This window comes from Physcomitrium patens, chromosome 12, assembly GCF_059467195.1.
Source record: "Physcomitrium patens ecotype Gransden chromosome 12, ASM5946719v1, whole genome shotgun sequence".
Lineage (NCBI taxonomy): Eukaryota > Viridiplantae > Streptophyta > Bryopsida > Funariales > Funariaceae > Physcomitrium > Physcomitrium patens.
Genome location: NC_143421.1, coordinates 16,431,164 through 16,502,173, shown reverse-complemented (window position 1 = coordinate 16,502,173; position 71,010 = coordinate 16,431,164). Strand labels below are relative to the sequence as shown.

The window sequence follows — 71,010 nt, the reverse complement described above, 5'->3', positions numbered from 1 at the left end:
TATCAAATCATTAAATCCAAAATTTAGGCATGTTGCTAGAAAAGACAATTTGGTAGTAGACATGTTGTCTTAAGCAAGATATGAAAGAAAAAAATGAAATGATTGAAGACATTGATGATGTTAGATCAAAATTTTATTTAGTATTAAATCTTAATAAGAAAGACAAGTTTTTTTTGAAGAGATGTATGAAAGAGAGTTATTAAATATTGGTTTTTATTTGAATACCTTAACTAAAGAAAAAAATTGGTCTACAAAAAAATTTAAACAAATAAGGAAGGAGACATATGGATTTTTGCATCAAGAAGGATTTTATAGAAGAGACCAAAGAAAGAGATTGGAATGCCACAACAAGTACTAAGAAGAAAGAAGAACAACAAAAATTATTAAAAAAAATTATGATAATTTATGAACATGGCATAGGAAAATTTGAGCTACTTTTATCAACTTTAAAGAGCAATATTGGTAGAAAAATATGTATTAGGATATACTTTTATTTGTAGAATTTTATGAAACTTATCAAACATATTCTAATATATAACATTGAGATGGTTTCCATCCTACATATTTTTTGGCTGTTCATTTTAAGTAGATTGTTGATTTGATTATTATATAAATATGATTATGAAAAATGAGATATTTGGTCTTAACTCATGAAGATTTATCAAATCAAATAGAAGGTAGAATATTAAGAACAAAGTCTATAGATAAAATTTGTATATTTTTGCTTGAAGATGTTATTTACCGCTATGAATGTATAAGAAAAAGCACTACAGATTATAGAGAATTAAATGTACAAGAAGCTTGAGAATTATTTAAAAGATGTGGAGTTAAGTTATCATTGACTACTACTTATAATCTTGAAGGAAATGCTAAAAGTAAACGTGTTCATTTACTAATTATAAAAGCATTAGTTAAAGCTTGTAATGAAAAGATTAGAAAATGGCCACGACTTTTGCCATTTGCATTGTGGACTGACAAAATAATCCATAGTTCAGTAACAAAAAATATGCCTATTGATCTCATGACAAGTCAAAAACCTACTATGCCAATTGAAGAGAAGGTATCTACTTAGAATGTGCTACTATAAAAAGATAAAATGAGAAGAAAAGAACTTTTAGCTATTAGAATTAAACTATTGAAAAACAAGCACTTTGAAGTCACAACACTTAGCATCAGCAAGGTTACTCACAAAAGAGAGTATGGAGTAAGATAATTCTTACTTCCAATTCTTGTTACTTATAGGTGGTGGTTGCCAACCAACGAGGCAACTTCCATCGACATTACATCCATTTCTACTTCATCCAAATAAATCCTAGGTTCTTTTTTAACCTAGCTACCACCTACAAATTCTAGCCGCCACCTACAAATCCTACAAGCCACCATAATAACTTCCTTATACTTTTTTTTTGTCTTTTTATCATTAACAACTTACTTAAGATAATACCTTTTATTAAGTGACTTACTTCAATACTCCCACTTTGCTATTGATCAAAGGGCTTTCAATCCTAAAACCTATGTTAATATGTGATGTCTATCCTTTACTAATGCCTTTGTCAACAAATAAGTAAGCATGTCTTCTGTTGCACAATACTTCATATCACTCGCTCCCATTTCAATCTTCTCTCTTATGAAGTGATGTTGAATGTCAATGTGTTTTATCTTTGAATGATGCTTGGGATTCTTTCCAAATGCAAGACATCCTTGATTGTCAAACTCCATTGGAGTTGCTTCTATTTGCACATCTCCAATGTCCTCCAAAAGTTGTCTTAGCTCTATTACTTCTATTGCACCATGGCTTGCTATCATGTACTCCGCCTCCATTGTAGACCTTGTAATTATTGGTTGTGTCTTGTAATTCCATGATATAGCTCCCATTCCAACAAAGAACACATACCATATTGTTGATCTTCTATCATTTATATCTCCAGCCTAATCTGCATTACAATAATCATGCAAAGTAATGTTATCACCTCCAATGTACAATTTGAAGTTCAAAGTACCTTTTAAGTATCTCATGATTCTTTTGATGGTTGTCCAATGGATTAGTCCAGCCTTTGACATGTGTTGGCTCACAACACTCACCGCATATGCAAGATCCACCTTTGTGCCAACCATTGCATACATTAGTGAGCCTACTATTGCCTTGTATGGAATTCCTTGTATTTGACCTTCAACTTCAGTAAATTCTTCATCCGTGAGCTTTATCAACTTCAAATTAGCTTCCAAAGGTGTTTTAATAGGCTTACACTCCTCCATGTTGAATCATTTCAACACCTCTTCAATATACTTGCTTTGGCTCATTGTAATGGTCTTGTTAGTACAATCTCTCATAAACTCCAATCCTAAACAATAGTGAAGCTCTCCCAAATCACTCATCTCATACTCTCTTTCTAACTTTGTCTTCAACCAATCCATCATCTTCATAGTATTGGTTAAGATAATCAAATCATCAACATATAAGATGACAATCAATATGAATTCATTTGATTGTATCACATACAAGGAATGATCAACCTCACTCCTTACAAATTCTTCAGTTACAAAGAAAGTATCAATGCGTTGGTACCATGTCCTTGGAGATTGCTTTAGTCCATACAAAGATTTCTTCAACTTACAAACAAGATGTTCATTTCCATCTTCAACAAATCCTTGAGGTTGATCCATATAGATGTCTTTTTTTAAGCTTCCATTCAAGAATGGTGTCTTCACATCCATTTGATGCATCTCCAAGTCTATTGCTACCCCAATTTCTACAATGATTCTAATGGTGGTGAATTTGGCCACTAGAGCAAATATCTCATTAAAATGAATACTAGCAACTTGTGAGTAGCCTTTGGCAACCAATCTAGCCTTGTATCTCGTAATATTATCTATTATATCCCTTTTGGTTCTAAACACCCACTTACAACTAATTGAAGATCGATTTGGTGGAAGTTGAGTCAATTCCCATGTTCTATTGTCTATGAGTGATTTGTATTCTTCTTCCATAGTATTCTCCCACTTGATAGCATCCGTGGACTTCAATGCATCATACAAACTTAATGGATCAGTAAAAAGAACAACATTGGCATGTTCTTCACTTACTTGAGGAAATATGTGGTATTTCTACCATTCACCATGTGATTTTCTTTCTCTCAAAGAACATCTTCTTTCATTTGGAGAGGCTTCATCCTCTTGCACTTTATGCTCTCCTCTAAGCTTCTTCTTCTTTAAAGCTTGTCTTTTCTCACTTAAAGATTGATACTTCTCTTCATCATCATTATCATCAATATCTTCATTGTATTCATTGCTAGTTCTAACAATCAAAGGCATACTATGGTCTACCTTCTTTGGCACTTCACTTTGATTTACATTTTGGACATCTTCATTGTCACCATCATCTTCTTCTTCTTTCTTTGCTGAAATTGATGATGTATCCACAAATACACCATTACTTCCACTTAGACACATCTCCAAGTGCTCAAAAGCACTATTATGCTCCAAAAACTCAACATTACGACTTTTGATGATCTTCTTGGTTTCTAAATACATTAGCATGTATACCTTTGTACCTTCATAATATTCAATAAATACACATTTTATACTCTTTGCATCAAGTTTGGACTTCATGCAATCTGGTATTTTTACATAAGCAATGCATCCAAAGATCCTCATGTGTGAAATACAAGGTTTCTTGCTACTCCAAGCTTTTTGTAGAGTCATTGATGTGAGTGCACTTGTAGGGCACCTATTCCTTGTGTACACTGAAGTAACCATGAATATTGGACTGAAGCCATGGTTACTCCTTAAACCTTGAAAAGCATTTATTCATAGCTTTTATGATGTAAATCCACACTTTTCTTAAAAAATCATCAATGAATGTGACAAAGTACCTTGCTCCTCCAATTGATGGTGTCTTCATTGGTCCACAAACATTAGAATATACAATCTCCAATAATTTGGTTGCATGTATTGCAACTCAATTTGGAAATGAACTCCTTTGTTGTTTGCCTTGTATACAACCTTCACAAGCAAATGTCATGGCATTGTGGCTGAAATGACCAAGATTCAAGCCACTTACCATGGATTGAAGCTCTTTCATGCATTTGGCATTCAAATGATCAAATTGTTGATGCTAGATTCCAAACTTGACTTGCTCTTGTAGAAAATCAGCAAATGCAGCCACTTCAACTCTATTCACCTTCTTACAATTGAGGAAGTAGAGATTTCCATCCCTAAGGCCTTTGGCAACATGTTGTCCATCCATTGTCTTCACAAAACATCCATTCATGTCAAATGGAACCTTACAACCATGTGATATAAGTTTGCTCACCAAAAGGAGGTTCTTTTTCATCTTTGGTACATATAAGTCTTCTTTCAATCTGATCTTCTTGATTTGGCCATTCACAACGATCTTTACAACAATTGAGCCAATTCCAATGGCTTGTACCATGCCATTGTCTCCCAACCAAACTTTGGTTGCTGGAATTTCTTCATAAGTATCAAATAAATACTTATATGGTGTCATGTGCTTAGTAGCACTTGAATCTATAATCCACTTAGACATCGCAGCCATAGAGGCTCTTTCACTTGCCATGAAAGCATGGTCATCTTTACTAAAGTTATCACAAAGTTATATTCTCTCTATCTTCTTTCTTGACTTTGTAGCAATTTCTAGCGAAGTAACCTGGTTTTTTATAAATATAATAATTTCTCATGTTACTCTTTAAACTATCACGTTGGTGAAAAAAACTACATTACCTTATCTTGAGAATAGAGCCAAATCTTCACTTTGATGCTCTTTTTCTTTTTTCTTGATTACTTTATCAACAAGTCTTAACTTGACATAGTTCATAGTAAGCTCCTTTATGTTGATGGACTCCAATGCCACAATGAAGTAGTTGTAAGACTCGGAAAGGCTCATGAGTAATGTCAACATAATTTCTCTATTATTAACTAGTATATCAATAACTACTAGTTGGTTTGTAAGTGCTTTTACCTTGTTGACATGAGCCATGAGGACATCTCCTTCTTCTATCTTTACTATCAAGAACTTCTTTCTTATCCATAGAATATTGGCAATATTTTTATTCTCATAGATGTTGCAAAGAGTCTTCCATACTTTCGTTGGTCTAGTGCAAGCAATTATATGTGAAAAGTTGGCATCATCAATATTTATTGCAATCATGCCAAAAGTCTTCCTTTCACATCATTTGTACTCTTTCTTCACCTTCACATCAGCATCTTCACTTGGAGGGTCTTTACTTTCATCAACAATGTCCCAAAGGTCTAATAAAGCCAATAAGAGCTCCATTTTCTTCTTCTAATGGTAGAAGTTGTCATCCCTAAACTTCTCAATTACTCTCAAACCGTCACCATCACTTACAGCTATGTCTAAGAAAGGGGTGTATTAAAGTAAATCAAGAAAAGAAAAGAATGAACCCTCAAAATCAACAAGAAGATGTTGCTACCTTAGAAACCCAGAATGCCCTTTTAATGAATAAACTATTTTTTACACTCTTCAATCACTCTCAACTTTACTTATAGAACTTCTGACAAGTCCGATAACCTCTTGAATAAGCTTTGCCTCTCTTTAATCACCTTTCTTCTTTCACAAAATACTTCTAACCTCACAAAGCACAAAGTTAGAGCACCAATGATGAAACTCAACAAAAAAACACAACAGAAGTATCTTTAAATATCAATCTAAGGTATCTAACAACCTCCAGAACTATGAATGTACTTAACAATAAGTAAGACCATAACTACATCAACAACTAGATGTAATAGAAGATTTAGAAGATACCAAATCTTAACATCAGCAACAACCATAAGATCTATTTATAACACCAACATAGACTTTAAAGAACTTCAAATTCACAACTAAAGGTGAGTGGACCCATAACCTATTGAAAAACAAGCACTTTGAAGTCACAACACTTAGCATCAACAAGGTTGCTCACAAAAGGGAGTATGGAGTAAGATAACTCTTACTTCCAGCTCTTGTTACTTATAGGTGGTGGTTGCCAACCAACGAGGTAACTTTCATCAATATTACATCCATTTCTACTTCATCCAACTAAACCTTAGGTTCTTTCTTAACCTAGCCACCACCTACAAATCCTACAAGCCACCATAATAACTTTCTTATACTCTTTTGCTGCCTTTTGACCATTAGTAACTTATCTAAGGTAATATCTTTTACTAAGTGACTTACTTCAACACAGTGACTTACTTCAACATAAACAACTAGAGCAAAGACCAAAAGATGTGCAAATAGCATTAGAAAGATTAAACAGAAAACGATTGCAAAATAAGGTATTATTTAATAAGCAACATTGATTGAGACATAAAGTAATTGAAGAAGGTGATTGGATATTGGTCTATAATAGTAGATTGGACAATCAACATAGTTCTTTAAAATAATTTTTTTAAGTGATGGTTTGGACCATATGTAGTAACAATTGTATATGTTAATTTAACTCATTCTTTACAAAAATTAGATGGAACAAGTTTAAAAATACCAATTGTAAGGAAACATATAAAAATATTCAAACAAAGATAAATAAAAATAAATATAGAAGATCTTATTGACAACATAATTCTTCCAAGATAAAAAGATGAATTTGATTGAGATAGCAAAAATAATGATGAGGATATGGATGAAGGCATAGAGAAAAAAATATGAATTAAACAAAATTTGGATTATTTGGTGCATATCAGAGCATGCACAAGTTCAAAGGAGATGGATGTCATATAATAACAAGACCATATGGTAAAAAATAAAACATAGATGTTTTTATAGAAGAGCCTAATAGAAAGATGTGGTAGAAAAATAAAGATAAATAATAGGAAGGTAATAAAAAATTTAGATTTAATATTACTTTTTAGAGAAGGGGCTTCTATTTACTTTGTAAGAACATAAAATACCTCAAATCAAAGTGAATAAGATAAGTCATTGATATAGACATATTTAAAAGGAAATTATTGATAAGTTCAAGTAAAAATTACCTCAAATTATCAAATATTGATATGTGAAGAGGACCATTTGTCAACCTAGATCAAAATCAGACCTTGATGGCCAAAATTGCATACCTATGGCGACTTCAAGAATCTTTTGTAAATTAAAGAGTGAAATTTGAAAACAAACTAATAAAGCATTTTTGAGCATTGGTTTTATGTCAATTAAGTTAATAATCAATTTTTGGAAGATTTTCAAAGTTAGTGATGTTCTTGATTGGATTAGATTTTTAAAAATAAAATTATGTTTACAAAATTGAGGATTTCTTAAGTTTTGTGGTGTTTTTATATGTGAATTTTAGGCATTGTATTGATATTCTAGTTTTTAGTGTGAGAGAAAATTTTACAATCAATCAAACAATTAGATCAAAGTATATGAAGGTTTTTGTAGATCTAGGTTTCAAAAATTGGAGTTTGAAGATTAGTGAGTATTTTTAAGATCTTTAGCAATCTGTTGATTGAATTGAAGTGAACTTTTTTTTTGTATAGAGAGTAGACTTAATTTTTCATAGTTAAAGTATATTTTTAAGGTAATTCAATAGTTTAAAAAAGAGATATTGGCATTGGAAGTTTGACGTTCAAATTAGAGTAGGAGGCCACCCAATACTTAAGTAGAATTTAGGGTTGATCTTTTGTTTGGTAAGTTCGATCTTTTTCAAATTTTGTGTAATTTTTGCCAACTTAGTTTTTAAAAGGTGTGTAAAATCATAAGCAAGTTCAACAATATAATTGTTAAATATTGAGGTTCTAAACTGCCCCAAGGTTAGATTAAATTGATTAGGATTGATTTGGAATTTAAGAATTGGTTAGGATTTAGGATTTTTTTAGGATTTGACCTAGGATTTAAGTAAAGACTATTAGGATTTTAACTAAGATCAAAGTAAGATTTGATTAGAATTTATTTAAGATATATTTTGGATTTTATTTTAATACTTCTTTTAAATTTCTTTAAGATTTTTTATATTTTAAAGAATTAGAATTAGAATCTTATTATTGCAATACTCTTTCTACCTTCTACAACCATGTGCTTGGTACATTCTCAAGTAAGGTTTCACATAATATGACAACATAGATAGATACATCATAAGATCATGTAGGGAGTTGGAAATAACTAAGTAATAGACCAAGAAGTTTTGTGAGATCTAATCAAGAACAATGGTGGTAGTTCTTCAACTGTTTCAAAGTCTTGACTTACATGGTTCTAATTCTATTACAAACACACTCTATGGATCAACATTGAAACTATACAAAATATATGTTGGATATTGTGATTCTAATATTGTGAATAATTGCATGAAATTATTGTCTTGTGAGTCTTTGATGTAAACTTCATTAGTTATTTTTCAAAGTTTTAGCAAGATTTTGTATTAGTATCTAATACAATTAAAATATGCCATCAATTTTGAGTTGATTCATTATTAGAGGGCCTCCAATTTTCTTTGATCAATCTCATAGATAAGTGGATTTTTGAGATAGAATTTGTTTTAGATAGGAGCCATTTGATGTTAGCTTTTGGTCATCAAAATCAGAGATAAGACAAATTTTTGATAACAATTTTAGTAACAATTCAATTAATTTTTTAGGTGGATAATTTGAATCATCTAACTTTAGAAGAAGTGCACTTTTCAAATCTCAATTTTAAAATTGTAGCTATTTTGTATTCGTAAAGTCTCTTAACCTCTAATTGTAGATATTAGAAGATAGAGAAAATTATAGACATTTTGAAATAAAAATTATATTAAAATATTTTTTATTTTATTTTTTTAGTATATTTATTTAAATTTAAAATTATATAAAAACTAACCTATTATTTTTATTTCTAATATATAATGAATATTTTAATTTAAAGATGAATAATTTAATTTGATGAATTGTAGTTTTAATTTAACAGAATATGATAGATTTTTTTTAGTTTTTTTAATAAAAAATAATTAAATATTATATTATAAGTAGAATGAAATGTCTTAGGATTGATGAGAGAAAATGGTTGATATTTGAATTATTTAATTCACATTCTATTGTGTAGTTTTGATAATACTTACAAGTTAGAGAAATATGGATTAAATGTAAAAATATTGTATATTAATAATATTTTAAATTTCATAAGAACTAATTTAATTGAAAAGAATTATATAATGTTTATGTAGAGTAATGGACATGAATATTTTAAAAGACATATTCTATGGAATTAGAGCTTAATAACATTGAGGTCTTAGAAGATGAATAATTCAATACAAAATAATACATGGATTTATTGGATTTTTTTTTAAAATGCTTGTAAGAAGTTGAAGCCATAGTTGGAATATATGAGCATATATTGCAACAAATATTGGAAGACTTGTCTCAAATTTTTGTAAAAGCAAAGTTAGTGATAAAGAATTATTTAAGAAATTGGAAAAAAAATAATTTTGATACAAAGATCTATTTAAGAGACATTTAGGAAATTATTCTTAGAATTCAATAGTTTTGTAAAATTATTTATGAAGTTATTCTCAAAAGAAGATTATATCAATAGAAACAAGTTAAGAAGTGCTACAAATTTTATTCATGTGATTTAAAAGATGTTACACGTGATAAAGAAGTATTGTTTAAAAAATTAAAAAAATATGATTAAAAATGTATTTAACTTTTCTAGCACTTTTAAATTGATCAATTATATATTATAATGGCAATCTTAAATTCAAAAGTTTGAGTATAGAATATAATAATTTATGACTTTCTTTAAAGATTTTTTTAAACCAAATTATAGAGAAAATTCTCAAAAGTTACAAGAAAATATTGAAGTGGTAGTACGTAAAACAACATGATTAGACATTGAAATTATTACAAAGATTATATCTCTTGGAAGTATTAAAGCCAAAACTATATTTAAAAAAGAAGCTCATATCTTATCACTTCTAAATTGTCTAATTATTATTAAGGTATTTTTTTGTACTTGTATTATTTAAACTATTATGAAGAAATTACAATTGATATGGAAGAAGGTGGTATGAGCTTGTTTGCTTTGTTGTGTAATAATTAATTTTTAAAAATATATTTTTACTTTAAAGTTGATGTAATAATTCAAATTACTTATACAATGTTTTACCTTCATAAAATGAAAGTGATTTATTTTAATTCAAAACCTTAGAATATTGTAATTATGAATTTTTAGATAGAATAAAAAATATGGTTACATACATGTTAAATTGATAGACTTTGGAATACCTAAAATAGAAGAAAATGATGATGAAAGATTAAAAAAAATCAAGGAGTATATGGAAAAACTTATTATAAGGCTCTTAAAATAAGATATCTTACACACAAATTTAATTCATTTAAAGTGGATGTTTTTAGATTTAGAATTTCTTGTTGTAATATTTTGACATGTATTGAAAACAAAATAAATCTAAAAAAATGAGTATTTAATACATTTAATTAAAAATTTAAAAATTTTAGACAAAAAGAGTTAAATCATAAATCTTTAAGAAAAAAATTATTATTAATTAAAAAAATTAAAGAAAAAAGACTTCTTCTAATCTTTGATGATATTTTGAATCATATATATAGATATATATATATATATATATAGAAGTGATTATTACAATATTAAGTATTATTAGAAGCAAATTTATGGTCATTAGTTGTAAATATAATATATTGAAAAAAATATTAATAAATCAAGAAAAATAGAATTAAGTCCATTCAATAAAAATATAAATATTAAAATATTTTTTAAGCATGTTTTCAAAGATAGATACTTTTATATGCTACATTTATATAATTTCTTTAAAAAATCATTCAAGGCTTGTACTTAACATCCTTTAAGTTTAGAAATTATAGGTTCTTCTCTAAATGGACAAACAAGACTTTGTATATAAGAGCAAACTTTGCAAATACTAAAAAGATATAATATATGTTTAAATAGTAAAGACCTTTTGGCAAGACAAAAGTCTAGTTTTGATGACCTTAAAAAATAAGAAAAGATAATATTTTTGGATTTAACATGTTTTTTTTGTAAAGACATATGACTTGAAGACATTAATAAAGATGCAATTTTTCAGTTTTATGAATATGAATTTGAGAGCTATAAAAAAATTATTACAAGCATAAAAGATAAATTACTTATTATAGTAGATAAATTTGGAGTAATAACCATTCATGAATTATTACAAGATATGGATTGTAAGATTTTTAGAATAGAATTCAAGGAAGTTCAAAAATGGAATGAGAATTGTACATTAATTGTTGATTTCAAATCAAAGATATGACTTAAACTTATTAAGGCATTCAATTGAGATGAATAGTTTTTTTTCAATCTTACATCTTAAAGTTATATTTATAAAACAAAAATTGATGTAAATGATAAATTTTACAAGTTCTAATGTATAAAATGTGTTTTTAATTACAACTCAATTCAAATATGAAAGACATTTGTTTTACAAATTACTAAAGTCATTTGAAACCATATGATGGTATAAAGATTAAATTACCTCATTTTTGTTTATTGAGTTTTATAAAATATACAAATAAAAACGTATTAACTTTAATAGTAAAATAATTCAATCAATTAAAGTGATTAAAATTTTATTTCTTTGGATTAAATAATACAAAAGTATTAAAATAATTTTATATCTTATATACCAAAACCATATGAGAAATCTTGTTATTTTAGAGATAATTGTCATAAAAAGTCTAAAATTATTTTCATTTGATGCATCAAGTATGAAATTTTTAAAAAATATGAGTCTAAAAAATAATTCCAACATGAAAATTTAAATGCTCTTTGAGGAAAAAAATGGTTTTAAATCTTTTCAATTCAAAGGGATATTTAAAATTGAAGGATGTTACAAACATATTTTCTACCATAAGAATGTTAAGGTATTTGAATTCATTAAATTATAAAGATATGGACATATAGGTAATAAAGTGAACTTAAAATCATCTCTGATATTAATGGACTTAGAAAAAATCTTCAATTTAAAAAAAGTAAGTAATTTATTTGACAAAGTTGTATTCCTTGAAAATTTGATTTTTAAAGATTGTACCAATTTGAAAAATATTCATGCTATATTTGATGGTATGATAAATATGAAGAGATTGTGGTTTGAAGAATGTAAGAATATGGAAGACATGCCTATAGGATTGAAGCATAAATTATCTTTGCAAGCACTAGTATTTAGAGGTTTTATAAAGATAAAGATTGAAGATGATACCTATCTTACATTGATGTCTTTGTAATACTTGGATTTAAGAGGTTGTATTAAAGTGAAGACAACACACAATGGATTTTCTAATCTTGTATTTCTTAAGAAATTAAATTTTAAAGATTGTACCAAATTAAAGAATATTCATACTATATTTTATGGAATAACAAACTTGAAGCATTTGTAGTTTGAATAATATGAGAATTTAGAAGTCATGTCTATGGAATTGAATACAAAATTATTTTAGTATTGCAATAATGATTTGGAAGTTTATTGGCATAGTATAGGACATATATATATATATATATATATATATATAATAGAACAATAATAGAAGGAATAGATTTGAGATTCTAGTTAATTTTTGTATCTGAATCATTATCACCAATATAATATTTCTGGATAAAGATTAAGAATAATGCCTTTAGTATATTAAAATCTTTTATATACTTAGACTGAAGTAGTCCTAAACAAGTGGTTCTCATGCTATGACAAACTTTAAAATTTTATAATTTGAAGTAAGCAAAATTCTAAGTTTTATTCTATTAAAATTAAAGAAATATTTTTCTTTAGAAGATTTTTTGTCAACTAAATGTCTAATAATTAATGTTTTAAGATTATGCCTTAGAATTTTACTAGTATTTAATGATAAAGAAAAAATGATAATTTTGTGTGCCCTAAAGTATACATCCGTGATAAAATAGAAGAAAGAAAATCCAATGATGTATATTTTTCAAATCCACCAATAATAATAAGATTGATATTATTAACAACTATAAAGTATAACAATATAAGTCCACACATTAGATTTTAGAAAAAATCTAGAAAGTACATTTTATTGGAAGTCTACTGCATCATTATGGAGGATTTTGATTTTATCTTAAGTATGTTTTTTGAACAAATGAAGAGAATGTTTTTGCAGATAAATTGGAAATACAGAAGAAACAAAGAAATATATATATATATATATATATATATGAACTTTAAAAAGTTTCAAATAGATAAAATTTGACCTGGTAGGCACAGCATGATAAGGTTACACTTATTCATACCTGCACTCTCCCGTGCCTTCCCCATCACCGACTGCGACTCATCACCGACGGAGACCCATAACCCTCCATCACCGTCTATCATTTTGCCTTGTCGATCAGCCTCTGGGAGTCGGTGTTGAAACCTCGCATCGACCTGGGATGCTCATCACCGACTAGAAGTTCCAGGCGCAGCTCCATGGCCCCGGCTACTCGTTTCCGTTGTGGTTGTCGATGTCGTAGCTTGGGGCGGTGGCGGGAGGAGATTAGAGGGCCACCCCCATAAAGAGCTCATCTTGTATGGTACTATCGATGCTGGATGCCAGAGCAATAATCTTTGGGCATTCCGACTTGAGCTTTCATTTTCCAGTGTTTGCATAAAGATATCTTAGACTTCAGAAATGTTCTTCCATCGAATTTTGAAGCGCATGAATTCATTGATTCGGCTGCAGCAGGGTTGTAGCTCACTGGACTCGTCCGCTTGGAGAGTAATCATATTGGATCCTTCCCATTGTTTGTCCCACTTACATGTTTCCGTCACACACTAAGGTGGAGTTTGTCCCAGGTTGAGGATGTCGCTGTTAGGTTACGATCGAAGGGGAAACCTCCCACGTGATGATACAAATTCTCCTTTCTAGTTGTTTCACTGAATCGGAAGCCGGACCTTTCTCCTTTGAAAGCCAATTGGTAAATTCCAGAAGAATGAACATATGTCATGATTGTGGTGCACAAGAATTGGGTGCCCTGTCCACGAAGAAACCAGTTAATCAATCATGGTCGAATCTGAGGGTTCCATATTGTCGGAGTTAAATTCGTAGCCTGGAGTGCATTTGTCGCGTTCAACATTGCCTGCCACAGCAGATAACTCTCCATTATTTGAACCAACTTGTGGATTGTCGACAGTTAGAACATAAAGACATAATCATCGCATCATACGCACCGACGTGGGTCAGTAAATATCCAATACACCTTTCCTGAGATGTCTACGGGCCAATGTAATACATCTGTTCAAGCAACTCAACTCTTGGGGTCAGATAACCATCCACTGTTAGTTTACTTCGACGAGTCGGAATTATCAACAGTAGCATTCGTCATCATTCACCTTCGGAGTCTGTATCCGAGGACCAGGTTGATGAGAATGACTGTGCTGCAACGATTGAGGTCTCATTTTTTGTGAATGAAGAAGGCAAGAGATACCCCACGTGTCCCAAGTCATAGCCTCCAACTTGAAATACGATGCAGTCTTCCCTGCAACACCCATTCCTTCTCCAAAGATCTAGGTGAGCAGCACTATCGATACACTAAGCTAATTTCCCTTGGGTCTATAAATGTTCTGCAGGCGCACTCGAAAGAACCGCAGAGACGCGCCACAAGGCCAGCAATTGTTTAACATGATGTATTGAAGTTTTAACACAATTTGCATGTAGCTTAAGCAGCCTCAAAATCTGCACCAAGCGTCCTGTGAGCGTGATCCATTCTTGAAGTTGTACCTTTGAAGACTAGGAATGGTCACATACTGTGGCCGATGTACCTTGGGACACAATTCTTAGTTTAAACTAGGCTTCTCCTTGTTTCACATGGGGAGACATCATCATTGTCTGCCTTTCGCCTCATCAACATATGTATGGCGCTCACACAGACTCACACCAGATATTCTCCATGATGGGTTCTCAAAATGAAACATGAGGTGGAATAATCCATATAGATTGAATCATGAAATGAGAGGAAATAACGTGTCGAGATTGAGAGTCAGTGGAAGGAACATTTGTGGCTCAGTGGGTTGCAAATTGTTTGCTAAGAATATTGAATTGCGCTAACATCAAAGACAATCTCATTGACCATCGAACCTTCCTGGCGCTCAGCGGCTCGCAGGAAGAGCTTAATCTAATCTTCCAGAGTTGAAAATGAGACAGCAATTGCTCCTTAAACCTCTGCCTCATAAAACCCAACAAAAAGTGTAGACTTGCAGCAATCTAATTATAAAGTCCCCATATAGTGCGCTGTGACTAACGACTATGCATAACCTGGCTTACTAAAGCTACCTGCTTGCAACAAAAATTCGAAAAGACACCCTGCCTACAAAGGCACGGGAAGCATTGGGCCACATGATTGAAAGGTGAAAAACCCACAAACGTAGGGAGAGACACAAGGGTTTTTTCCCCTAAGCTTTGGAAACGGGAACGCACTCGAGCAATCTAGAGAAGTAGAATTTCGTGCCCGTCATCTCCTTTCTCTTGACAACCCATCCAACCTCTTTGAGGGCAGCCTCCACATCCTCCTCAGCGTGCAAATAAGCCCGAGTAGCCTTAGAAGGCCCCGGAAACAATTCCCCAATCCTCTTGAGAACGGCGTAGTACAAGGTGTAAGGGGCGAAGCTCAAAATTAGGCGATTCTCGGCGAGCGACGCCAAGTGCTGCACCATGCCGCCGGCTTTGTCCTGCGGGTAGTGAATCAACACATCCAAACACGCAACGGTATCGTACTTCCCAGAAATAGACTCTAAGTCGCGAGCTTCGAACTTTGGAACTTGAGTCGGCTTGTCATTGGCGTTAGACTTCAGGGCTGCCTCTGCTCGCTTCGCCGCTTCATCCACCATAGCCGACGAAATGTCACTGGCGTACACTTCCGCACCTTCAAGAGCAAGCGGGATTGAGAGGCTACCAGTACCGCAGCCGGCGTCGCAAATGGTGACTCCCTCGAGAGGCCTGTCCTTCAAGAACCGCATCACCTTCTCAACCGTCTGCGCATGACCTTGGCGAATGTCAAGCTGGACGGAGTTCACATCATCTGTCTCCCCGTAGATACGTCTCCAACGTTCAAATCCCTGGGTATTGAAGTAATTGCGCACTACAGCCTTCTCGTCACCCCCGGTCTCTTCCGCCTGCTTTTGACGACGCTTCTCCGGGTCAGCAAGCGATAACGCTGCCGCAAGAGCGGCAATGGCACCCCCACTGGCAACTGCGAATTGCAATCCAGAGAACCCGTCGCTCTCTATCACAGCCAATCCATCACCACCCAGAGCCTGCGCAGCCAATTCCACGATGGGCAATGCAGCCGTGACTTGGAGGCTCCCCCTGGCGCTCCTCGACGAAACCCCCACTCGCAAATTGCTATTCAAAGACCCCAGCGCAGGGCAAAATGAAGACCGAAGAGCAGCAGAAGCTTCACGGTGCCCGCATTGTGTCAGCGCTGCTGTTGAGCTCGCAGTACACACAGCAGCAGCAGCCATGGCTGCCATAACCAACGCACACAATCCTCTCGCTCTCTCTCTCCGTGTTTACCTGTGCTGCGTAGCTTCAGCCCCACCCCAACACCGCTTCTAAATCCAAGCCAGCACCAGCGGGCTGCTCTGTTCCGCTTCGCTTGCACCTGTTCAATCCGCTTGCGATGCCGGAACCGCAAACTGATCCAAGAGCCGCGAGTGCGATCGAGGGCCACGAATTCATCCTGCGAAGGGAAATGGAGCGTCGGGCAGTGTCGAAGGAATCCGGCGGCGGGCGTCCATTGGACGGTGAGTGGATCATGCATCCGCCACGGTGGCAGGGCCATCATCTTCATCCCTTTGGCTGGAGCCCTACAACCGAGAGTCTCGACGAAGGTTCCCCTCTTCTCGTCTCGTCTAGGAACCACAATTATCCTATTAATTTGCATCAATGTCTCATCGTTTGTGTTTGAAGGGCGCTATTTCTATTTTTTTAATATAAAAAATTAGAAGAAAAAATTCAATTTAAATTATTATTTTCATGTATTTTGTAACTTATTTTCTCAAATTTTTACTACATTATTTCCAAATAAGATGATATATTTGAACATAATTTTAAAAAATATTAAATTAACCAACTTAAATTTTAAATTGATCTGTTATGTAACTTCAAAATAGTGACTATACCAATCACCCCACACCTTACTTTTGTCATAGACAACTTTACTTCTTTCTATCTTCAATTGTGCGTTAATTTATTCCAAGCTGGTTAATCATTCTAAATAAACCAATTGTATTACACTTCGACTTAGCTTTAGCCTTCTTTGACTTCTTCTACCTTTTAGCTATTTATTTTAATTAATTTAGAGAAAGTCCTCATGCAGCATGGCAATAAATTAGCCATGTTTATGTATTAAGTGACAATGTCTTAAATTCAAATACAATTGCTACATCCACTAAAATAGTTGTTAATCATTTTGTACCTGTCAATATAAGATTTAGATGGATCAATTTAATATCCCTTATAATTTATTATTTTCCTTTTCATGGTTTTTGATCATTAAGTTACATGATTTTTTTAATTGCATATTGTGTTATTTAGAATTGCAACTTAATCCATTTATTCAACTTAATTTAATCATTGAAACTCAATTTAATCATTTTTTTTAATTGTCAACTTTATATTTATATTAGATTCTTATAGCTTTTATTTAATATTCCATGATTATCTTGATCTCTTAAATTTTAAATCATAAATATTTTATATCTTTATATTTATATAACCACATGTACAAGTTGTGAATTCTTCTTTTTTGCTAAATAAGATTGATCTTAGAGATGCATGTTTAAGTTTAACTTCTTGTTACATTAATCAAGTGAATAATTATCTATTGCAATATTATATTTAAAAAAAATTGGCTTAGTTTTTGTGATTTCCTAAAAAAAGTTTATTTATTATAAAATTTTAATTTAAAAAAAATTTCTTTGTCTTATCATATTTATTTAATTTTTTTTTATTTAAACAATATGAGGAACCATTATCTAAATAAGCATTTTAAAATTTTATAACTTTGATTTTCATAATATATATTGATCTTGTTTTTATGCATTAGTTTGGAATGAAGAAACAATAACAATCTTTAAACTTATACATGTGACAAATTGGTTATTAAGCAAAACCTAATTTGCAGTAAACTATTCAAATTAATGCATTATCTTCTATGTATAATGTATTATATAACTCATAGTTTTTATTTTTATATAGCTTTAAGAAATTTTATGTTGTAAATAAATTTATTCATAATCTATAATTGATATTTTTTGAAACTTGAAGATAAAATCAACCAAGTTTGAATAAATTCAAAGAAGTTGTGACTTGCAAGGGTTTTCAAACATCTTTTTATTAATAATTTTACTTTTGAATTTTTATTTTATTTTTTATCTTTTTTTTTTTTTTTTGAATGTTGATTTGATTGTCTTGAATTCGTACAAAAAATCTTATATTCTACTATTTAAAAATAATGAGAGTTTTTCTTTTGACCTAATTGAACGCAAAACAAAACAAAACAAAAAAAATGATAAATGATTGCTAATTATTTCAATAAAAACCTCCATTTTTTTAATTAATAATCTTGTAAGATTAGAATCTTACAAATTAAAGCTAAAGGATTTTTTTTTATTTTAGGAATCTAAAACTTTAATCGCAACAATCATTTATTTTAAGTGATTTGAAGCAAATAAATAGTTCAAGTAGAAGAGAATCTATTATACATTTTATGTATAAAAACATATATCAAAATACATATATAGAATAAAGATAAGAAATATTTATATTCAATTTAGGGTGATGTTAATGCCATCATAAGTTTCACTACTACCACCACAACTTGCCACCCACTCAATATATTTCTTTAATTTTTTTTATTTCAATATGAAAATATTAATATTTCCAATATTTATTCTTTTTTTCAAATTATATAGAAAATAAATTTAATCTTAATAAAAATTAATTGAGTTGACAAAAGCGAAAACTAAGATAACATGTGGTGAATAGAAAATTGTAGTGGCATTAACAACACCCTTAATTTATTGTCTTAAAATGTATCACTAAATCCAACATGTTCACTATAGAGTAATTGACTTAATACAAGAGTTGTCATACTCACCTTCAAACTAAATCAAACCTCAGGAAATCATCCACAAGCAACACGATTGACAATACATAGTTTAATCCCTACTTATCTACCTTGGGTGACAGCAGTTCCTCAATTTTAGGGGAGGATTGCTCCTGACTTTTTGCACAGATACTACTGATATAAATCACCAAAGATTTACAGGTATTTAAAAGCAGCTCTAAAACCTTTTCATATAGCCTGAATATTGTGCAACATCATGTGAAGATGCAGAGAATTCATTGAAGGCCTCTTCTTCACTGAAAGCAAGCGAATCAAGACTCGCCACAAACACCTCCAAACTGAACGAAAAATCCATCTAAAATCGACAAGCAATGAAATCGAAAGTTTTCAACAGTTGAAGCTAGGTAACTTACAAAGGAGTGAAGGACAAAGCAGCGCAGGAACATGAAGAAGTGAAGACCACTTCTACAGTGTAGCAGAACTACAACAATTATTTCCGAGATCAATCATAATGGCTTTAAATTCGACACCAGCGCCAGCAAAGGGGACCAGATGTGGGTCCCGACGAAGAAACCCAATCGACACAATTACGCAACCAGCAAACGATTTCAACAGACTTAGAGTCTGCAGTGAGCAGGTGTTACCGTGTGAGACCGCAAACCACGGTCTTGGGATGTAGGTCAGCAATCCTGCACAGTTAGCGTGCTCTGATTTAACGTCCCCATTAACATGCACCTCCAGACTGTCAGAATGCTTAAAATTCCTTGCAGTTTGCATTTAATTACGGTCTTCGCGACTGGGAGGGTCCATTACTACATGCACACCTAAGGAGATACTGTACACTTCTAGAGCACAAGATATGCCAAATTACTTGAGTAAAGAACGGTTGGAGTGCATGAGGTTGTCACCTTAAGGATCAATATACAGGCGTCTGATGCAAGACAATTTCCAGAATGAATCGCTAATTTCGTTTTAGTATCAGAATAAATATAGAGAAGCTGTCGCTGAAGCTAAAGCAATGACAAGTGCAGATACAAAATTGACACCAGTGTTGCTCATGAGATCATGCCCCGCTATCCTCTGCACTGTTGGGCCTGGTTTTCCTACCACCTGCAACGCATCAAGTAAACCATCAGAATAAATTCAGCGTTACTGAAACCCAGAAACTCGTAGGAATTCGCCAAAGAGGGTACAAAGTCACATACCTTCTTCCGAACGACGCAGTTTCCACTAAATTGAACAGTGGCTCCAAGGAATGAATCCAGCACGCTTCCAAGCAAGCCACACAGAGTACCCAGTGGGAGAGCCAGCCACTGCATTCCCCAAACTGGGCCTTCGCAGCGAGTAGAAAACAATCCTACCAGCACAAATACTAAACCTATGAACGTTCCTCCGGCAGCTGCGGCAGCCGTGCCTAACACAGACACACCTCCATTCGTCCCCCGCGGCACTGGCTAAATGACGACACGTCAAGACTCAGAGTGAGTTAAAAACTATATAATTCACAAGGCCATGTAAGGGGAATATTACAGGGTTGTGATCTCATGCAGATGCAAATGCAGAGACTGAACCAAGGCGAGAGTTCAAAAGGGAAGCTTTACCTTAAACGAGGTGATGAGTCGAGGCTGAATTTTGCTTAGTACTCCCAATTCCGAAGACCATGTGTCTCCGTTGCAGCACGCATAGTGACCAAGAACCCCAGCCAGCATCGCTGTTACCAACGGAGCTCTCTGCGAATCCAAGCATGTATCCTGCCAGCCCGTTGATACTGCCACACCTAATGACAGTAGCGTTCCCACTAATGCATTTGCAAGCACCTGTGACCTAAGGCGTGCCAATTTTTTTGTTAGTTCCTGCAAAGACCTACGTAACCCTGCTCCTACCATGATCGTGTTATGTATTAGATAATGATGCCCGTTTCAGGGTTAGAGTTAAGTTATGGAGACATATTTTCCATCACAAAAACATCTACACGCGATTTCAAATAACCCCAGAGATATCCCAATGGGTGGAATGCAGCAAATTTTAGAGTTTCTCAAGTACCCTAAATTTTGTAGGAAAATCGAAGAAGCAGAATTCGACAGTCATTCCAAGAGCTTACCAGTCACGCTGGCCTCCCGCCTTGAAATCTTCATCTATACTCTTTTTCACATCTGACCTGTATTTGGTCAGCTGCGAAGAGCTGAAAAAGAATGCGAGTATCACCGCTCCAAACCTGAATGTTTACGATTTCAGTCAGCTAGATAAGCACCAAATATTTGTACTGAACATTTCACAAGAGGAACATTAGCAAGCAGCAAAAATAAATAGATAAATAAACAAAACACGAACCGCGGACCGGCAGTCAAAGAGATCGTGAGGAGCATTAAACCAGCCAAAGCCCCAGACGTAGACAAAGACTTGTGGCGCCACGATCGCAGAGCGATTAAACTCGACACAGCAGCAGCAATAAGGGGCCGCCCTATTCCCAATTTGCTCCCAATGTCCATTGCTTCCCAGTTAGCTATTCCTAGAGGCACCCACAATCTAAGCCTGAAGGAATTGAACAAAACTTAAGCATAAGCTGAAAGATTTTTAGTTTAGAGAAAGAACAAGTACTAAACATTTAGTAACTCACAGCCCGTCGCCGGAATCCCGAAAGCACATGTATGGATGATGCTATTTAGAATAGTGTTGCAGAAGGAACAGCTTCATACTTTCATTCGTCCAAAAGTCACCAGAGGGAACAAAGCTCTTTGGAAAGTGCACCCATCTCCGTTCTGGCAACTGTCAGAATTGGTTTGTGAATGTTTTCATCAGAGTCGAAGAGGAGGAAAGACTCCTCTTTATTGTCGTTTCCATGATTTATTTAGTACAGACGTGTTTTTTCCAACTTTGTGGTCGAAGGAATTTTTGTTGACGTCGGCTGTTGCAAGATTGTGGCGAACTCTAACCCAGTGACGATGGATGTCATGGAAGGAGAGACGGGACGGCCAGATTATCTAAAGTACGATGATGTGGTGAGTGCACATCGCTGGCCAGAATTTGACAACCATCGTTGTGGGGTTTTTTGTAGTAAATGAAGTACGCGCAGATGCGAGGCATGTTCTCGTGGGGTATTTTCACTCAGATTTGAGCCTCGGATTCGACGGCCAAACTTCAATGTTGTAAAAATGCAAGCACTGCCGAAATGCTCAATTGGGTACGATATCATATTGTAAGGAGCACGCTACGAAGGGTTTAACTTATTGTCGCTCTTGGTTGGTGAGCAGGAACTGCTGAATAGAATGGACGCCGAATATCTAGTACAACATCTGACTCTCTTTCCAATTGAGCAGGTATACTCACTCACTATCGCCACTTATATGTTGTGCGAAGCGTGCATATCAGTATTCCAGATGTTTCGATCTCTGCAAGTTCATCTATTAAAGTACTTCGCTTATATGTGCGAACTTCCCTCACTCTGTTTGCTGATACATTCTCAAGTCACCTTTACATTGGATCCTTACACACAAATCGCACCTCTACTTTGTTATTTGTGTTTTGTAATCAGGTTTGAAAAAACATCATGTAATTTGCATTTAAACTAACATGGCTGCAAATTTTTAAGTAATTAGTCCTATGCTGGTTTGAGTAAGTTTTATCGAGAGAATTTAGGGGCGTTAGCCGGAAAGAACGAAGGCTCCATGTTTTGTGACATCTTGCAATACATTCTGAGAGAGTGCGCAGATTGGAAGTAGGAAATGGTTAACACAGCACGCAAATCTGGAGAAACTCAACTTGCAGGTTAGCCTTTGAGAGCCCTCACTTTTTACTGTTTTTGAGACCTTCCTGTAACATGCTCATTTTATGAGAGTTCGGAAGTTTTTTAGATGTGAGGATAATTTAGGGTTCTTTTGTACTGAGCTGTAAAAGTTCTTCAGCCAGCACATGTAGTTCCAAATATTGAAGAATACGTATCCATTTTTAGAAAACAGGGAATTCATCAACTGAAGGTAAAGCTTTTACGGCGCGAGGCAAGCTGAATCTAACCAAGCGCCGGATGGTTTGTCAGGCGCATTACAACACAATGGTGCATAATGACGAATTCGTAATGGTGGTATGAAATATCTCTTCGCCCTCCACTTCAAAATTTTACAAAATTTAACCCCGTAGATTTGCTTGACTCTTCAACAATCGTTTGATAGAACTCATTTAATTCAGATTGTACTGGTGCATTTGGTGTCAATAAAATGTACAAGAGTTTGAGTGATCGGGTCTGGGGTACATTGCGTTCACAGGCCTTAACTTCTCACGACAAATTGGGATTGCTTATACATGAGCTGCTAGTGATTGAGGTCAGTAACGTATACGCCTGACAAGTGTAGCTTCATGGCCTGCATGAACAAATATCCTTCTCGATGTTGTTAGTATTTCCTGGCTAAGGTATCTTGACATCTCTCAGTCTTCGTGCCCAAGGTTACAGTTAGTAACTGAGCACACTTCTCCGACGCATTTTTCTCTTTATCAGAAAATGGAATCAATGCCTCTGTTTTCCTTTTTTCCTTTTTCTGTTTTCTCCTCCTTTTTCTCTTTCTCATGACCTGAAGTTCACTGTCGCAGATTTGGAAAGAAAAAGTGCTCCCGCATATCCTTAAGGCACTTGCTGAGCAGCCTTCTAACATCAATATTCACCTTGTTTTATACCAAGAAACGACCATTGTTAACTTGCTTGAGGTTTCTGTGAACTTTGGCTGACACCACATAGTTCTCATGCTTTCTTCTTGTTATCGATCTCGTGAACAGTGAGCCGCTTCGTCCTTTATAGAGCTCAGACCCATTTGGCAATGATTGATTCGCCCGTTTAAAGTTCATTTTCCAAACCTCCGAACGTTAATGACAAAGAGGATAACATAAATTTGCAGAGACAATTAATAAAGTATATTCCTTCTGTCGTGACTATCTGTAAGATCTGGGCGTAGGTGATTTTGTTTCACCGGGAAGTATGCGAAGCCATGGATGCGGATTCTTTATTGGAGGTATGATTTGGTCTCTGGGTGTCCACTCGCTTTATTATTGCTTGCACCTACACACCTCACAACGTTCTCATGCAGAGAATCTTGTGATTGCAATAATCTTATATCATGTGATTTTATCTCCGGTTTGTGACAGCTCACAGATTATTGCTACCGCAAACTTGTGTATCTCAACACTCAGGGGGCCGAGGATGCAGCATACAAAGGTTCATTGAATTCACTTCGTTACTTCCCCTTAAAATCACCTTGAAGTTTATAAAAACCACTTGAAAAGGAGATCTGAAAGTTTTGAACTGCTGGTTGACTGTTTTTCGCCATTGAAATTGCCGTCCTCTGCTATTCTAGTCTCAGCCTTCAGCTTTAAGCAATAATACTTGCTGGGACCCTAAACCTGGAGTGACAAACGTGTGCTACATTGCAACTTGCATGTGCAGAACGAAGCGGAAAAGCAATTTCAGAAATGTTACCTGAGGAGGATCTTCAAGAAAAGGTTCGAAATCAACTCTAGTGAGTGTAAAGTCGAAGTAGAACAAAGCTCACGTATGTGTGTCTGCATTTGTGACGGTTAACCGATGCATAAGTTGTTTGTTTCAACGTTCAGGCAGCTGGTATGGAGTTTGGAGTTGCCGTCTGCTCCATCTCTATTCTCAGGTAACCCGTTTCCCAAGGAAGCGAGTTGTTTCATGTTCTAATTTCTTTCTCTTTGCCTTGTGTCTATATAGACAATCTACCTTTGCGACGCGTAGTGTTCGGAAGAGAATCGTAGAAGACTTTCTTTTAACCTAAAATATTGCTGATTCTGATTCCTAGTTGCACAAACTCACACATGTGTTGATTTCATTGCAGATATCTAACAGATTATATGGGTGCTCTCCCCCTTTCTGTTATGGTGAGTCATGTAAATACAAAACATTCCAACTCTTTGGAGTTGGAGTGCTTTCCAAGTTATGCAGGCTGAGGATAGCGTGTGTGTAGCTTGGAATCGTGCCATCAATCTTGCTTTTGTGCATCCTCAAGTGAGATCAGGAAAAATGTATCTATTCTTTGTCAATTCGAGATTGGTTGATTTGACGTTCTCAGAACAGCTGATGTTGAAGAATAATGCAGGCACGAATGCTGGATTGCCACGATATTATCATGGCCCTCGTTCCGCTTGTAGAGAACCCTCCATGGAATCGAAAAAGAACTCGATCCGGAAAACCGGTGGTTGGAACCTGCACGAAGTTTAGGCATTTCTAGTGGATCTTTACACGTAAATAAAGGCTGTCGTGTATCTCTGTATGCGTTGTTCCCTCCACTGCGGATATAATTCAAGTATATAATACACAGCTTCGCCATTTATCAGTGAGGAACCCTGTTACAACGAAAACAATCGAATTTGACCCAGGCGCATATTGAATGTCAACTGTGACTCTGCATTATTTTTGCAGCTAGAGAAATATGCAGAAGGAAAGTGGACAGAAGTGTCGGGATCTGACCGCTTCAGGTTGATGAAGCCCGATGCCCAGGTTTTATTTACCTCTTTGAGTCTTACTCTCTTTGCTCGTGAAAAGCCTACTTGGTTAATGTCATCTTTTAAAGGTTTGCATGAAACGTCTTGCAGTAGGAACTGAAACAGCCGAAAAGTAGTGGCATCTGTTCACATCATTACCATGAGTTTCAATGTAAACAAGCTGCACAGACTGTTAACGAGCATCTTCACGTCGCATCTTCACGATGACAAAATAATCTCTTGTTCGCGGCTCGTTCCAGCTGTGGTTATGTATATACAATCTGATTGTGGACAAGAGATGTCGCCTCAAGTATAATTACGATGATTTTAGACGATCGCAAGTTCTCAAGGTCTTTTTATTTTTCTTCCTTTTATTTTGTTTTTTATATTTTCTTATGTTTTTTCAAGTAACCTTTCCCAACTATAATTCATGTTGGACTTTACCTCTCCCCTATATGCTGACATCAGAATTCAAAATCGTAAAACTGTGTGCAGCTGCGAAAGTACCTGAATAACTTGCTCGTTGATCAGCTGCCCGTCCTCAAGGATCTGAAATGGGTTAGTATTGTCTCTCCCAGCAATGTTATCTTCTCCTACTTGGAAGAGATTCCAATGCCAAAGGCATGTCCCGCATGTCACTGTTTATTCACTGAGCCTGAGGCTCAACATTGGGAACATCGTAAGTTTCAGTTGCTACGCCTCGTCACTGGGTAAAAGCTCCCATTAGATCTTGAGGTGAGCCTTGCATCACATGAGAGTGTTTGACAACAAGTTTGTGTTCATGGATTATTTTTTTACTGGCAGGCAGTAGAGCAGCTGGCGATACAGGTTCCACAGACTGGTGTTGAATCTGCATCAGGCAGGCTGATCATTGAACAGGTCATTTCTTATAATAATTCCTTTACATACCGTTAATCAAGATGTTATTTGAAGGATTACCTGATAGAGTCGCTGTAAAATAGCATAAAAATCATGTTTCAGGTACCTGAACTCCGGGAGAAACTGATGGCCAAAAACAATTGGAGTAAGGAGCATTGGAACCTTGAAAATTTCTCATTGTTATCATATTAAGCATTCATTGGGAATGAATCAATTAAGAGGTGCCTAGAAATAGGAGGGAAATCTAGCCAGGAAAGTATGTAACTCAAGATGTTGGTTAGAACTAACAAATAAAATAAAAAATATTAAATCGTAAATGGTTTATGACGCCTCTAGACACAATTTCATGAAGCATAATTTAGGCGAACCCTTTTTCTGCAGGAGTGATTGCCCAGAAGCAATTGCAAAGTGTGTTTTCAGAAGCCTCCAGCGCAACACAACGCGAAGCTCAAGAGATGCTCAGACTGTTCCAATTTGGGGTATTGTAAGCTCGCTCTCAAAGTATTCAGTAAAGCATAGTGTGCCGCTAAAAGGCACCCAACTGATTCAGAATGTTACAACACATCACCTCGGTGGCACAACTTACATTGGTGGTGCAGGAATTGATGGAGCAACCCACTTGTGCGGCGTGCAAGAAGGCTGCTGTTCAACGATGCTCCCGTTGTAAAAGCGAATGGTAATTTAGGAACGCACAATCTTTTGCATTTCCCGAAAAACCGCAGGTAACATATTCTAGGTTTGGATTGAATTATTAGCCTTTCACGACTAACAATGTGAGTAAGTATTCCTGCACCACTTCTAGGACGAGAACGAGAATGTTTACACAAATACGTTAAATTGGAACATACTAACCTAAAACCCGCCGCAATATTTTCCATTCTTCAGGTATTGTGGACGAGAATGTCAGGTCTCTGTCTGGAAGATGCACAAGGGGGCTTGTGACATACTTGCCGGAAAAGTTGAAAAATCAGGAGTTGCTCAAGCAGACATCAGTTTAGATCCAACTTAGTTCCCATCATTATATATCCAAACAATCATAAATCTGATTGGATGTTACATGTTGCTGCGGAGATGTTTGGTCAAAGAGAAAGAACTTTTCCCAAAAAGAAGTTAGAAACTACATGATGTGGAGACGTAATTGCTCCACTACATAAAACACTAACAGCAATTGAAACTGCAGTGGCCACCACGTAATCACCTTCTGATGCAAGCGTAACGTAAAAAAATCAGTGCTTTACTTATTAATTCACTACACGTTTGTCGAAATAGCTCGTGTAATAACCGGTAAGACCAGAAATCATTTCAGGGCACGTCTGAAACATAGTTACTTCTTCCTATGGTTCTTGAAAAGATCGGTAAATAGTCTAGAAACCAAATCAGCCTGAAAAGAATTCGATGAACTAGAAAGCTCCTCCCTGGAGAGTAGCACCTCATAAAAAATTGCAGGCAAAAGTATCCGCTGTTTATTGTAGGTAGAAGTAGCAGTTTTGTCACGCCTTGGTACCAAAACTTATATATGCTTGAACTGACCTGTATCAGAAATAAATCGACGGTAAGAAGGAGTTGACGTACCAGAAACAAATGATACCGATGCTACAGCAGGCAGGGGGGTAGGTCCCTCAATTCTGGGTAGAATCGTGAAGAAATAAAATTGCAGTGGATCAATGCCTTGACATCATAATTTACACATGTACACGCCACTCAATCGCGACAGGATCATCCTCTACTGAGATGTGTCAGTTTACCATGCCGCGTTCGGACCGATAAACCTGTGATACTTCTGGTACTATTGTTACGAGATTCGCTTCTGCTGATTTCTCCATTTTCAGCCATTATAACATCTTCGTCATCACTCACCCGCGAATCCGCAAGCCTTTGCTCCCAAAGCTCTCCTCGGTTATCTGAATCATCTTCGGCAAAGCCTACAAGTCCTGACTGATTCCCACTACCAGCTGGACTGGGATCAGACCCGATATCATTGTAATTGTGAGAATAAACGGTAGGTCTCTGATGGTCATCACCACAGTCGCGTCCAATATCCTGTTCTTTTTGTGTTACATCAATTGCTGCTTGATTACCGAGAACATCCTTCTCTGGGACGACAAAGGCCACAATCTCTCTCTCTCTCTCATGCCTTGGCAGTTCAGTTCCTTAATTGAGCTTACGCTGTGCCTTCCCACAAAGCTCTCTTTTCCTAAGTCTTGCAGTTCCTGAGCCGATCCCAGGCTTTGTCTCAGCATTCTCTCCTTGAACTTCTTGAACTTCAAAAATTCAAGATACTCAGCTTCAGCACACTCAAAACTAGGCTTCGTAGAGCTTTCAGACGTAGGGCTTGCATCAGCCGTGGCAGTTTTCTCCTCGCCCATGTTGGATTTCGCATCCTTCGGTGGTTTCTCGATACTTTCCACCTTCTCGTCCCCGCTGTTCTTTTTACCATTCTTGTCTTTGACTTCAAGAGGCTTGAGAGGCTCCTCAATATCACCACAGAAGGTGGCCATCCGGGTCTCGAAGTAGCGGGCGGTGGTGTAGGTGGAATGGATTTGACCCTCAATGCTCCACCTCAGTTTCTTCCCCTCCATGTGCTTGGGGAAACGCCACATCATAGTATCGTCAAACTCGGCACTGGTGAAAATGACACCACCCTCACTTGTGAAGGGAAGCTCATCCAGTGGGTTGCTTGGCATCCGCCTCCCGAACCTCCACTTGGAATTTCTATCAGCCATCCGCATGGTATTCGATCGGTTGAAAATTATTCCTTTTATTGATTGTAGTGTGCACACGAAGCTGCCGCCTCGCTCATCCTTCAACGGAAGCTGCTCAAACCTCCATGGCCTGTTCTTCATTGTAGACGTCACGCCGATGGAGGCCGAAGCAGTCATTCCGCCACTGATACCTCTAGTCGCACCATCGCCAGCATTAGAGCCAACTTGCACGTTCTCCATCTTTCCAATCTTCACAATGATATTTGAGCTCGAGTTTGTCATGGTAACTCCAGTTCCCTCTTTCGTTATCGGTGTCACTGACAAGTTGACCAAACTCGGGAAATGGCCCATGCAATCAGGGTCCCATCGAGAATTCTCCACCTTGAACCTCACATGCTTGATTCCCACCACGACCTGCACGCGCCAAGCCATGTCGGTAGTATCAACTTCTCAACCACATCAACGGCAGTTTCCTCACCACAGAGTATGCCTAGTGAAGTTCGTGGCGAACGTGCGAATATTTACGGAAGCAGGATAACATAACAGGTCCAATACAGTAGGCGATTCCATGAGATTCGATCAAGGCAAGGTGAGAGAACCTGAAGACAATTGGGCAGAGCTTCAACAATGGCAGTGAGCTGAATGTTGACTTTGGCGCGTTGGCTGAAGAGCTGGGTTAGCTGCTTGTAGCGGCGAAAGGGTTCCTCTTCCTGCAATGCATGCTCCACGGGCATCATCAGAAGCGGAACTTCCAATTGCATCTCCCAAAGGCCATTCATGGCCTGAGCCACACATCGAGGTCGGCCGGTCTCGGGGCGCGGAGAATCACGTCCTCCTCGTTGGATGTGTCCCCACAACGCATACAGGATGCCATCGTGGTAGTTCTTGGTGCTCAGCTCTTCCACCAATTGATACATGACGGTGTCCATTTTGGCGCGCTGGCTGATTATCTTTTTCCCGCCATGATCGAAACTTTTCTTCGGTCCCGAGCCGCCGTGGAAAGAATCGGCTAACATAGTGTTCTCCAAAGCGCGTTGCCGAAGCAGAACCTTGAACACCTCAACATGACAGTGAGTAGCAGAGATGACCGCCGCCCGCCAAAGCAAGTACAAGCTGTAAGCCGCGCGTATACAATCGTGCAGCTCCACGGCAACCCCGGCTAGGCCCTTCAGTTCCCATCCCTTAGAACAAGAGATTGGAGCAGCAGCCGGGAGCATATCCTTGGTGGATGAGAGCTTCCCAATCCAGTCTTTGCCCGGGACGATGGCGGCCTTCTTCACGAACGGGTACGAAGACGCCTCCTTCTCCTTCCATTTCGTGGCAATGACATACCCCATCATAGCCGTGCTCGCAGATATCATCGGCCGCAGAAGCTCCCGAATGACCTCCTGATGGCCATTTTCAGCAGCTTTCAAAAGTGCAAACGCATTGAAGCGACTAACGAGAATGCTCCCGCTGTGCTTCTCCCTCTGGATCTCCCGCAGGCGACGAACGCAGTTAATGTGTCCTCCCCAAGCTGCCTTCACCAGTGCATGCCCGACTACCTGAGGCTCCACAGCATCCTCAATCATCAACGAGCCAATCCCACGGCTTGGTAACGATGTGTCATTCTGGCTCGAAAAATCCGGTGCATCGCGCCATACTGCTGCCACGCTAGGGTGCGACGACTCCGACGCCGCTAACTTCAACACCTGTTCTAAGTTCAGTGTCTGTGTCTTAACAGCCTGTAGCTCTACCTCCTCAAGCGTATCCTCGAGAGTCGGCATCAAGTCCCTCGCCTCCTCCTTCAAGCCTCCCATTGAAGCTCCTTCGATTCCCTTCTTCCACTTCACAACCTGGAATCTCGTTCAACCGTCACCTCTCGCTGCTTGACACAAGCACAGCTCCAAATCCTCCTAATCCTTATCCAGCTCATGAACCTTTCCTGACTACACTCTCTCCCTTCGATCTCGTTACTTAGAATCCAGAGAATTACAAAGCCTCGCCGTATTCTGACACCTCCACCTCGATTCCAAGCTGCGCATCATTCCCTCTACTCTGCCTTTATCTATGCTCCTCTTCCACCCAACAAATCAAATTCATAGCAACACAGTGCAATGTCACAAACCGTTGCCTCTCCATCAGTGAAACAATCACCGAGAAAATCCTCCAGGCCTGGTTCAGACAATCCGACTACACACAAATCGCAACCTCGGCACCAAGGCTTCGCTCCTACCGCACCCGCCGCTGCCTCCAAGGAGCGACACTCGGCGAACAACTCCATACCAGCACTAGTGACAGCGTTCCTTAAAACTCTTCAACCGTGAAGTTCATGGCGGCTTGCTTTACACTTAGCACCGGGCCCAGACCTGAATTGTACACCCGCTTCTTTGCTTTTCCTTCCTTTTCTATGTTCAGTTTTGGTATTCATGATTATGCCAACAACAAACAAAAAAAAACACGAAAACAACAGAAAACAACCGAAAACAGTGCTCAACGAGTTTTTTTTTTGTTGTTGTATGTTCTGGAAGGTGAACAATGATTGACATTCTGCCATCAATGAAATTGAAGGAGATGTACTATTCAATATCATATTAATTGTTATTCTTAAATGGTGCTTCCACATCTTTCATTTTTACACTGCGTGTCTGTATATACGCATATATAGATCTATTGAAAACGTGCAATCATAACCCTAATGATGACGTTTTTTTTTTTTTTTTTTTTTTTTTTTTCTCTCACTGATACATTCATTACATGATATCTTCATTGTGAAAGTGGACGATTCGCACCAAACTGTTGAATAATCCCATCCTGTGATCACACAGATAACGCTAATGTTCAAATTTCATTCCGAATTTAGTTGTTAAGACCGAGTGTTTTTTAGTATTGTTCTTCGTAGTTCTTCACCGCAAAAATTTGGACCTGATTACCCTTGACTGAACCAAGACAATCGAAGGATTACGAACGTGGGAAGCATGCATTGAGAGTTTCCAGGCTAATCAGGTCCAATGAAGTTTCATCCCGCCCTTGTGGTATGGCACTGGCAGCTTTGAATGAGGCCCTCGTGGGCAGTTTCGGCGGAGTGGATGGAGCTTGGGTTGGGACCCTGCCCCTAATTAACGTCAGGAGTAGGAAAAGCGGCATGCTCACTCATCCCTGATCTACTAGGTGTTCCAGTGCGGTGGATACTTGTGTCGACACCGTCGCATGACTTTCTTCCTCAGTTAATAGCAGCTTGGAGTAAGCATGGTGCTCTTCGCATAGACAAGGGAGCGGCGACTAGGGGCCTGGAGCTAGGAGACTGTCTTCAGATTGGAAAAGGATCGCATGCTCGATGTTGCGGCCAAGGCAGCTGTCCAGTGACGTGGGAACGCAGCGACGCAGTAAATCAGTCCACTCCTTGTAAGCGAAGGAGTGAGAATCTGAGGATAACCCGAATCCAGCACATGGCCAAATCACGGCTGTGAGTTAAAATCGTGTGTGGATTTCGAAGTGAAGCGGAAAGGCGACTTCTTCCACCGGAGCACCACTGTTACAACACAGAGGAATAAAACCTATTGAGATATGGGTACCAGTTCAAAGGGGCAGAAGGGGGAAAACATAGCATTAAAAAAAAGGAAACAGCACTCCGTGGTATTGTACAGTGGCTGGGAACCAACCAGGACTTCCTCTGACCTATGACTCGCCATGTCGACCATCGTGCAGTGCGCGACAGAAGAAGAAAGTTCTATGAAGCTCGGAATCGTGGACGATGCTGAAGACCAAGTGGCCACCGAAATGAAACATCAGAACTATATGCTTTCCGACGAATGCCACCACCTTCGACAAAAAACTACAGATTCAGAAAATGACTCCGACTTCAAAACTTTAAACATCGCTAGATTCTCGTCCTCTACCACCGCTCGGGCTAGAGCGCAGCCTGTGGAATTTGCTACTCCCTCAATTCCGTTCGTTGCTGTCTCGCAAAAGTGGGAACAAAATGGGTGGCTATATTTCTGCGTGGACCTTCATCGTCTTCATCTCTTTCGAGTGGAAAGGGCTTTGCTTCACAAGCCCCAATTTGGTACCGACCAGCTGGCCCGGCCCATGAGCGACCCTGCCCAGCAGAGCCGCATGAATCACATGCCACAGAGCATGAGCAAGAGCATGAAGAGGGACACAATTAGGGCTTCTCTCAACAAAGAAGTGCATCCAAGGTGAGGAATTTGCATGCGATCGAGAGCATAATGTTGTACTGATATTTCGACGTATTCTTCTTACAATCAAGTTTGTAGAACTGGATGTAAATTGCTGAGAGCACAAGGATTCGAAACAAAACCCGAATATATGAGTAACAGGGGTTTTAATTTTTTACTTTATTTTACTCAAAACGGATATACCCAACGCAATAATTTTGTAGACATGATCATTTCAAAGTGGGGAAGACTTTCATGGGGAAGACTTTGAGCGGCATTGTGACATGTTATTCTTCTAATCTGTGTTCTTCCTAGACCTGGGCATTGATGAATGCACAATGATTGTTGGCAAGTGCATTGATAAGCGTTGTGCAATAATGACTCATTGAAAATAGAATTACAGGATTAGCAAAAGCTCGAACTTGCAATAATTCTGGTTGTAAAACGAGTGAGTCAAGTTTGGCAAGCTTTACACCTTGCCAGTTGGTATTTACAGTTTTGTAACACACTTTGCAAATCATTCATCACAAGGAGTGAGGCAGTGGAATTCAAAGCACTCTCCCGTGTAGGAGTTGTATTCCGCTTTGAGGGTCATTTCATTCTGATTCCAACTGATGTTTGTGATCTCATGTATATTACATGTAATATACACATACATATAGAAATATATATATATATATATATATATGTATTGAACGAACATGCAGAATCAACTCACATGGTTCCAGTGCAAGGTAGGAAAATGCTACTAATTCTATTTCCTCTATGAAAGAAGATGGTACTTTTGGAACAACACAAGCATGTGTGTGTATGTATATATATATACACATTTTGGTTTAACATAAAGAATAAACTCAATTGTTATTGTTTTAAGATTTGTGATACTAATATGCGAATTCAAATTACATTTATATATACATTCTAAAGCTATAGGTTTATTACTTTTTTATTAAAATTTTACATCTTTTTATTTATTATTTATTACATTATATGGAGATCTATATTGGCTAAGCATGTAGAATTAGGTGAAAATAGAGAAGATAAACTATACATATATATATATATATATATATATATTTATTTATTTATTTATTTATTTATAAATTTTTTACTTATTATTTACTACTTGAATTTATGTCTGCAATTTAAGTATAACAAGATTCATACTAAATTTAAAGTATGGCATTGATCACAATTACTAATTAAATTTTAAAAAAAATTGTAAATAAATGATCATGCTAATTAAATGATGATGTATGATTTTACATAATAATCACATTAAATGACATTTTTCTTAACACTATATAGAAAATTTTAATTTTTAAAGAATTTTTAAATTTTAATAATATTTATTTATTGGTATCTAGAAAATAATAATAATTTTTATGAGATCTCGTATATTATTTGTTCGAAAGATATTTTTGAATACAATGATAAAATTAGATATTTTTGAGTAACCTAAATAAATATATTTATCAATTTTTCTCATGCCACAATAAAATATCAGCAAAGTTTTAATTTAACAATTTTAAGGACTAAGATAATTAAAAGTTTAAATTTTAAAAATTTATCTATCTATCTATTCATCTCTATTTTATACAAAGCTTAATGCCAGAATATTTTAGTTAATAATGGATGTGAGGGTAGAATTCAGAAATAAATATAAGAATATACAAAGATTTGTGCTCTTAGAGCTTCTTCTTTACAAAAAAAAATAAAAACTATTCAAGAAATTACTTTATTTTTACATGATTTATGAATACATTAAATTAATTGGAGAAGATATTACCAAAATATGGATTAAATAATAAATTTAATCATTTTTTTATAAAATAATTTATTTATTGTCACATTTATTATTTAGTAGTTTTTTATTTAATTTTGTATTATAAATTTATTATTATTATTATTATTTTAATTAGTTTTTTTGGTTCGTGTCTATTTTGTTTTTCAAGATTTAAAAATTATTCTTAATGTATTTATATATATAAAAAAAAAATGTTCCTATTTTTGCATATATATATATATATATATATATATATAAAAAAAAACAAGGACTACAAAACATCTTTAAATTAGAAATCAAAATTAAAATGAGATTTGATATGTCATCTAAACAACTCAAAAGAGTGTTATTTTAAAGATATTTTTAAAGAAAATGTATGATTTACTTCAAAAGCATATGTTTTAATTTTAATTTTTTTTGAATGTCGATTTTTTAATGAATAAAAATAATTCTCTCTCTCTCTCTCTCTCTCTCTCTCTCTCTCTCTCTATATATATATATATATATATATATATATATAATTAAAATCTACTCTTTTTTCTTCCCTTTTTTTTTTTTTTTTTTTTTTTTTTTGTAGGCCCAAAAATTTTTGCACTCTTAATCTATTTTTATCTTGAAGTTGTTAAACTTCTACATATTAGAAAGCCTGATTTGCAAGCCTCACGTGCAAGCCCCTTTATATGGGGGCTGTAGCTTTATTTTAATCAAGTATAAAGAGGTCCAACAAACATTTTTCTTTGTACTTCATAGCGTATTTGTACTTTAATTTTTTAAATTTCCTTCAAGTTAAAGCTATTTCAATTGTAAATCTCACTACCATAAGAATTATTTTAGTTATAAAAAAACATTTAAAGATTATTAAAAATAATATATCTGCAATCTAAAAAAATAAAAATAAATAAATAAATATACTTTATTATAAGTAATGGATGTATTTATATTAAATATGGATTGTTTTATCTAAAACATGCTTAGGTTTTTTTTAAATGATTTATTCTTTCTATAGATTCAACAAATCAAGATCTCAAATAAAAAGCACAATAGGTGTTATACAAGACATGCTTAATATGTTTGAAACTCTAAGAAATTTTATGCAAAATGTAGTCACACCAATGTTAAGAACACAATAGAGACTTGACATTAGTAATGTAACATGATAAAAATCAATTGTACTCCTTGTTAACATATTGGTTTTAAAATTGATTCAATAGTCTTCATATTCTTTTTTTATATAATTTGAATATGATTTCTACATCTATATTTAACATGTTCTTTTAATTTTAAAAAATTAAATACATAATTAAAACCAAAGAATTTATTGTACATAGTAAGAATATTTTTTATTTCTTATATATGGTATTAAAAATAGTAGATTATCTTTTGAATCCTATTTAAGTAAAATGGTTTAAATTATCCATGTTCTCTTTATTTGTATTTTACTTTTTATATATTTAAAAAAATAGTTGTTGAACAACAAGTATTTGTACCCAATTTGAGGAGATACTTGAATGTTAATAAAATCATGTCTATTAACTAAGCATTGTAGAATTTACAATATATTAATAAAAGCAAAGATAGTACTTTTAAAGATAGATTGGTCTGAAAGCAATGTATCTATTTATCTTTTGAACCAATAAAAAGATTATACTATCATAAGAATAAAGCTTATGTCTGTGATAGGATAGATTATTTTTTATTTGGAAATTAAGCAAAACATCTAGACTTATATTGCAAAGTAGTTTTTGTTACAAATTAACAAATTTTGGTTTGATGATTTTTATAGATAGTAATGCTTTTAAAGGAATGCATTAGCCAATATTAAGTAGCAAAATAGAGATGTCTTGCTGATGACCCAATTTATACAAAGTGTAGTTTGTAGAAACTTAACCATTTCCATTCTTTCAACACCACTTGCAATTTATTGCATTGTTGATAGGCATACAAAACCTCATTGATGCACTGCATCCTATCCCAAACTCAACAACCTTTACAAATAATTGGAGACTACAACCTAGATTAGCATCATAAATTTTTTCAAAAACCAATTTATTTCTTCTAAGCTCAAAATTGAAGAAAAAAGATTAGATGACATACAAATAAAGGTATAAAAAAATAAAAAAAGAAAATAAGAAAATAAAAAAGAAGCAGAGATGTACCAAGATGCAGACATAAAATAATAATAATTATAATAATAACAATAGTAATATAAGTGTGTGGAGAAAAGTGTGTCCTCAAAATTGAAGAAAAAAAAGAAGTTAGAACCATCAAATGTATAGGGACTTACATGCACACAAAGGGCTCCCAAAAGGGGTTCACCATGCCATTGGTTTTTGACAAGCACAAGAGAGGAGGTAGAGTTGGGAAAAGCAACAAGAATTGCTTCTAATGTGTAGAAGACTATTGTGGTAATATCAGATGGGCATGGGTCACATTATAATTGCTGAACACAGTTTTAGGGCAAAAAGTTTTGGCTTTGCCCTAAGCTTAAGGCTTACCCACATGAGTTATTCACACCATTTAGATTTTATTCAGTAAACATAGCTTACATTTGTTTTGCTTTGCACCACTCGGCAGCCTTGTAGCGAACTGCTATTAATTTTTCCATGTTTGGGTTTATTTGTTGGTCCCAACAATTTTTTCTGCGCTGGTGATGCTGTTTCCATGCAATCCTAATTATACTTCCTTTTGGGTTCAGTTTCATTACGAAACTTCGACTTGTCGTTGCTTTTCATAAACTGTATGACTTCTTGCATAGATAGGAATGGGACTGTGAACTCAAGGTGTAGAATTTTGATTACATTATTTTGTTTAGTTTTGATTACAACAAAGAGAAGCTGTTACTGAGTAGAAGCAAAATTCAAGAGGAAAGCTGTAGACAGAAATAAATGAATAAATAAAAGGCAAAAGAAATTGTGTTCTAATATTAACCCAACTATCCACCCTACCAAAATGGAATACACGTAAGGAACTCATGCCCAGGGCATGCAAAAGCAGCCAAAAACTTTTCGAATTTATTTATGGTTGATTTCCTCTCTAAAATAAAGGACCATTATTTATTATTTATAATTTTTATTATTCATAAAAACAGAGAAGAGTAGTTAGAGAAAGTCTCCAAGTGAAGTCATTATGCCCCTCTTGCTATTGATATACTTTGGAAATTCCCGAGTCCTTTACTTGTTTGCAAAGCAATGTTGTTTCTCTACAGAGATAACTTTTGATTTTGATTTTAGAAATCACGGCATTAAAATGTGAATAGCATTTTCACTTTAAACTTTCATAATGTATTTTTGTACTATGTACGTACGTACGAATGGGTAGGGTTATTTTTATATACTCACCTTTAACATGCACAATGAATGTGCAAGTTAGTGTAGTTGGTCAATACATGTGCATGTTTTTTTTAATATATTTTACCTTTTTCTCGATGATTTTAAAAAATTCGCTTTTTTTTAAAAATGAAAATTTAAGATTGATTTCTAACTTTTTATAGATTTAAAGAACCTTAAACAAATGACAAAAGATAAATGAAAAATAATGAAAGAATAAGATGTAGATTGAGTGAAAATTGTCTATATGATGATAAACTCAAAAGTTCTTTATTTTTATTTATTTTTTTTTATTTTTTATAATTGTGCATAATTAATTTTATTTTGAGTTCATGATTTGATTATAGTTTAGCACGACTAATTGATTCTAATGAAGAAAATATTAACGTTTTTAAATTCACAATAATTAAATGGTTCCATTTCAAGCTGAATTTACTTTGTAAACTTAAAATAGTATTTTTGCTCTACTCAATAATTATCTACTCATTCCATTCTATAGTGATTTGTTGGTTCTGTTCCATGATCATTGATTATTTCATTATAATTTATTCATTGATTTTACTCTAAACAATTAGTTTTTGGTCAAAATAATGAATTTATCTATTGTCTTTGACTTCTGATAGGGAAAAACAAACCTTTATCCTGTATAAAGACCTATAATTTCTTGAAATATATTGATAAAAGATGTCAAGTTATTTGAAATTGTTGGTTAATTTAAGTCCTATCTATTCTACTTATGGTGTTATATGACTTGCAACAAAAAATAATATTAATTTAAATAATCCTAATTGTTATATTTTAAAACATCAAAAAAAAATACCATTTGTTCGTAGAGTTAATATTTGAATTGATAAACTTATTCTTATAATAAAATAATAATTAGATATTAGACATAATTTTAATTTGATTTTTCTATTTCAAGTAGATTAATATAGAAGATATTTAATAGAATACATTAAGAGATATGTTTAATTGAATCTTCTTAAATATATAAAATATAAACCTTTCAAAGGAATTTGACGAGATAAAATTATAATTTATTTAATTCTTAAAAAAAATATGCATATTAGACTTTAATTAAAATTTGTCTTAAAAATATTTTTATTATTTTAGAATAAAAATAAATATAGATAAGTAGAAATAAATCAAAAGAATGTTACCTTTGTACAAAATATTATTGAATTTTTTTAGACATGGTTTGTATCCAAATACATTTTTATATGTACCATGTGACTATATATAATATCTCTTTGAAGTTTTTTAGATCTAAGGTTTAGTTATAGAAGTGTCACATAATTTAAATACTTATTTGACAAGCTTCATCATTCTAAAGAAGTTTTATGATGATTTTATTTAATTTATTAATATGTATAGAGATAAGACTAAGCTTATCAATATTCTTTTTTATACCACTCTTACACACAAGACTTAATTCAAGATTATTGATGTTATATAAATGGAGTTGTTAAAACTAAATTCCAATGTTGTTGAAGCTACATTCCTTCTTGCCATCTCATGATTGTCTATCCCTGTATCTCTCTTCCGTTTCTAGCCCCATATCCATGTTCTTGTTTCTCATTCCTTGTCTCCAATCCCAAACTCCTCTCATCCTCGTCCTTATTTTTTGACCCATATTGCAAATAAGTTCCACACCTCTTCTAAATTTATCACAAATTTTACTTGAGCTTGCAATAAAAATTCAGTGTGGTGGTATTCATAGTGATGGTCAAGTAGGTAGAGCTTAAACAACCTTGACAAATACTTCTTTCTATACTCCACATTTTGAAAAAATAAGAGAATAGCTTGATAATATTGAGGCTGTTACTCTCTCTTAAGAATAATAACTAATTCTTAGGAGTCGCTATGATATTACAAGTATCAACATAAGACCAATCTTCTTTTCCAACTATCCACTACCAAAAATTGACAACAAGACTCATAAACCTTAAGAGCCAACTTACCATGTAATATTCAATAACCATCTATAAGACCTCCTCAAAAGATTGCATTCCCATGAAACTAACCTCCATTTTTCATTGATCTATGTAATACACTAAAAATATCCAAATAATCCTAATAATATCCATGTATCTTCCCTACAAGCATCAATACTAAGTTCAAAAGAGGCAGCAAGTAGTTGACACAAGGAATGAGGGATGAGAACAAAGATAAGGGAAAGTTTGGAAAAAAGGGACATTGAACAAGTGAAGAGAATGGAGACAAGGAATGTGAAACAAGGACAAGGGAGAGGAAGGAAGGAATTTGGAATGGAGAATAGGGAACAATGGAGGGAAACATGAACATGGGATTAAGAAGGGGGGTTGGAGATAGGAATGGAGGGAATCAATGATGAAATGACAAATGAGATGTGGCATTAATAACATTAACATGTAGCTTTTAAAACTCTTTTTGTAAGATTTGGATCTATATAATATTCAAATGTTATATAAACGTGATGTCAAATAGTTGTGGATTTATTTAACATTCCTCTTGATATATATATATATATATATATAGAAGAAATTGATAGGTTGATGCGAGTTTTAACAAAAATGACCAGGTTTAGTCATCTAACCTAATTCATATGTTTAACTTAATAAACATGTATGTTCATTTGTGTACCGTGCAGCCAAATTTGGTCACCTGACCTAGTTCATTGATATACTATAGAGCCAAAATATTGTGCATATGGTTTTTAAAACCAAAATTGAATAATTAAGTGCATTATTTTTGTTCACAGTTCATATATTTTCATTCACAATATTTGTTTACAATTCATTTCATACTTCTTTACATGTGAACAAAGTTACAGGTGAATTGTGGATGAACTCATCAGTTCATGATTTTTTTTGTTTAGAATGAACAAATGCGCAACAACATTTCTGAGAACCACGTCTTGTCTTAAGATTCCTGCCCAACAACATTATTTTATGCGTTTGCAGTGGATTTCAATTCATGACGGCTTCTGTCATTACGACTGCAGTTATCGGCATCGACAGCTCCCTCTCGTACAAGCATTATCTGCCTCGTTGCGCATCATCTCGGCTGCGATGGGTCGCCACTTGCGTTCTCGCTTATCGATGTAGAGATCGATTCTGAATTCCGATGATTTGCTGGACAGGTTGTTTGAAGTTTTGAGGTTGTGGGTACCGCGTAGATTCCTCAACAATGCAGGCGCGCTTTGTTTGTGGTTCGATGAGCTGATCGCTGACTTTCTGATGGTACAGCCTGATATCTTGGTTTGAGAAGGCAGCGCTCCGCAATGGCCATCAATCTATATGGGACGTACTACTCCAACGCTTGTGCCACGGCGATCGTCGTGTTGCTTGAGAAGGAGGTAGAATTTGAGCTCGTCAGCACTAGCGTCTTGCACGGAGAGCACAAGACGCCCAAGTACATGGCCTTGCAGGTGACATACAATGGATCTCTGTCTTTGTCGAACCCTTGATGCTCTAATTTTAGAATCTACCGCCTCGAGGTTACACATTCATGACTGGAAATGACACAAATCATTCCGCACCACCCTTATTCACCTTAGCTTCGGTGTATCTTGCAGCCATTCGGACTGGTCCCGTTTCTGCAAGATGGTGACTTCAAGTTGTTTGGTACGACCTCCTGCTGCACTGTACCATTATATTTCTATTATCTCTTTCCTTCTACTAATAGTAGCAATGAATTCTTGACGCCTCAGCAAAGTGTGCGTTTCCGAAATCGATCGGTGGCGTTTGTGTTGGACTAGAAACTCCAATCTTGAACGCTCTCGTCAAGTTTGTGGAAACATTCTATCCGACGAAGTGTAATCGCGTGTGCAGAGTCGAGAGCCATAATGCGGTACATCGCCGATAAGTACGACCCTTCTTGTTTCATTGAATCAACCATTTGGTTATTCCAATTTTTCTCTTATAAATAGATTTTAGAGTTCTCTGCATAAAATGTTCACTTTGAATGAAGTTTTAAATTTTGACACTAATGTGTGCATATATAGATACACACACACATAAAGAATAAAAATTTAAGATTTAATTATTTAATTATTTACAAAAGCATTCTTTTGTATTACAAGACATTCTTTTGTATTACAAAACATTCTTTTGTATTACAAGACACATAGAAAAAAAAAAAAAAAAAAAAAAAAAAATCTTATTTCTAATTCTTTATAAGACTTATAAATATTTTAAAAATTTTAAAAATTAATATCTTTATATTTATTTTATGTTTTTGGGAGTTTGATAGTTTAAAAAATTATCTTTGCATTATTTGTATGAATTATTCAAAAAAATTATAAACAAATATGGCTTTACAACAAAAAACAAAAAATGTAAGAAGTCATAAATTTCTATGATATTTTAGAATTTATTTTTAAATTCATTCTTAAATTTTAAATAAAAATATTCGCTCTCTCTCTCTCTCTCTCTCTCTCTCTCTATATATATATATATATATATATATATATATGTATATACACACACTCATACTCTTAAAAAAAATTAAAAATTAAAAATTAAAAAAATTAAAATTCTTATTTAGATAACAGGTAGGTTTTAATAGAATATAATATTTACTTGAAAAATAAGGTGATGTGAACAGGTTTAAAAATCAAAATTTATATTACGGTTGATGGAGAGGAAGTGCAATTGAAATGCCACCAAATAGCAACACATACAACCGAAAAAACTATAATTAATTCTTAATTAATTGCCAATTCTTTTGTTAGTTGTAGGATTTTGTGATGTAGTATGAGTGGCTTTTTGGTAATGTGAAGTTAAGTAATATCATATTAATTGTAGAAGGTAATATTAATTAAAAGCCATTTATTAAGAGTAGAAAAATAGAGAGTTGTGATAAAATTTGGAACAATGGAGTTTCAACCTATGAATTATATTTAAATGGTTTCTCAAAAAAAAAAAAAAAAAAAAAAAAAAAACACTTGCAAACAATGATGGGATTAGGTTCATTTGAGACGGATAATGTATACTTTAAAAGAAAATAAGAACAATTTGTTTTAAGTTTAATCCATACAATATTGCATAATATTATTCATGGAATTTCCAATTGCTACACCCTAAACATTCAAGAATGAACATTTCCAAAAGACCAAAACAATAGAACAATGTTCTTCAATTAAAACATCGATGTTTGAAATGGTATGTATAAACATCAGGTAATTCTTCACAAGTGGGATACGTTCGCGTGTGTTCGAAACCATCAACAACTTTCATCGAAAAAGTGAGCAGCCAAAAAGTTTAAACCGTGCGTTTGAGACCCAGCGAAGCTCGGTTGGCAAGCGACGCGCCGTTGCCAAGTGTCGGAGAACTGGGAATCACGATATCGCGCGTGGTTCTTAGCCATCACTGTGTGCACGGTTGTTGCTCACAAGACCGTGTTTCCGCTAGCGCTTGTGGCCGAGGCCGAGCTCTCGCAATTGCTACCCAACGTTGTGGTGGTCCGAAACCCTAATTCTAGTTCGCAAGGTCCTCGCCCAAAGAATTGCGATGCTTGTTGCTGCGAGAAGAGCTGCCCGCACACTTTTGGTTGACAGTTCTACCTTCCAGTCGTCTTCATGTCGTCATCGGCACTTGGTCGCGGCTGTTCTCGTAGCACGAGAGAGCTTTTGCTCAGCTTCTTCCACAATCACGGAAGATGGCTCCGTGTCTTACCTTCGTAATCCCAGGAATGGTGCCCAGGTGTACCTCGTCGGCACTGCTCACGTCTCGGTCAAGAGTGCCGACCAAGTTCGAGAGGTACTTGTCCCTTCATGGCGTGCGTGTGTGTGTGTGTGTGATTTTTTTTTTTTTTTTGTTCCGTGCTTTGTTTGTGTTGTTTATTTCATTGGGTGATTGATAGGTTTGTATATATCCGAAGTTTGTGTGCCTTTCCCGCTTTTAGGGTTTTGCAACGGGCAGCGCTTGTGAGACTTTGTGTATTCGGTGGGATTCTTGGGGATCGGTCGTGTATTGTGGCGCAATTGGTCTTGGAGTTTCATGATTTGAAGCTAAGAACATGCGCGGTGGTTGTGCTGTGCAGGTTATACAACGAGTGAGGCCCGATCGAGTTGCGGTATGTTATTTGTGGTTGTTTTAATAAATTGCATCCGCTTATGTTTTTATTCTTGAAATTCAGTCAATGGATAGGAGAGATTAAATTGTCGCACATTCCCGGGGTAGTATCTTAATTGATATCTTGAGCGTAGGATAGATTCTGATTGAGCACTTTTGTGGAGTTGATCTTACAGGTGGAATTGTGCCAAGAGAGAGCGAAAAATCTAATGTCAGACAACCCTCAGCGGAAGGGGAAAACACCCCTTCAACAGTTGCAAGAACTGTTTAACTTGCCTGGAGGCTTGGGTCAGAAGCTAATTGGCTTTTGGATGAAGTCCATGTATGAGCTTATTCGAAACACTGGTGTAGAGCCTGGCAAAGAGTTTAGGGTTAGTTCTTTTTTCCTAGAAGCTTTCTATACTAGTTCGATATGAGTTATTTTATTCCTCAATGCAAAGTAAGAATCGTCTTGTTTAGTTTTCCCTTTTTTGCTGTTTTTTAAAATGTTTGTTTGTCTTTATTTGTTTTTTGTGTGTTTGGAACAGACCCGATGATTTAGATCGTTTGTGTTCGCCTGTGTTTTCATTTATCCGCCTGTGGCTGTTTGGGGATTAAATTGATATGCTATTTTCAGATTGCTATGGAGGAGGCGCAGCGATTGAATGCGGAGATTCTCTACATAGACCAGAATGTTCATGTATGTTCTCTCATGACTAGTGCGATTACATGTTTTGTAACTTGCTTTTTTTTTTTTTTCTTTCCTTTTTTTATTTTTTATTTTTTTATTCTTCTTTTTGGATTATTAGTTTTTACTTACCAGTTCTTGCATGTCTTGAGAGTGTAGCGCTACTTACCATGTTCGACAAATCATCGCATTATTAGGTTTGTTATAATTTTCTCAGGGGTGGATTAATTTTACAGGAAACTATAAAGAGATTAAGAGACGTTATCACAATCTGGGATGTGTTAAAAATGCTGAAAAATCCCAATCAACACCTTGATACTTATCCTTCATTCATGAAAGACATGGAGCACCGTGATTTTGAAGAAACCGTGGAAAGGGTGAAGACTCGAGAGAACGTGAGAGAAATGATGACGTGGATGGAACAATCCTTTCCTGCTTTGGTAAGAGCTTCAATCTTTTAGTGATTTTGGAAGCATTTTGAATGCGGTATGTAGGGGTTGCAAATATCTTGGCTCCTGAGTTATTAGTAGGGCCCATCAGCTGTTACTTCTATTTCATCTCATGTTCTTATGATTTATGATTCTTCTGTGGAAACGTCATGTATGGATATGTGGTTGACGATGGAGTTGGAACTGCAGGTTAAAGTCATGGTGCACGAAAGGGACCAACTGATGGTGAAGCGCCTCCTGGAATGTGAAGGTACTGTGGTAGGTGTAGTGGGGATGGCACACATGGATGGTATTGAGAGATTGTGGAAAGAAGCCGAATAGTAGTATTTAGCAGCAGCTCACTTCAATCTGCCTCCACCGTAAGCGCTCCTTTCAATATCGGATGGAGCTTTTCCACAGTTGCAACCAAGGTTATTAGAATTTGTTTGAGCAGTTGGGGGCTTTCTACAGTCTTATCGTATCATTAGAATCCATTTTTACCAGATATCTCTGACCTTCACTGTTTGTAGAAACATTTTTAGGACATTCGCTCAACTGCGAATTATGAGTCACTTGTAGAGTTCACCGCGGTAGTTTCATAATGTTGAAAGATATTTGTAGTGTACATGCAACACATGTTGCTGTGGCCCTGGGCTTGTTCTTTCCTTAAGATCTACCGTTCCAGTTGATTCAAATTGCAAAATGCAATGCTGCACACATTAATGAAGGTAGCACTACATGTGGTTCAACAGAATATCGATGGCAACATTGGAACGCGCCAGTGCCAGAAAATGTAGTGCCTGTAATTCCTTCACACATCTTTTGGGAAATCCAGTTGTATTATACAGCGTCTGTATTGCAACACTAGTGATGATCTGCCTACCATGTCAAAGGGTGTTCTAACACGTTCACGTACCGCCATGTATTTGTAACCAAACACTTGTTTCCATGTCGTTGGACTTGAGCCCTTCAACGTGAATGGACCTGTGCATCACATCTGATGGAGGAAAAATGAATCATAAAATATATATTAACAACTTTGAGGATTCAAAGGAAATAACAGTAGTTTTAATAGTGGCATTTTTACTAGTAGGATGTTTGTAATGCGAATTTCATTAGCCAAATAGTTTATTTTAAAGGAGGAAAATTATAAAATGATTTTTTAATAATTATGTGGCATATTTAGAAGAATCTAAGAATCTAAGTTGTGTTTAAAGAACTTTGAGGATTTGACTTGATGAAGATACCATCTACCTAATGTGTTTAAACCTGCTTCTACTAACTTTTATTTACTTAGGTAATATAGATATTGATTATTTTCTATTGATATGTTAATATTTAATGCATTATACATTTTTTTTTCTATTTAAGGTTTGTAAATGGTTTTAAATGTTGGATGTTGGCAACTAAGTGGTTGATAACGATGCATTTTAAAAAAAAGTTGGCAATGGCTAGAAATTTCTTTTATATTTAACATTTAAATATGTCATTTTAGAACAATTAATTCTTAAAAATTGTTTTTCTTCTTTTGAAGATAAAAAGATAGGGAATTGTTAGATGGGCACCTCCTTTTTTATTGCATGGGCATTTTCCATGCCACTTATCTCCGCATATACATTCCTCCAAAAAATGACTAATTTTGCTTTTAAATGAGATTTTTCATTTACTTTTTATTTATTGTTGATGAATAAAAATGTAATAAAACTAAATATTTTTTAATTTTTGTGGTTCAAAAATATAATTTAACAAAGGTTTGTAAGGACAAAAGAATAGAAGAATAAGATAACATGAAACAATAGAATACATTTATATAAGGACATATCAAATTTTGATATTAAAATAATAAATATAACAAGAAGCATGTTTTTAAGTTGAAACTAGCTACTTTTTGCAAAGTATATATGCAAAGATTTGTAGCACAAGAGGTATCGACCTAGCAATTTTTCAAAAACAAATAGAGAATTATCTTTGATTCCTTAATTTGATAATAAAAAATTAATTAATAATAATTTGATTAATAAATTATAATGAAAACAAAACAAAGTAAATTACAATCGACTATTTTGATTCTTCTAGGGATATATAAAAAAGTAAAGAAAAAATGGAGTTTAAGAAATGTTTATGCAATATTTAGCTTGTATTTATTTTGATCTTTTTACCATTTATTATTTTGATAGTATTTATTTTTTAGTCGTAGATTGTAAATTTTTGTTGTTTAATACAAAAATTAGAGTATTAGATTGAAATGTGGATACAATTGTGCTATCTTTCATAATTAGAAAATTAAAATATTTACATCTTTTTGTCAAATGTTTAAGTTATATTATGCAAAGTCTTTTTAAATTTCAAAAAAATATACTTATTAAGATTTAAAAATTAATATAAAGCACTTATGGTACAAAAAGAACATTTAAGAAAAGAAAAAATTATGTGTTTTGCAGAAATTGTGACATGAGATACCTTTCATTTTTTGTTTTGTTTTGTTTTGAGTTATAAATATGTATATATTGGATAATTTGCATATGCTGATTTCAAATGTTTATTGTAATTGTGGTATATAATTTAATTTTTAAGTTAAGCTATTTTTTATAATAAGATATAAGTAAAATATAAATTCATATTTTTCTAATTAGATATAATTAATTTAGATTTAATAGAAGTTTTTTAAAAATTAATACTATTATATTTTTTTTATGTTGATCAATATATATAAGATTGAATAAAAAGATAAAAATACACAAGTCATGCAATTGATATAATAAAAATGATTAAGAAAAAATAATTTTATAAAAAAATTTATCAATAAATTCTATTTAATATAGAAAAATTCTAAAATTAAATTTATAATTTGATTAAAAAAATAAAAATCTAAAAAAATATAAAGAATATAAATAAATAAGTGAAACATTTTTCAAAGAAAGATGACAAAAAAGAAATAAGAAAATATGTATATTCAAGAAAAAACTAGAATAACTATTGTCAAAGATTAAAAAACTAGAAACTCTTGAAACTAGATTAGATGCAAGAAAGGAATTAATAAGAGTGAAGAAGGCTTCACTCTTATCTCTATATATATTATCTAATTAGGAGTTATGTAGCGACATTGTATAGGACCTCCAACATGTGTTCAACTTATAAGACACATGTCTAATTTAGAAGATAAGCATCTTATATATACACCACAAATAGGCAATTTGTTGGCCAAGTTTTCAATCTACTAATCATCTATAGACATATATAAAGGCAAAGTTACATCTACAAAGCTTCTAAGAAACTTTTCTACAAGATATTATCAAATTTATCTACTTTTATGTATTTTAAATTAGTGCTTGGATAACCTTAGTAAAATTTTTAAGGAGAAAGTTGCATCAAAGAAGATTATTGTATGTCAATGCAATAAGAAAATGTGATAAAGTTGCAACAAAAAAACCATTTTGATAACTAATAATAGTAATGTCGCAAAAATAAGGTAGAAGTGGTGATTAGAAAAAATTTAGGCTTTATAAACACTTTTAGAGAGTTTTTTTTTTTTTTTTTTTTTTTTTTTTTTTTTTTTCTCTCTCTTTTTTTTGGAATTTGGATGTTTGGCAATATGTGTTGTAGCACACAATGTACTAGTTTGTTAAGTTTTATAAGCGTTTTGTCTAAGAAAAATTATATATTGTTTTATTTTAACTTATTAAAAAAAAAATAATAATTTTACTACATTTGGCATACTTACAAACACTGAGGTATTTGCATAAAAGTATTATACTTAAGGCAACATTTACATCTTAAGTAAGTTAATATTTTACTACTATTGTTCTATGAGTCATCAAAATAACTTACTCTTATTTTTAGATAGTAACTTGTACTTAAGTTATGAAAAATACAATTGTTAGATGGATTGCTTGTAAGAAATCATAAATAAGTAGATGATAAGAAAAGGGTGGAAAGAAGATCTTATTTCAAACATATGGTATAAAATTCTAAAGTAATTATAAATTTATTAGTTGGTTAATTGATTATTAATTATTAATTATTAATTATTAATTAATTGATTAACTATTTATTATTTATTAATGGTTATTTATTTATTAATTGGCTATATATTTATTAATTTATTATAGATTTAGAAGCAAGCTTCTAAAAATTCTAGCCTCTTTTGAAGAACTTCAATCAATTTTTTTTGTTTTGTTTTGATCCTTAAGCCCTAGATTTGAAAAATCTAATATTTCTATAGTCTAGATTTGTATCTCGCATTTTTGCAATATGGATTACTCTTTTTGTGTCCAATTTGAATTAATTCTAAGGCCTTGGAGGCAAAAAAAAGAGGGGTATTGCTGCCTTAGAATACTTACGTTTAGATCATAGAATTCATCTTTTATTCATTTGTCAAGTTTACTACTTAATGTCATTGCTAGTTGTATTATATTTTAATTATAAGTTATCTTTTAGTATATTAAATCAAAGGAATTGATAGCACTATAATTAGAAGTTATTATTCTCTAATTTAGTTGTAATGAGCAACAAGACAAGTTGACTCAATGATCTTCCAACAGAGGCTATATGTCCATGCTATATAATTAATTAAGTGGTAGTATTGCTGGAACTTCCATTTGATACAAGAAAGACATTTTAATTGAAGTGCATAGGCTATCATTGACAACTATGGCCATTGTTGATAATAATAATTTTTTTGAGAAGTGATTGTATTGTAGAGTTGTTTTTAGTGCATGCATTATGTGATAAAGTACTAAAGTTGCAATCTTTCATCAAATCTAGAAGCCATGGTTTCTCTAATACATGAATAATTAAATTCTATAAACCATTGTCTTTTCAATCTAATCAGATTACTAGTATAACATCTTTGTTAGAATTGCCAAATTACAATAGAAATAAAATTATTAAATATGTAGAAATTAGGAAGGTTGAGATATGTCTATTGTCAACCTAATTGGTTGTTGTTAAAATTAGCCCAACTTCACAACTTCTAGCCTTCTATTCTTATTATAGGTGACAAAGCAATCAATAAGCCTTTGACACTTTGGCATGGAGCTTGTTGTTGCAGATTTTTGCTGTTAATAAGCTATCAATACTAAATTAGATCAACTTGCAGAGCATATATGAATAAAGATATTATACCACAACCACAAGTAAGGATGGAAGGCTAGAGCATTCTTCTAAAATCTCTTATTTTTATATTGGAAAGAATACAAAGGAATAACAAAGATTGTGACAAGGAGCTTGTAGTTGTTCCTAAGGATTATACTCATCCAAGAAGGTTGAGTTTCCAATCTTTAATTGGATTTTAATTTTCAATAGATTTTGTCTAATATTAAATCCAATTCAATGAAAAAACTTAAGTTAGATGAAATAATGGCCTTGGACATAGTAGACAAATTAAGTTAGAATTGAATGAACTTTTAAAGTGGATGAAATTTTGCATCGAATAAAAACTCATTTTTAGATAAAAAATTATTTTTGATGTCGTGTAGTATCATAATTATATGGTAAAAAATAAAAATAAAAATTTTATTAAAGAAGATCCTAGTAGAAAGATATAATAAAAAAACAAAGATAAATAATAAAAAAGTAGTTAAAAAGTTTACCCTTAATATTACCTTTTATAGAAAGAACTTCTATTTATTATATAGAAGCATAAAAGCCTCAAATCAAAATAAATGAAATAAATAAGTAATATAGGTATCTTTAAAAGATAATTAAAATAGGTTTAAGCAAAAATTACCTCAAATTAATAAAAATTGATATCTAAAGAAGAGTGGTTGTAAACCTAAATTGAAATTAGACCTTAAGGCACAAAATCAAGCACCTATGATGACTCTAAAGTTCTTTTGTCAATTTGAGAAAGAGATTTGAAATCAAACTTGAGAAGAGATTTTTGAGAGCTTATTTCATGTTATTTGGATTAATATTAAGATTTTGAGGGATTTTTAAAGTTGGTGATATACTTGGTGGATTTAGATTTTTAGAAATAAAAACAAGATTACAAGTTTTAAGATTTTGTGAGTTTTGTAGCATGTTACAACTGAAAATTTGGCAATTTATTGTTGTGCTTGTTATAAATGAATATAAGAAATTTGAGATCAATTAAACAGTTAGATTGAAGAGCACAAGAGTATTTGTAGATTATGGTCTTTGATAATTGAGATTTAGAATCAATGAAATATTTTGCAATCAAGAAATATTTACTAATTTTATTGAAGTAAAAATTAGTAAATAAAATTTAGACTTAAATATCTATACACAATGCAAATTTTGGACTGATTTAAATATTCAACAAGGAGAAATCTTTATTGAAAGATCAATATTCAAGTGAGAGAAGGAAGGTGACCAACAACCGAGAGGTTTTGGGAGCTTTTCTTGTAATTGGTAAGTCTGATTCTTCTCAAATTTTGTATGTTTATTAATTGCTTATTGGTTGAGGTTTGAATAAAATTTTAGTTAAGATGTATAATTCAATTAATATTTATTGGAATTTAAAACAATTATAGTAATTGATAAAAATTTACTTGAGATTTTCTTGAGATTATTTAAGATTTGATTAGGATTGATCTAGGATTTAGGATTTGATTAAAATTTAGAATTTTTCTAGAATTTGATTAGGATTGATGTAAGATTTAGTATTTGATTAGGATTTAGGATTTTATTAGGATTTTATAAGGATTTGGTTAAGATTTATAAAAATTTCAATTAGAATTTAATTAGATTTAAAATTTGATTAATATTTATTAAATTTTTGATTAGGATTAAATTAAAGTTTGATTAGTATTTATTTAAGATTTTTAATTTTAGATTTTTTAGGATTCTTTGTTATTACTTTAAAAATATTTATTTATAATATTTCTTTATTATTATTATTATTATTTATTTAAATATTAATTTTATATTTTTTAAGAATTTTTTATTATATTTATTTGAGATTAATTTATGACTTCTTTCATATTACTTTTGTGTTTTCTTTTGAATTTACTTGGATTGATTGAAGTTTGATTAAGATTAGTAAAGATTACTTAAATTTTATTTAAGACTTTATTAGACTTAGTAGGATTGTTATTATATTTTTACTTACCTTCCACAATTAGATATCCAATGCATTCTTAAGGTAGAATATATGTATAATATAACATTGGATGAATTTTTATTTTTATATAAAATAAATTTTAAAAATAAATAATAATATATATATATATATATATATATATATATATATGTGTGTGTGTGTGTGTGTGTGTGTGTGTGTAGATTTGATTCAAAAATTATATGCATTATAAATAAATTTTCTTGTATGATTTATTATTTTAAGTATAATTTTTTGTGAAGTTTTTATTAAATAATTGGGTTTTTAAGAAAAATTAAATGATTCTTTGATAATACTTATATAATAATTATGAATAATAGAAAATATTAGATCATTTAATTATTTTGAATTAAAATAATCTACCAATTAATAAAGAATTATTTTAATTCATATATTTTATAATGTATTTTTTAACCATTACTATCCATAGGCTAAATTTATATCTACTTTTTATCCTAGTAAAATTACACACAATACAAAATGTTGATTTCATTACTTAAAGATAAAATTACTCTATTTTCAGAAGAATAGTTTTTTATTGATCAAAAGTTATATTTCTTTCTTTTGGTATAAAATAGAAATGTCTAAAGAAGACATTTAATAAATCTTATTATTTTTTTAGCCAATAAGTGATATTAAATATAAATTTTGACAAGAACATGCTTCAATGAATTTATTAATAATTCAAAACTCATGTTGATATAAAGTGCTCAAGGTTCTTTTGATTTGTATAAACAATCACAAAATTAAAAGAATCTTTTGGATAATGATGTCATTTTTAAGATGAATCTATAATTGCAAGAAGTTTTTTGTTATAGATTTTATAATTAATCTTAATAGTTATAATTTTTTAAAAATAAAAAGCTATTAAGTGAATTTTACCATATATTTCAATTCGTGACAATATTACACTCAAGACAAAGTTTAATATGTTTATTTTTATAAAAAATATTTTTAAAAAAATGATATTATATAAGTTTGGCATAAAAATAAAAGTTATCTACAAGTGCTCTTTGAACTTCTTTGTTTCATTCAAGTTTGTCTTCATATATCAAATATATAAATGGAACTACAACTAAAGAATTTTTTTTGATAAAGATTTGATAGTAATTCAAAAAATTCAAAAAATATTAAACATCTCTTATTCATTTTAAAATCTTTCAATCTATGATAGTCCAATTTTTTTAGGATCTATCATAAAACCATTATTTGAAATAATATATCCTAAGAATTCAACTTAAATAATATATGATACACATTTTTTCATCTTGGTCTAAGGTTCAATATCTCTTAATTTTTGTAATATATAATAAATATAGAATTTATATTTTTTATATTTATAGAGTAGATTAAAATATTTTTTAGATAATAAGCAACAACATCATCTAAAAACTCTAAAAAAAAAATCATTTATAAGATGTTGAAAAGTAGTTAGTGTATTTGTGAATTCAAAAGGCATGACATTATATTCAAAATATCCATGCTTTCTTTGAAATATAATCTTCTATTCATTTCATTTTTTGATGTGTATCAAAAATATATACTCTTCATAGATCTATTTTTTATAGAATTTGACTTGATTCAATTGATCAAAAAGTCCAAATATCAAAAATAGAGGGTATCTATTCTTTATAATAATCTTATTGAATTTTTGATAATCCACATGCATTTACAATGATGCATCTTTTTTCTTCATAAATAAAATAGTAGTTCTTACTAAAGATTTTAAATAGCATATAAAATTCTTAGCAAGGTTTTCATTAATGTACTTTTTGAGTTCAACTAATTCATTTTGTGATAAATTTTATATTAATCCAAATGGTTTTTGAGCTCCATCTTAAAGATCAATTGAGCAACTATAAAGATAATATTTTGGAAGATTATTAACATTCTTCTTTTTTAAAATATCTTGGTAATCTTAATATTAGTTTGAAATGTCATTTAAAGTCTTTATACTATAACAAATTAGTGAGTATGTATAATAAAATATAATCTATTTTTTAGCATGCATAAAAATTCTTTCACCTACAAATAAGGATTTAATTGTATTAAACTTTGGATTTTCTATTTGATTAACAAAACTCTTAGTTATACTTTAAAAAAAAATTAAGACTATCAAAAATCTAATCTATCTAAAGATTATGCTTTTTTAGCTATGATAAATCTAAAATAATTAGATTAAAGATGGTTTTAATTATATTAAATATCACAATGCTATAATGACCATTTGTTGTTATTTTTATAGGAATTATTTTATAGATAATATCTCTAAAAGATAATAGACAACTATTTATGATTTTTAAATATATAAATTAATTTTTTTATTAAAAATATGCTATATCTTTAAAAAACTCTTCATATAAGAAATAAGATGAGACTACTGAATATAACAAAGCATAGGCTTTGTAATTTTTAGGTCTTAAACAAGCATCTTTTATAAAAAAGAAAAAAATTTAAGAAGAATATATGACCATTATTAAATATTGTACAAGATTCTAGCTCCATGATTTCTATTATAATTAAGCAAACTTGTTTTTTAACATATCGTCTTTTTTGACAACCATACTTCTTTGGACAATGTTGAACAATGTGCTTATGTTCTTTATTATACAAGCGCAATTTTTTTCACAACAACAACTCTTTTCTTCTTTAATAACAAGTTTAAAATGTATTGCGCTAATTTGCATGTCTTCTACTTCTAAATGTATATATTAAGAAGATACAAATATATCTTGTTTTATAAAGTTTATTAAAAACTTCTTTACTTAGGTCATTTTTGTTATGTTTAGTTATCATAACTTGTCTTTAGATGGTAAATTATTATCTTGATAATAATTCAAAAAATTAAAAATACTCAATTTTTTTTAATATATTTAAGAAGTTTTTTAAAATTTAAAAATATTCGAATATTTATTGGAGATAAATTCTATTATATTACATCATACTTAATGAATAATAATATTTTTACTTATTATTGATACATACTTGAAGTGGAAACTAGTACCAAAATAAAACAAAATAAAAATAAAAATAAAGATAATTTTTTTTTATTAAAATTATAAATTTTTAATCCTAAATCCTAAATTCCTAAAATCCTTAATTTTAAATCTAATCAAAGTAATTTTCACCTTATCTTTTAACCTTTTTACAATATATATTAATTTATTTATAATAAGATAGTAGATAGATGTTCAAATAGAATGATGTTAAAGAAGACCAATGATGGTTGATATTGAAAGAAAGAAAAATTGTATAAAGATTGTGTTGAATGGATTTTCTACTTCATTAGAGAATATGGTTCAAATTAACATGACTATGTACAATCCATTGCATATGTTTAAAACATAAATTATATGATTTTAAATCATTTATATGTCTAATTTATTAAAAAAATAATCTAAATATGATATTTTAGAATCAATATATATATATATATATATATAGACAAGATATCTATTTTATTATTCTATTTTCAACAACTCTATATGAATTTTATTGTGTGTTTATTTATATATATATTTAAGATAATTTTAATTTTTTTTAAATCTCATATCTCTTAAGCTATAGACTTGCTAAAGATTTTATATATACCATTAGAATCATAAGTATGATAAATAAGAAAATAAGTTAATTTTAAAATTTTAAAAGAAAAACCTTTAAGAAAGTCAATAAAAAATATATTCAATTAAAGGTCTTATATCTAAAAATTCATATTTTTAGAAAATTCTATTTCTACCATTAAATTTTTAGATCTCTAAAATAAAAAATTTGATCAAATCAAAACTTAATTTTTTTTATCCATTTTCAAAATTAATTAAAATATTGAAATGGTCAAACACTCAATATTCAAAAATGTATATACTTTTAGAACAATGTAATATCATGTTTAAAATGAGCAATCCCTAAATGGATTAAATGATAATTTTATAACTCTCAAAACTCCTTTTTTAGCAAAAACTATAAACCTAAAAGCTAGGTCAAATATGTTATATCTTGGAAACTAAGAACTTGTAGAGCAAGTAATTTATACCGTAAGAATTGTAGATAATACAAATAAAGAAATATTTTAAATCAGAATATTAAAATAAAAAAGGTAAGAAATTAGAAATATCCATGGAATTCTAAATTGTACATTCTAAACTTGAAGATAGTGTTGGTAGAGCTTGCCACTTCATTAAAATATAATGCAATTTGGCATAATTTAATACAATCCATTATATAGGCTTAAAGCATAGGTTATATGATTTTAATTTATTTATATATATAGAATATTTAAAAAGTAATATAGATAAATTTAGATATATTTATTTATTTTTTAAATATGCTTTTTTATATATTATGTAAAATATTATTAAGAAATTTTAGAAATCTCATATTTTTTAAACTATAGACTTTCTAAAAAATTTAAACACATTTTTAAAACCAAAAGCATTACTAATTAGGAAATATTTCAATTTCAAATTTCAAAAAGACACTTAAAAAATAAATTCAAAAAAATGAAGTACGAAGTGGTTATATATTTAAAATTTTAAAAACTTATAAAAAATTATAAGCCCACAATTATATTTGTAGACCTTCAAAATATAGACATATTTTACATTGTAATTTTAAAAATCTTATCTATTTTTAAATCAACTAAAAAATCAAAAATAATAAAATCTTCAATATCTATAAATCTATATATTTCAAGAACATATAAATGAGATATTTAGAATGTACAATCTCAAAATGAATCTAAAGGTGTTTTTATAATTTTTAAAAATATTTATATAAAAAATGTCTAAATTCTTAAGCCTAAAACAAATTTGCTATATTTTACAAAGTATGAATTTATAGTATAAATTATTTATACCATTAGAAATAAAAAATAAAAAAAAGTAATAGAAGTTGAAATTTAAATATTAGTCCATAAATTGAAGACACTCTTGTAACTCTTAATTCTAAATTTATACCATAAATCTTTATTCTAAATCTTAAATCTTAAATCCTAAACTCTAAAATCTAAAATAATTATAGATTATTACTATAAATAATAATATTTTACTTGATTTTTATTATTAATGATAATTTATGATGTTAAGTTATTCAATTCATTTAGCAATGATATCAACTTCTAATACTCCTATTTAAGGTAGTCACAGATGTGAGGTTATCCAATTCATTTGGCAATGATGTCAACCTCTAATATCCACTTTTATTTAAAATAGTCAAAATTATAAGGTTCTCCAATTTAATTAGCAATGATGTCAAGCTTTATCACTTATTCATATTTAAGATATTCAAAGATGTAAGATTGTCCAATTTATTTAACAATGATGTAAAATTCCAATACTCAATTAAATTTAAGGTAGTCAAAGATGTAAGGTTACCTAATTCAATTAGCAATAATATCAACATTCACCACTTAGTCATATTTAAAGTAATTAAAGATGTAAAGTTGATGAATTTATTTGGTAATAATCTCAACAAGCACCCACTTAGAGTTAAGGTAGTCAAAGATGTGAAATTATTAAATTTATTTTATAATGGTATAAATCAATGCCTCCTTATATTTATGGTAGTCAAAGATGTAAGGTTGTTTAATTGTTTTAGCAATAATGTCAATATTGAATATTTATTTATATTTAAGCTAGCTAAAGATATGAGGTTGCTCAATTCTTATAACAATGATGTCAAGCTTGAGTACCTACTTGTACCTAAGGTAGTCAAAGATGTGAGGTTGCTCAATTCATTTAGCAAGGATCTCAAGCTTGAGCATCTACTATTATAAAAGATAGTCAAAGATATGAGGTTGTTTAATTAATATGGCAATGATGTCAAACTTGAGCACCCACTTCTGTCCAAGATAGTAAAAGATGTGAAATTGCTTAATGCATTTAGCAATGATGTCAAACTTGAGTACCCACTTATGTCCAAGGTAGTCAAAGATATGAAGTTGTCCAATTTATATAAGAATGATGTCAAGCTTGAACATCCTTGTATATTTTAAATAATCAAAGTTGTAAGATTGCATGATTTTCTTGGCAATGATGTCAAGCTGAAGCATTTACTCATGTTTAAGTAAGTAAAAGATGTAAAGTTGCTCAATTTATTTGGCAATGATGTCAAGTGATGGTACCTCTTATATTTAAGGTTGTCAAAGTTATGAGGTTGTATAATATATTTGGCAATAATATCAATCTTAAATACTTGCTAATATAAAAGATAGTCAAAGATGTGAAGTTGTCTAATTCATTTGGCAATGATATCAAGCTTGAGCATTCACTTACATTTAAAGAAGTCAAAGATGTAATATTGCCCAATTCATGTGGCAATGATGGCAAGCTTAGATACTGACTTATATTCAAGATAGTGAAAGATGTAAGGTTGCACAATTCATTTGGTAATGATGTCAAGCTTGAGCACCTCTCTATATTTAAGGTAATCAAAGATGTGAGGTTATCCAATTCATTTGGCAATGATATCAAAAACGAGCATCCACTTATGTCTAAGGTAGTCAAAGATGTGAAGTTGCTCAATGCATTTAAGAATGATATCAAGCTTGAGCACTCACTTATATTTAACGTAGTCAAAGATATAAAGTTGCTTAATTTATTTGACAATGATGTCAAGCTTGAGCATCTATTCATGTCGAAGGTAATCAAAGATGTGAGATTGCACAATTCATTTTGCAATGATGTCAAGCTTGAGCACTCACTTATATTTAATATAGTCAAAGATACAAGGTTGCCTAATTCACTTGGCAATGATATCAAGTATGAGCATCTATTCATGTCCAAGGTAGTCAAAGATGTGAGATTACCCAATTCATTTGGCAATGATGTCAAGTTTGAGCACCCACTCATATCTAAGATAGTCAAAGATGTGAGATTGCCTAATTCTTTAGGCAATGATATCAAGTTTGAGCATTCACTAATATTTAATATAATTAAAGATGTGAGGTTGGTCAATTTATTTGACAATGATGTCAAACTTGAACACCCCTCTATATTTAAAGTAATCAAAGATATAATATTACCTAATTCATTTGGCAATGATGTCAAGCTTGAACACCTTTTCATATCTAAGGTAGTCAAAGATGTGAGATTGCCTAATTTATGAAGCGATAATATGAAGCTTGACCATCCACTTGTCTCTAAGTTTATTAAATATGTAAAGTTATCTAATTCATTTGGCAATAATGTCAAACTAGAACATTGACTTAAATCGAAGGTAGTCAAAGATGTGACATTATTCAATCCATTTGGTAATATAATCAAGCTTGAGCATGATGTCATAAATAAATATTTAGTACACCTCAACAATTTACAAATTTCCAAAAAAGTTGGTCGATCTTTTGGGTTGAATTTCCAACAATCTTTTATCATAGTCTCTAAAATTGATGGACAATGATCAAGTAGAGTTGGACATTCATCACTCTTTACTTCTTTTTTTGCTTCTTTTGGTTTTAAATTTGAAAAAAGAACATCTCCAATCAATATTTCAAATACATCATACCAAAATTATACAAATCACTTTTTTGAGGATACTTTTGTATGTTTGCACTTGAAATTATATGATTTTTACTTTCTTTTTCATCAAATTCAATTACTTCTGGAGCCATATAATAAGAAGTATCTATATTGAATATTTGAGTAGAACAACAACTTTTTTTGGTCTTGGACAATCCAAAATCTACTAATTTGAAATGTACATATCCGTTTTCCTCGTCTGTTACTTTCACCAAAATATTGTCTAGTTTTAAGTCTTTGTGTACAATATCCTTTGAGTGAAGATAAAGCATACCTTCTGAAAGTTGAAGAATGATGTCAATTGCTACAAAATTCAAGAAAGGAACATCAATGTCAAGTTTTTGCTTCCTTCTCCACATTAAAGATATAACATCTTTTACCATCAACTCTATAATAATGGAATATCCATGGTTGCTTGAAGTACAATGAAATAAAAACATTATAGTTGCATGAAACATCCCTGGTAAAGCTAACACTTCTAATTTAAAATATTCATTATTTGATCCAAAAAATATCTTTTTCGCAACTTCCATCTCCAACCAATTTACTTTGAAAAGAGTAGCAAATGCACCTTTACCTATTCGGTTGAGTTCTTGCACGTTACTATATAATCTCTTGAATAGCTTTTATAAAAAGATGCTTGATGTACTTTTAAGTCTTTCTAGTCTTTCAAGCAAAAAACAAGCCAACTCATGTTCCTTGCCATACAATGATTTCAATTCCAAGACCACTTTCTTTCGCAAAGCTTCTTCATCTTCAAAGACTCTCTTGTAAACACAATCAACTTCAATATTATTGATCTTTTCTATTTTCTCAATAAATTCTATCCACGATTTGCATGGGGGTACTTTCCAATCACAATTAGAAAAGACAAGTCTACACAATTCCAAAATTAAAGCTTATTGATGAAATATGCTCTGACACATTTGTCAATACCGTGGCTACTTCAATCCATGCATTTTGACAACAACCTTGAATGTAGCTTTCACTTTCTTTTGTCTTTGCAACAAGGAGTCCAAAACTATAGATGAAACATTTATTTGTTGGTATATAGCATGGAAGAATCTATAAGCACTCTCCATAGTAGACTCGAGTTTACCAACTAAATATTCACATTGCTCCTTGTTGAATTTAAGTGAGTTTGTTCTATCTTCTAAGGAGGTCAACTCTTTCACTTTTTTTAAACACTTAGTTGCAATTTCTAAATACAATTGCAGTTGTAAATACTTGCTTGATTTAATAGCATCAAGAGTCAAAGCTGCACGTATTAAGTTTCAATGGACCTACTTCAAATCATATGGCACTTGCAACAACCAAAATGATATAATAAAACTAACACACATTATCCCATAGTAAACCAAAAGATTATTGTATAATGGATGTATGATACTACAAGAAAGCAAATGTTGCAGCCATATAACCATAGAACTAAAACAATTCTAAAATCAAAACACATTGAAATTATTGTGGAAAGAGCATTACCCACACCAAGAACATTTAGTAGAGATAATTGGGAAGCACTAACAATATGCTCCAATCCAACCATACTTTAGAAAAGAATCCACAAATTATCTTATAAATAGTTCAAAATTATAAGTAAGAAATCACCTTATTACCTACAAAAGATATGGACATTAAACATTAGCACATGTATAAAAGAAACTAAACTATATTCTTGTGAGCTAAATATCTCTAAATATTCTATATTCTTGTGGCTTACCAAACCTCACAATAGTCAACTTAACATAGATATTCAATTAGTTACAATTGTTGCACAAGTCCATGCAAAAATACCAATTAACTCCTTCAATCAAACATAACACAAGAAGCCTTAATAAAAAAAAAATCGTAATGCAACATCAAACAAATTACAAGTTCTCATTTCTTAGCGAAAATTCATCAATTAGGTATACTTCAGCCGCAAACAAAAAAACAATCCATAAATAATGATAATCCAGGAAGGATAAATCATCCATAGATGAATGTTCACCCAACTTGGTTCATCCCGACTCAGTTCATCCTATTCATAACCTAACTTCATCCAACTCACATGTTTACGCAATGCAACCGTTCATCCTTTCTAGAAATCCACCGCGATGTGGAAAATGTCGAAAAACGAGCCTGCGGAAGCTGCGATACCAGTTGTGCTGGAAGAAATGGATTTTCTCGTCGACGCAATGGCGGCTCAAAGTAGTTCAATCTTCGGAACCCTTCACATGAATGAAAGCGGGAAAGCAAAGCTGCCTTCAAGATGACTTGCAACTGAAACAGCCACAACCGCAGCAGTAATAGCCTTAGCCACAAAAAGATGGAGGAAATCAAAACCGAAGAATCACAAGGCGAAGACGACGAGGCCAGCAACTAGTAGCTAGCAACAGGAAAGCGCCAAAAATCCTCAACGCCACTGGACCACCAACACGAACAAGAAGACGAGAAGCGCCACCAGAGAGCACCGAACGGAACAGAATCATGCGACACCGTCGCACACTTGGCGCTTCCACCACAGCGCAACCAGCACCATCCGACACCCCTGCACGCACTACGAAGAGGAACAAGGGCCGAGCAGCTCGATGCAGGACTAGAACAAACAGCAGCAGGATTCGAAGCAAGAGCAGAATAGGAAAAAATAAACGGGGAGGAAATCCGTGGACACTGCAGTGGTCGGCGGCGGCGCAATAACATCAACAGAGAAACCAGGCGCCGTCGAAAACCAGCACCTTAGCATGGACACCCGTATCGCTCGCCCTCTGACCATAGACCAACTGAACAAGAACGGCCAGATCACGTCGACAACAGCAGATTTCACAGGAACAAAAACTCGGCACCGCCGCCGACCACAGAAAACAATAGCTATGCAAACCAGCCTTGCCCGCAGCACACCCCGAAGCAGGACCGCCACCAGACAACACCGCCGCCGTCACCACAACACACCGCACCGAAACAGCAAAACCCCTAGCACCCAAAAAATGCGGAGCTCCCAAAAACAAAAACCAGCAAGAAACCAAAAGAGTCCGACCAGCAGCCGAAACCCCCCTCGACAACTTCTCTCCCCGAGAAATGTGGATCGGCATCTCGCATCGACGGCCCTCTGTGATCGAAACCACATCTCAAAACAGCACCTCCCCCATCCTCCGCGGTACCGGATGCCTGATAGGGATTCGAGCTAGCTGTAAAATCCAATGTATGTTTACAGACTAGTTGATCTTTAAAACTACCTCTGAATTTCTGTTTCCAAGACGACGAATGTATACCCACTTGTGTAACAAATTAATTCCTTCACCACGTCGTGGAGGAGTTCCTGGCTAGCTCAAAATCATCACACTAACGACGAATTATCTGTGTTTCTGGGACTCGTAGGGAGTGTCCATGTTACATGTACCTCAGTTTCGAACTGGAATGTTTATGGCTTTGTCATAGCTGGGTAGACTGCATGGAAATGGCGATGGACTTCGTGTTGCATTCTGGAGTTGGCATCATGGTCAGTTGTTTCCTTTCTGAGAACCTTTCAATTCTTAAACTGTTGGTGGCATGTGCAGTGATTGTCTTTGTGTTAACCTGCATTTGGAACTGTTCAGCACTACGTTGAAATTACGGTTGTCCTGCTCAGCTCGTGGGAGGGCACAAACTGCCCCGCAATTGTACAGCAGGGAAAGTCCTCTTGGACGAACAACCAGGTGCCTAGACTTGCCACAAAAGAATCGTGGATGCACCCACAGCTTTCATTCACACCATCTTTTACCACCACCGGAGTGATGTTGTATCTTATAAGAACTTAGTAAGCTCATATTCAGTAACAACTTAGTAAGCTTTTTATTTCACACAAGGAGGCCCTAACATTCAAATCTAAATCGACGTCGGACTGTACCACACATATCTGGTAAGTTAAAGAGAACACTTGCATATATTAGCCACTGATAATGCGCCCAGATATCTGCTAATTTTACAAAACAAAGCTTTTTGCAACATCGGCCACTAACTAATCTGAGCTCACTCGCCAAATTCCGAGGCCAGTGACAACTGCTACAGAAGCTCCGTAATCCAAGCACTCGCTGCCACCGAAGGGGCGTCATGAAAAAGTCAAGCGGTACATACATCTTACCTAGAAACACTTCCTATGCACAATTGATGGACCTGACTCGTCGTACTCTGATTTCGCGATCCACATCTGCACCACAGAAAGAACAATATGTGCAAACACCGAATTAACCAACCTCTCGAAACATACTCAAATTCCGACTGCTAACTGAAAAGAAGTTCAATATTTACCACGTCCAACGTAGAAAATATCATGCAAACTCAGTTTACCTGCTGGAAGGTGCTGAGGGATGCCAAGATGGAGCCTCCGATCCACACGCTGTACTTCCTCTCCGGAGGCGCCACCACCTTGATCTTCATGCTTGACGGCGCCAATGCCGTGATCTCCTTGCTCATCCGGTCCGCTATCCCCGGAAACATCGTCGACCCCCCCGACAACACGATGTTCCCGTACAGATCCTTCCTGATGTCCACGTCGCACTTCATGATCGAGTTGTACGTCGTCTCGTGGATCCCCGCCGCCTCCATCCCGATCAGCGACGGGTTGAACAGCACCTCCGCGCACCGGAACCGCTCCGCCCCGATCGTGATCACCTGCCCGTCCGGCAGCTCGTAGCTCTTCTCCAGCGACGAGCTGCTCCGCGCCGTCTCCAGCTCCTGCTCGAAGTCCAGCGCCACGTACGCTAGCTTCTCCTTCATGTCCCGCACGATCTCCCGCTCCGCTGTCGTCGTGAACGAGTACCCGCGCTCCGTCAGAATCTTCATCAGCGCGTCCGTCAGGTCGCGCCCCGCCAGGTCCAGTCGCAGAATCGCGTGCGGCAGCGCGTACCCCTCGTAGATTGGCACCGTGTGCGTCACGCCGTCCCCCGAATCCAGCACGATACCTGCATTCCACGCACCGCCACATCTGTTCTCAATCACCTCCCACCTCCACATCCTACCACCACCATCCCCACCCCCTCACCACTCACTCCCCACTCACCCGTCGTTCGCCCGCTCGCGTACAGCGACAGCACCGCCTGGATCGCCACGTACATCGCCGGCACGTTGAACGTCTCGAACATGATCTGCGTCATCTTCTCCCTGTTCGCCTTCGGGTTCAGCGGAGCCTCCGTCAGCAGCACCGGGTGCTCCTCCGGCGCCACGCGCAGCTCGTTGTAGAACGTGTGGTGCCAGATCTTCTCCATGTCGTCCCAGTTCGTCACCACTCCGTGCTCGATCGGGTACTTCAGAGTCAGGATGCCCCTCTTCGATTGCGCCTCGTCGCCCACGTACGCGTCTTTCTGTCCCATGCCCACCATCACTCCGGTGTGCCTCGGCCGCCCCACGATGCTGGGGAAAACAGCCCGGGGGGCATCGTCTCCGGCGAAACCAGCCTGCGCCAAATAAACCAGACCTAATTTCAGATTTTGCGCATTATGCAGAGGACCGATATGTATATAGTACTATGATTGATCAGACAATGTACCTTAGCAAATGCAAGGCGCGATTGTTAGCATGCTCGATTTGCATGGGAGAATTACAGTCGTATATGCGGTAAGCATGCATACCTTAACCATTCCAGAGCCATTGTCGCACACCAAAGGCTGGACTTCCTCACCATCAGCCATGGTTTAGTTTGGACCTGCTCAACCACTTTGCAACACCTAAGCACGAAATACAATTTGTCTTCTTTCATGAATTATCCCAAGGGAGGCGAACATTACAACTGATCCTAGTCCTGGTAGGTGGATTCGATAGACTGATGTGTAAGCAGAGAATCCTTCTGACTTCATGTTCTATGCAAACAGTGCATGGAGTCTACTCCATTAAACCTTCGGGAATCATATTACTGTTCTCACCGAGGTGACACAATTTGAAGGCTCAATTTATGATGAATGCATCAATAGCAGTGCACGAGAGGATTGGCGTGCACAAGTATATACTCGAACAGCTACGAATCATATCAAGAGCGTTGACAACAATCTGAGCGATCTGTCTATCGTGCTTTAAAACGTGTCACTCATCATCCAACCAGGTCGTAGAGTTCCTGGTACTTGAAAGTACAAGAAGACATCAAATCAAGGCGTCCTACATTGCCGTAGACAGCACGACATGCCTCCCATTCTCAACAATTGAAAATTAGCTCTTGAACGAAGCTAAGTCCCGGATCGAGCGATTCTCGTCCGTATCCAACTGCAAAGAAAAACATGTCTTATTTTCACTCCCTAAACATGATAAAACTAAAACTACGTCACGGCACCTAGCATCACATTGCCTGGAACCCTCAAATGACAAAACAATCGAGAAACATTATCAGCAAAAAAATGAATAAACAAGTGAGTGAACAAGAAACAGACTCACTCCATTCTTCACTACACAAGCATTGCGAACAGAGGTGTCACGAGTCCACGCCCCGAAAAGACAGAACTCCAATCTCCGGCCACAACCTACACACTCCTCAACCATTTTTCCAAGGAAGCACGAGACCAAACGCCGCACAAACGCATGGGTGACGATCCACACCACATCCTAATCGCGTTCACGCAACAGGAACTGCGGAGAGGAGAGATTGCAAGCAAGCAAGCAACCCTGGTTCGCACGGGCAGGTATTACCTGAATAAAAAGGCCGGAGCAGAAGCAAAAATGGAGCTCAGAAGCGCCTGCAAACGGGCGTCAGGCGCAGAAAAAGGGGAGTAGCGGAGGTGAGGCGCCAGAAAGCCGCTCGAAAAAGAGCTTAAGCGCGTATCGGTGGGAGGGCGAGAGCAACAATGGGAAGCGGATGCGGGTGATGCTCAAGAGGAGGAGGGGACGACGAAGGAAAGGCAACCACAACACAAGATCGACGGCGGAACAGCTCAGCCCCGTCCGGGCCGGTTGTAAACAATCCGGGTCGGGTCAGGTTAGGCTAGGTCGGGTCTCATAGGAATAGAAGGTACTGGAACACAGGGCCGTGTGCGTATGAGAAAACGAGGGCGACGGAAGGGGCGGGAGTCCGGGTGTCAGAGGGGCCCGGTCCTTGATGCGACTTTCCAACATCTTGTTCATACGTATAAGCATACACATATGGACATCTAATTTTGAGGGGTTGATTTACAAATCTGTTGCTATTTAACAAAAACTGTGCATGGTGATAAATATCATTTAATCGAACACATGAACTGAATACATTTAATGCTTAAAATATACTGTGAAAAATAATTAAATTAAATGGTATATTGAATTTCAAATGGTACCTGATGTTAAAATAAAATAAAAAATGTTTTGTGCAAGATGTAAAACCAATTTTTTAAACCTCACTGTTCACTGATTTACTAAGAACTGATTATGATTATCATCATTTTGCAACACAGGTTTGAGGATTAGATTTATTTGGCATAACTTTGAGTTTGAATATTTATGCAAAGTAAATTTTATTAAATGAGGTTTTTCAATTGAATAGAAGACATGTCAAAACTTCAGAAAATTAAAAGGATCAATATTCATTATTTAGGAGAATTCAATTCTCACCGAAAAAAGAAAAAAGAAACTAGACAACAAACTTTTTTTTAGTATTATTGCAAGATTCAAACAACACAAACAACTTCACTTATCAAAAACAGTTATATTACCTTTTTCTAAATCATTTACGTATTTAAAACATTGGGTAATAAAAATTTCTAATTTATTTTTTAATTTATTAACTTTGATAGGCACAAATAATATCAAAGTATATAAAGTTTTACAAGTTGGAACAACTTCATATACAAAATATTATTAGAAAAAACCTATTAAATTAATTGATAACAATATTAAAATATCTGATTCTACAAGTATCATGTTTATAAATAAAAATTACTTTAAATCTATTTTGCAATATTTTTAAGCTTGAGGTATCATCACAACTCAAGTTTTACAAAGAAAATCAAGTTATAATTTTTTTGACAATCTTTTTAACTTTAAACAATATGATTAATTGAATATTCATATAGAAGAAAGTTTGGTTAATTTATTCATTAAGCTTATAAAAACTAAGGTATTTATAAAAAATAATTATTTTTATAATTTATTTGGCAAACTTCTTAAGTTTGAATAATAATTTATAGATAGTTCTTCTAAAGAAGAAAGATATGCCAATTTATTTAGCAAGCTTATCCAGCTTGAGCAACCATTCAAATAAAATTCTTCTAAATAAATAATTATTAATTTATTTGATAAGATTTTTAAGCTTGAGAAACTATTGAAATCAATTTCTTCAGAAAAAAAAGAAAGATTTCTAAATCATTTAATAAAGAAACTCACTTTGAACCATTTAACAACTTAAGTTTTTTTAAAGAAAAAAGATTTTGAATTTATTTGGAAATCTTACCAAGCTTAATAATTAAAAAAAAAAAATCTTAATGAAAAAAATTAAAATAATTCATCTAGTATTGATTTTGAATTATTACATAATTACAAATTCAATTTTGTCAAAACTTTTAAGGTTTTTCTTATTTTATTTGGTAATATGTCAACTCAAAACACTATTTTGTGTTAAATTCTTACAAAGTAATTATTTTAAATAGTATTCTTAGAAATGTTATAGTAAAAAGAATTTCTATTAGATTTAATATTGTCAAATTTTCAAATGATTTTTAAAACTATTCATTGCATGTAATTTATTTATATAATGTTAAAAATAATAAGATTTATTACTAATTCATCTACTTGCACCATGTTTATGTTTTAAATTTTTATATCTTTATATTTTTTTAGTAATTCTAAAAGTATATCTTATAGTTAATTATAGATTTATATTATTTATTATTTATTATTTTATTTTACCATCAATTTATAAAACAACATATCTAAAAAATACTTGTATCTTATTTTGATAAATAATTATTCTTATAGATCTATATATGTAATAATATATATTTTTTATCTTAATACATATTATTGCAAAAAAATAAAATAAATGCATGTCCAAAAGGTTATCATTTTTTTTAACTTTGAAGGTAACAAAGCCTATCTTTAAATCACCTCAAAGCTTATGATTACTAACTTCTTGATCTTTGTTCAAATTTCTTTCCTTGTTTAAATTTTTTAGATTTTTCTTCACATTTCAACTTATTTTTTCTTCATAAAAATCAGCATTTAACTTTTAAATTTTAAGATTGTCCATCAAAAGATTTAAAAATTATTTTGTCAACCACAAAATCTTTTAGAAGGTTAATCACTCTTATATGAATAAGTTATAAATTACTTCAAACTTGTATCTTCATTAAGTTTTTTTACATCTAATTTACAAATCTGAATAGATTAATCTTTTACCACCTTTGGATTTTTATATTGCTGCAATGAATAGATTGTAAAATAACTATAGACATAATATTATTAAAACGACTTTTATTCTTATGTCATCCAAAAGAAATATAATTTTTTTTATTAGTTTAAAAAATTAACTTTCTTGAATTTGTTTAAATTTTTGTAGTTTTAATTTAATTTAAATACAATTTAAAATCTTAAAAATTATAAAAAAAATGTGGCATATCATAAATGTGTCTCATATCATCAAATATTGCTTTAGCTAACATGGTCTTTTCAATTCCATGCATATCAATAAAACATAATTAAATTATTGCTTGCATTATTTTTAATGCTTAATCAATGTTTTGTTTATAATTATTAATTTTTTATATTTATTTTCTTTTCTAATAAACTAGATTAAAAAATTGGTAAAATATACAATGTATATCTTAAATTCAAACAAAAAAATCTAATGACATGTTTGTATTTTGACCATCAAACAAGCTTTCTAACATGAGGCTTTCCAAATCAGCATCAACATGCATATCCTTTGGTTCATCCCTTTGATAATGTTATTTCTTATATGTTGCAAAATAAGTGATTTGATTGCATCAACTCTCACCAAGAATATATATATGTTTTAATTTTATATGTCTCTTATAAATATTTGTAGAACTTGATCTTTGCAAAGGATCAAAAGTTCAAAATCTTAGATCAAATTGATAAGATCACCAAAACTGGAATGTTAATTTGGTTTTTTACCGTTTTAATTTTCTTAATAGTTATATTTTATTGATAGATATATGCTTAAAAATAAAATTAATAAATATATATATATGCTTAATTAAAATTAAAAATTAAAAATATTAATCAGAAAAACAATATTTATTGTATAAAATTTAATATTACAAAAGTTGTCACAAACAAATATTAAGTATTTTCTAAAGTATTTTAGAATACACAATAATCTATTTCAATCTCTTAGAATTTTTAATATTTTTTTTGAAGATATCCAAAACTCTATCAAATTTATTATGATATTTTATAAGAATATAGAATCTACAATCATTTTTAAAAGTTTCTAAAAATCTTTAATAATCTTCTAAAATGCATTATTATCTTTAGTATTGATACAAAAACTTTTAAAATCTTTAAAAAGTTTATTTTAAAGAATTTCAAATCTATGGCAAAGTCATATCTAAGAATCTCTTTTAAAGGCTTTTATAAGATTTAATTGCTACAATTGAAGCAAATGCACAAAGCAAAGAATACCTTACTTTTACAAATACAAGTTTTAAAATAATCAAAGTATTTTCTTGAATTTTATTTTATTTCTAATTTAATTTTTATTTCTTAAGTACTTCTATTAATTCTATGTCTTTATATGCTTGATACAAATCACATCAATATTTACTTGATTTTAAATATATTTATATTTAAAATAGTATATTTTGATAATTATTGTTATATATATATATATATATATATATATATATATAATCTTAAAAAATTATGTAATTATTGAATTATTTCTTGATATTAAAATACATATATGTAATTACATATAAATATATATGTTATCAATACAAAAATTAATA

At 33.1% G+C, this 71,010-nt stretch overlaps 7 protein-coding genes across 17 annotated transcripts; 3 read left to right on the top strand and 4 right to left on the bottom strand.

Moving 5' to 3' along the window:
* Positions 1 to 14,993: 14,993 nt before the first annotated feature.
* Positions 14,994 to 16,667, bottom strand: LOC112289849 (magnesium protoporphyrin IX methyltransferase, chloroplastic). Its single transcript, XM_024535503.3, has one exon. It carries the CDS (start codon positions 16,449 to 16,451, stop codon positions 15,375 to 15,377), a length of 1,077 nt encoding a protein of 358 aa, XP_024391271.1. The 5' UTR covers positions 16,452 to 16,667; the 3' UTR covers positions 14,994 to 15,374.
* A 3,135-nt stretch (positions 16,668 to 19,802) lies between these two features.
* Positions 19,803 to 21,706, bottom strand: LOC112289673 (protein PGR). The gene is made up of 5 exons (XM_024535091.3): positions 21,383 to 21,706; positions 21,153 to 21,266; positions 20,653 to 20,875; positions 20,257 to 20,505; positions 19,803 to 20,161 (listed from the first exon to the last, which is right to left on the bottom strand). The coding sequence occupies exons 1-5, from the start codon at positions 21,538 to 21,540 to the stop codon at positions 20,030 to 20,032; spliced, it is 876 nt and encodes a 291-aa protein (XP_024390859.1). The 5' UTR covers positions 21,541 to 21,706; the 3' UTR covers positions 19,803 to 20,029.
* A 133-nt stretch (positions 21,707 to 21,839) lies between these two features.
* Positions 21,840 to 27,682, top strand: LOC112289672 (uncharacterized). 6 transcript variants are annotated; one of them, XM_024535089.3, is made up of 20 exons: positions 21,840 to 22,050; positions 22,303 to 22,368; positions 22,760 to 22,816; positions 23,085 to 23,129; positions 23,311 to 23,367; positions 23,633 to 23,746; positions 23,992 to 24,048; positions 24,182 to 24,251; positions 24,480 to 24,535; positions 24,647 to 24,696; positions 24,892 to 24,934; positions 25,153 to 25,251; positions 25,476 to 25,553; positions 25,798 to 25,887; positions 26,033 to 26,095; positions 26,342 to 26,416; positions 26,519 to 26,561; positions 26,798 to 26,895; positions 27,016 to 27,092; positions 27,302 to 27,621. In XM_024535089.3, exons 1-20 carry the CDS (start codon positions 21,994 to 21,996, stop codon positions 27,423 to 27,425), a joined length of 1,419 nt encoding a protein of 472 aa, XP_024390857.1. In that variant the 5' UTR covers positions 21,840 to 21,993; the 3' UTR covers positions 27,426 to 27,621. The 6 variants fall into 6 exon arrangements, 3 of the variants coding, with proteins under 3 accessions (XP_024390857.1, XP_024390855.1, XP_024390858.1); XR_002971945.3 differs by having other exon boundaries at positions 21,843 to 22,050; positions 23,001 to 23,129; positions 26,798 to 26,900; positions 27,302 to 27,478; XM_024535087.3 differs by having other exon boundaries at positions 21,843 to 22,050; positions 23,001 to 23,129.
* Positions 27,632 to 31,035, bottom strand: LOC112289671 (uncharacterized). 2 transcript variants are annotated; one of them, XR_016505898.1, is made up of 3 exons: positions 29,718 to 31,035; positions 28,162 to 29,532; positions 27,632 to 27,946 (listed from the first exon to the last, which is right to left on the bottom strand). XR_016505898.1 is itself a non-coding variant. In XM_024535086.3 (2 exons), the coding sequence occupies exons 1-2, from the start codon at positions 30,915 to 30,917 to the stop codon at positions 28,471 to 28,473; spliced, it is 2,262 nt and encodes a 753-aa protein (XP_024390854.1). In that variant the 5' UTR covers positions 30,918 to 31,035; the 3' UTR covers positions 27,632 to 28,470. The 2 variants fall into 2 exon arrangements, 1 of the variants encoding a protein (XP_024390854.1); XM_024535086.3 differs by having other exon boundaries at positions 27,632 to 29,532.
* Positions 31,036 to 40,715: 9,680 nt separating this feature from the next.
* Positions 40,716 to 42,636, top strand: LOC112290011 (glutathione S-transferase F9). Of its 2 annotated transcripts, XM_073537904.2 has the most exons (3): positions 40,716 to 41,796; positions 41,944 to 41,992; positions 42,200 to 42,636. In XM_073537904.2, exons 1-3 carry the CDS (start codon positions 41,650 to 41,652, stop codon positions 42,295 to 42,297), a joined length of 294 nt encoding a protein of 97 aa, XP_073394005.1. In that variant the 5' UTR covers positions 40,716 to 41,649; the 3' UTR covers positions 42,298 to 42,636. The 2 variants fall into 2 exon arrangements, with proteins under 2 accessions (XP_073394005.1, XP_024391634.1); XM_024535866.3 differs by having other exon boundaries at positions 41,944 to 42,633.
* A 1,167-nt stretch (positions 42,637 to 43,803) lies between these two features.
* Positions 43,804 to 46,292, top strand: LOC112289274 (uncharacterized). Its single transcript, XM_024534367.3, has 6 exons — positions 43,804 to 44,128; positions 44,412 to 44,444; positions 44,620 to 44,814; positions 45,060 to 45,122; positions 45,347 to 45,550; positions 45,749 to 46,292. Exons 1-6 carry the CDS (start codon positions 43,880 to 43,882, stop codon positions 45,878 to 45,880), a joined length of 876 nt encoding a protein of 291 aa, XP_024390135.1. The 5' UTR covers positions 43,804 to 43,879; the 3' UTR covers positions 45,881 to 46,292.
* A 17,624-nt stretch (positions 46,293 to 63,916) lies between these two features.
* Positions 63,917 to 66,903, bottom strand: LOC112289521 (actin). Of its 4 annotated transcripts, none has more exons than XM_024534775.3 (5): positions 66,509 to 66,903; positions 65,716 to 65,789; positions 65,148 to 65,541; positions 64,436 to 65,049; positions 63,917 to 64,295 (listed from the first exon to the last, which is right to left on the bottom strand). In XM_024534775.3, the coding sequence occupies exons 2-5, from the start codon at positions 65,773 to 65,775 to the stop codon at positions 64,230 to 64,232; spliced, it is 1,134 nt and encodes a 377-aa protein (XP_024390543.1). In that variant the 5' UTR covers positions 65,776 to 65,789; positions 66,509 to 66,903; the 3' UTR covers positions 63,917 to 64,229. The 4 variants fall into 4 exon arrangements, with proteins under 4 accessions (XP_024390543.1, XP_090111169.1, XP_024390541.1 ...); XM_090255043.1 differs by having other exon boundaries at positions 65,716 to 66,340; positions 66,761 to 66,903; XM_024534773.3 differs by having other exon boundaries at positions 65,716 to 65,811; positions 66,761 to 66,903.
* Between the last annotated feature and the right edge of the window lie 4,107 nt (positions 66,904 to 71,010).

What these genes read in the sequence shown, in the direction of transcription:
- LOC112289849 (XM_024535503.3), bottom strand. Translation starts at nt 16,451, where the DNA reads ATGGCAGCCATGGCTGCTGCTGCTGTGTGTACTGCGAGCTCAACAGCA.
- LOC112289673 (XM_024535091.3), bottom strand. Translation starts at nt 21,540, where the DNA reads ATGGACATTGGGAGCAAATTGGGAATAGGGCGGCCCCTTATTGCTGCT. An exon ending in TCTTTGACTGCCGGTCCGCG is followed by an intron (nt 21,267 to 21,382) that starts GTTCGTGTTTTG and finishes GTAAACATTCAG; the next exon opens with GTTTGGAGCGGTGATACTCG. An exon ending in GCGGGAGGCCAGCGTGACTG is followed by an intron (nt 20,876 to 21,152) that starts GTAAGCTCTTGG and finishes GGCACGCCTTAG; the next exon opens with GTCACAGGTGCTTGCAAATG.
- LOC112289672 (XM_024535087.3), top strand. Translation starts at nt 21,994, where the DNA reads ATGGATGTCATGGAAGGAGAGACGGGACGGCCAGATTATCTAAAGTAC. An exon ending in TCCTCAAGGATCTGAAATGG is followed by an intron (nt 26,096 to 26,341) that starts GTTAGTATTGTC and finishes TTTTACTGGCAG; the next exon opens with GCAGTAGAGCAGCTGGCGAT. An exon ending in TCAGACTGTTCCAATTTGGG is followed by an intron (nt 26,896 to 27,015) that starts GTATTGTAAGCT and finishes TTGGTGGTGCAG; the next exon opens with GAATTGATGGAGCAACCCAC.
- LOC112289671 (XM_024535086.3), bottom strand. Translation starts at nt 30,917, where the DNA reads ATGGGAGGCTTGAAGGAGGAGGCGAGGGACTTGATGCCGACTCTCGAG. An exon ending in CTCTGCCCAATTGTCTTCAG is followed by an intron (nt 29,533 to 29,717) that starts GTTCTCTCACCT and finishes TGGCGCGTGCAG; the next exon opens with GTCGTGGTGGGAATCAAGCA.
- LOC112290011 (XM_024535866.3), top strand. Translation starts at nt 41,650, where the DNA reads ATGGCCATCAATCTATATGGGACGTACTACTCCAACGCTTGTGCCACG. An exon ending in CCAAGTACATGGCCTTGCAG is followed by an intron (nt 41,797 to 41,943) that starts GTGACATACAAT and finishes TGTATCTTGCAG; the next exon opens with CCATTCGGACTGGTCCCGTT.
- LOC112289274 (XM_024534367.3), top strand. Translation starts at nt 43,880, where the DNA reads ATGCTTGTTGCTGCGAGAAGAGCTGCCCGCACACTTTTGGTTGACAGT. An exon ending in GTGCCGACCAAGTTCGAGAG is followed by an intron (nt 44,129 to 44,411) that starts GTACTTGTCCCT and finishes TGTGCTGTGCAG; the next exon opens with GTTATACAACGAGTGAGGCC. An exon ending in AGCCTGGCAAAGAGTTTAGG is followed by an intron (nt 44,815 to 45,059) that starts GTTAGTTCTTTT and finishes TGCTATTTTCAG; the next exon opens with ATTGCTATGGAGGAGGCGCA.
- LOC112289521 (XM_024534775.3), bottom strand. Translation starts at nt 65,775, where the DNA reads ATGGCTGATGGTGAGGAAGTCCAGCCTTTGGTGTGCGACAATGGCTCT. An exon ending in ATGGCTCTGGAATGGTTAAG is followed by an intron (nt 65,542 to 65,715) that starts GTATGCATGCTT and finishes TATTTGGCGCAG; the next exon opens with GCTGGTTTCGCCGGAGACGA. An exon ending in CCCTCAGCACCTTCCAGCAG is followed by an intron (nt 64,296 to 64,435) that starts GTAAACTGAGTT and finishes TCTGTGGTGCAG; the next exon opens with ATGTGGATCGCGAAATCAGA.